Source organism: Hippocampus bargibanti, linkage group LG14, assembly GCF_051943395.1.
Source record: "Hippocampus bargibanti isolate YZ-2025 linkage group LG14, ASM5194339v1, whole genome shotgun sequence".
NCBI classification, from domain to species: domain Eukaryota; kingdom Metazoa; phylum Chordata; class Actinopteri; order Syngnathiformes; family Syngnathidae; genus Hippocampus; species Hippocampus bargibanti.
The window spans coordinates 19,425,334-19,484,586 of NC_142747.1; the positions used below are offsets into that span (position 1 = coordinate 19,425,334).

The 59,253-nt window shown below is 41.1% G+C and overlaps 4 protein-coding genes across 8 annotated transcripts in view; 1 reads left to right on the plus strand and 3 right to left on the minus strand.

The window, feature by feature from the left end:
• Window positions 1-2,323: 2,323 nt before the first annotated feature.
• Window positions 2,324-9,089, minus strand: foxa3 (forkhead box A3). The gene is made up of 2 exons (XM_089014210.1): window positions 8,780-9,089; window positions 2,324-5,810 (listed from the first exon to the last, which is right to left on the minus strand). Exons 1-2 carry the CDS (start codon window positions 8,849-8,851, stop codon window positions 4,578-4,580), a joined length of 1,305 nt encoding a protein of 434 aa, XP_088870336.1. The 5' UTR covers window positions 8,852-9,089; the 3' UTR covers window positions 2,324-4,577.
• Window positions 9,090-15,969: 6,880 nt separating this feature from the next.
• irf2bp1 (interferon regulatory factor 2 binding protein 1) lies at window positions 15,970-19,760 on the minus strand. The gene is made up of 2 exons (XM_089014268.1): window positions 18,498-19,760; window positions 15,970-17,843 (listed from the first exon to the last, which is right to left on the minus strand). The coding sequence occupies exons 1-2, from the start codon at window positions 19,493-19,495 to the stop codon at window positions 17,573-17,575; spliced, it is 1,269 nt and encodes a 422-aa protein (XP_088870394.1). The 5' UTR covers window positions 19,496-19,760; the 3' UTR covers window positions 15,970-17,572.
• Window positions 19,761-20,081: 321 nt separating this feature from the next.
• polr1g (RNA polymerase I subunit G) lies at window positions 20,082-23,059 on the plus strand. The gene is made up of 3 exons (XM_089014269.1): window positions 20,082-20,299; window positions 21,191-21,332; window positions 22,168-23,059. The coding sequence occupies exons 1-3, from the start codon at window positions 20,215-20,217 to the stop codon at window positions 22,733-22,735; spliced, it is 795 nt and encodes a 264-aa protein (XP_088870395.1). The 5' UTR covers window positions 20,082-20,214; the 3' UTR covers window positions 22,736-23,059.
• Window positions 23,060-34,567: 11,508 nt separating this feature from the next.
• The window catches only part of nova2 (NOVA alternative splicing regulator 2), a 64,470-nt gene continuing 39,784 nt past the window's right edge, over window positions 34,568-59,253 (minus strand). For 3 of the 5 annotated variants that reach the window (XM_089013292.1, XM_089013293.1, XM_089013291.1), the window contains 3 exons: window positions 53,206-53,372; window positions 49,483-50,502; window positions 34,568-36,927 (listed from right to left, as the gene is read on the minus strand). In XM_089013292.1, coding sequence (XP_088869418.1) covers window positions 36,790-36,927; window positions 49,483-50,502; window positions 53,206-53,372 — 1,325 coding nt within the window. In that variant the 3' untranslated portion in view covers window positions 34,568-36,789. Of the gene's footprint in view, window positions 36,928-48,503; window positions 50,503-53,205; window positions 53,373-59,253 lie in introns of those variants that run through there. The other 2 variants (XM_089013295.1, XM_089013294.1) reach the window with 1 other exon arrangement.

The following is a 59,253-nucleotide window of genomic DNA, read 5'->3' on the forward strand; positions in this document are numbered from 1 at the left end:
GGTTTTTGTCATTATCACTCGAATTCCAGGACCCACAGAATAATGACTTTTAGGACTATATAAACATTCAAAGTTGTGTAAGAAGCGTTAGCCTGTCTTCTTTCATCATAAAAAAAAGAGTTAATTCCTAAATTATATGGGTCTGGAGTTATATTAGCCTGAAATGAGGGCAGCTGTACAAAATACAATGCAATACACACACATATTGATTTATATAGCGCTTTAACAACAGCTGGAGATGGAACAAAGTGCGAACATGGAACAAAAGGGAAATGATGGGAAATGAATCCTCCTGACCAGCGCTTTATCGGCACCTTAACAAGAAAAAAAGGCACTGAATGAGTTAATATAAATGATGTTGCATTTTGGAGATATAAGATTTGTGTGATGCAGAGTAAAAAGTGCAGCACATACACACACACACACATAATCATAAAAAAAAGAGTTAATTCCTAAATTATATGGGTTTGGTGTTATATGAGCCTGAAATGAGGGCTGTTGTCCAAAATACAATGCAATACATACATATTGATTTATATAGCGCTTGAACAACAGCTGAAGCTGGCACAAACGGCGAACACAGAAAAAAGGGAAATACTGTATATTGTGTATACTGTGATATCGTCACACACATTGAGACGGAAAATGTTTGTATGCTTTCCAATAGCCAATCGATGCTCATTGTCAGATGCGTCAAAAAACAGACCAAAAAAAAAATCCAACGTGTTCCTTCTCCCGTCGCCTTCGTTGATTCGTCGGCGAGGTCGCGACGAGGTCAGAATCGGGCGCGTGGACGGCCCTCGCCCGGATTGCTCTTTGAGGCTCTCAGTATGAGGCGGCCATGTTTAGTCTGCTGCACGTCGGCGTCCATTTGGCCTCGAGCTGTCTCAACAAGAAAACGAAGGATCTGACCACCGTGGTGGCATTTCTCGGCCCACCATCACTTCCAATTCACTGTTAGACATCAGTATCTTGTCCCCAAAAAAAATTCTAATCATGCTAGTTTGTGGTGCAAAGTTGCACATTTGACCATATTTACGGCATTATTTAAGTATGGTCTGGTATTGCAATACTCAACCACCAAAAAATATATATGGGTTGTGTGTGTCTGTGTTTGTATGGCTATTTTTGTGAGGACCACGATGATTTTATACCAAATATAATGAAGACATTTTGACAATGTGTGTCTGTGTGAGTTTGTATGGCTATTTTTGTGAGGACCACTATGATTTTTATACCATATGGTAGTGAGGACATTTTTGACAATGTGTGTATATATGCGTGTGTGTGAGTTTGTATGGCTATTTTTGTGAGGACCACGATGATTTTATACCAAATATAATGAAGACATTTTGACAATGTGTGTCTGTGTGAGTTTGTATGGCTATTTTTGTGAGGACCACTATGATTTTTATACCATATGGTAGTGAGGACATTTTTGACAACGTGTGTATGTATGCGTGTGTGTGAGTTTGTATGGCTATTTTTGTGAGGACCACGATGATTTTATACCAAATGTGATGAGGACATTTTTACAATGTGTGTCTGTGTGAGTTTGTATGGGAATTTTTGTGAGGACCACGATGATGTTATACCATATGTAATGAGGACATTTTGACAATGTGTGTCTGTGTGAGTTTGTATGGCTATTTTTGTGAGGACCACTATGATTTTTATACCATATGGTAGTGAGGACATTTATGACAATGTGTGTATGTGTGCATGTGTGCGTTCGTATGGCTATTTTTCTGAGGACCACTCTAATTTCATACCATAAGTAGTGAGGACATTTTTGACAATGTGTGTATGTGTGTGTTTGTGAGTTTGTATGGCTATTTTTATGAGGACCACTATGATTTTTATACCATACAAAATGAGGACATTTTGGACAATGTGTGTATGTGTATTAGTGCATGTGTGTGAGATTCTATGGCTATTTTTGTGAGGACCACGATGATTTTTATACCATACGTAGTGAGGACATTTTTGACAATGTGTGTATGTGTGCGTGTGTGTAAGTTCGTATGGCTATTTTTGTGAGGACCACTATAATTTTATTTCATAAGTAGTGAGGACATTTTTGACAATGTGTGGGTGTATGTGCGCCAAACTAAGCTACAGTTGGACCTGTGCACAAAAATCAACTCTGGACCAATTTTTACAGCCGACCACAATATCTTCGACAATAGATACACGGGAGAAAAAAAATCATATTTTACTCTAATACGATCCAATTGCAATAATACGCTATTAAAACACAGAATTTGCTCATAAAAATGTACAATAATTAAAATGTCATGAAAACACAAGGCAACAGTTTTCCCATTTAAACCTTATTTTTTTATTAAGAAATATGAACGATGGCCATCACATTAACACAATAAACAATATATTAAAAGGACACACCCAGTTGGAAAAAAAGTAGTTTGTGAAAACAAAAAGCGACCACATAGCTTAAATATGACAATTTGTCATCCGTCATGTGACCTGAATTTTTATCATCCTTCACTTTGTTTGAAAAAAGAGGAGGGGGAAATGCACTTTTGGACCACAATGTGACACGTTTGGCTAAACTCAGAGACCGACCCGCTCAGTATTGTAACACACACATATACACACACACAAACACATATATACACACACACACACACACACACACACACACTATCAGCCCACCTGGCCAGTGAGAGCTCCATAGTGCAAAGTACTGTATGTAAATCTCCCATAGTGCATCTCTCCTCTCATCTCGTATTAGTAACTTGCTTCACACACACTCTCTCTCACACACAAACACGCACACACACTCATCCCACCCCCTTCCCCCCACCTTGACGACTGCCCTGGTCAAAGTCAACCCACTTAAACAGGTAACAAGGGGAAAATTGAATGTGTTTTTTTGAAACACTACCACAGTTTGCTTCCTCTTCCCAAATTTCCTCATTCTTGAATATTTTCCACCCTAGAACCTTTCCCTTTCCCCCGTTTTGCCAGACCTGAACATTCTCCAGAACATTTCTTCTTCCAAGATCGTCAACTATTCTGAACGGTTTTCTCGTTGAATATTCTCCGACCAAATGTCCCCGTCGTCCATGTATTTCCTTTCTCATACATTCCATATTCCCGAATATTCATATTTAAGAAAATTCATATTCTAGAATTTTGTCATACCAGAACATCCATGTCCCATTACATACCATTCTTAGGAACATTACAACCCCATATTACAGAATATTTGTATTCCTTTTAAAGATATTGATCGTACCATAACATTCCATATTTCAGAAAAGTCATTCATTTAGGAACTATTCCAGAACATTCCCTGAACAGAATCTTGAATATTCATAGTCTAGCCGTTTCCCTTACCAGAACATTCATTTTGTCACAACATCCCCAAATTCCAGGACACGTTAGCATTTCCAAGCAATGCTAATCCCACAGGATGCTAATATCCAGAACTTTCATATTCAAGACCTTCCCCATGCCAGAATATTATCCTCTCATAAGGTTCCTTTTCTTAGAATGTTCCTATTGCTGAACATCCCCATGTTCCAGATCATTTCTATTCTACATTTTTTTTCCAGACCAAAATATACCTGTCCTCAACATTCACAATTATATAGCCTTTCCTCTTCCCGAATATCCCTTCTTTCCAGAATTTTACAGTTCTGGTATTTATCCTCTGCCAGGATATTCCTGGCCATATCCATTGATTCCAGAACTCACATATTCCAGTACATTCCTCTTCTAAAACCTTCCCTTACTAAAACATCTGTGTTGGCACCCCAGAATATTCAATTATCCCATCACATACACTTATCCCAGATTAAACGCAAAAAGGGGCAAGCAGTCCAGGATGTGATGGAAACAGGTTTTTTTGTAACATGAAGCCTGAAACGTAACACCTGAAGCACATGTTTGTAACTGTTTGGACAAAGCAGAATATAAGATATATTAAAATTTATTCCCTTTTATAAATAAATGCAAATACCCATTTTAAACACTCACGCATACGCACACATTCCCGCTATTTACATTTTGTACAAAATCTATCTTCATCGTTGTCATCATATTCAGCATTGGGTGTAACCAGAGAGTCTCCATGGGGTGCAGGGCTGGGGGGGTTAGAAAAACATGTGGGCCTTCGTGATGTGGCTTGGGAAAGCCTTCTGAGCATTTATTCCAGATCCATGATAACCAGCATCGAGTTCATCGACTCGTATGCTTATTGGCCCCACTCGTCGGACAGAAGAGAACCTTAGCATATGGATTGATTCGGAGTCGACTAGGGTATGCCTCATACTGATGGCTTTGGCCTTGTAATGGTAACCAATCAGATTTCATTGGATCCTAGGAGATCAAAAGTGACACAAGTAGTGGGACGAAGCATTTCTCACCAACTTTGAGTAAGACAAAATCCTTCCAAGGGTTGAATTGTCTTGGGAGCCATACGAACAAACAAACGTACTAGTACACGGACATTAAAATGGATCTCAAAGATATGGAAAAGAGGCTCAGAGGACTTTGCGTAGGCTATTTTTGAGTCTGTTCAGAGAGCCTCCATCTTGTCTCGGGTTCGATTACGATGCGTTGAGCACGGAGCGACTGTAGAGAGTCTGGTAGTAGGCACCGGAGTCCATGGCTGCCGGTCCGGGGCTGTCGTAGATCTGTTTGGCGGCGACAGGTGAGCCGCTAGTGGCATAGCTGTTGTACGCCATCACCTGGTCCTGGTAGGACTTGAGGTCCATCTTCTGCTCATTGGACATGAGATTGGTGATGGAGAAGGGGTGGTTGAAGTTGTAATGGGGGTCCAGGGACTTGAGGGCGTCGCTCTGTAGGTCCATGTGCGGCCCCATCGGGCTGGGTAGGAGGTGGGTGGGCTGGGAGTGGAAGACGGCAGCCGAGGAGGTGGGTGGCATGGCGGTAGGGGCAGGAGGTGGTGGTGGGCAGTCGAGCGGTACCAGCAAGGCGTTCCCGATGGTCCCGCGGGGTAGCGACTGGTCGTCGGATGAACCCGGGTGGGAGTTGTCCGAGTGAGCCGAGTCAGCTTCGTCCGAGCCTCCGCCCGCCGGGCTGCGATCGCCCCCCTTACTACCCTCCTTTGCCGCCTTTTTGGAGACCTTATCGTCAATTTTGAAGCGTTTCTGGCGTCGTAGGTAGCAGCCGTTCTCGAACATGTTGCCCGATTGTGGGTGCAGAGTCCAGTAGGAGCCTTTGCCCGGTTTGTCAGGCGAGCGGGCTACTTTGACAAAGCAATCGTTGAAGGACAGCGAGTGGCGGATGGAGTTCTGCCAACGCTGCTGGTTCTCCCGGTAGTACGGGAACAAGTCCATGATCCACTGGTAGATCTCGTTGAGGGTGAGCATCTTACTGCCGCTCTGCTGGATGGCCATCGTGATGAGCGAAATGTATGAGTAGGGCGGCTTGGCGTGGGTCAGTGAGCGGCGGTATGGCTTGGGCGGGATGTCCTTGGGCGCGGCGCGGCTTAGAGAGGCGCCTGACGGGTAGCCCAACTGACCCATAGACTGGCCCATGTTCCCGTAGTGGGAAAGGGAGCCTTGGGTGGCGCTCGGGCCTAGCTGGGTGAGTGAGCCCGAGCCCAGCGAGGGCGCTACCGGCGACAGCGGCATGTGGGCCGGGCCCGAGCCCATGGAGGTCAGTGGGGATGTGCTGAGGCCCGAACCAGGGTACGCCATGTTCAGGCTAGCGCCGCTACCGCCGCCCGTCGGGTTGAGGTTGATGTAACTGTTGATGGGGCCCATGGAGCTGACGGAAGCCAGGGCGGAGTTCATGCTGCTGGGTGAGGAATACATCTGAAGGACAGACACGACAGCAATTCATTAGCGATACAGACGGTAATTTTCCTCCGTCGTGAGCCGCGTGACTTTTGCTAGCTGACTTTTAGGCGGCCTACACCGTTTACAGGCTTGAACTTTCCGAATCTGCAATTGTGGTTTTATTCGTAGGACATCCCGCATTCATTGTAGGTGGATTTTTTTTTTCCGGAAAATATCATAGATGTCAACATGTAGTAAAAGTGCATATTTTGTCAGACTTAAAACCAAAAAATGCCTTAAAAACCTGATGGGCTGGAAAACAACAAAAAAGCAAAGGCCTTTATTCATGTATTTATTTCTTTATTTATTCGCTTATTCATTTACTTATGTATGTATTTATTTATCCATTTATTTATATACAGTAAAGTCTCGTTATATCGATATTCAAGGGAGTCCGAAAAAATATCGATATAACCGGGACTATCGATATATCCGACCCTGTTTGCATGTAATTTTCTCCGTGCGTGCATAGAAATAGTATCGATATAACGAGACAGTAAAGTCTCGTTATATCGATATCGGTTATATCGATAGTACTGCTTATTACGATACTATTTCTATGAACGCAACGAGAAAATTTACTTTGCCGTAGGATCGGATATATCGATAGTCCCGGTTATATCGATATTTTTCCGACTCCCGAGAATATCGATATAACGAGACTTTACTGTAGTTAGTTAGTTAGTTAGTTAGTTAGTTAGTTAGTTAGTTAGTTAGTTACAGAAATTTGCATCAAAATTTTGATCCGGTGTCTCTTTGTCCAAAAGTGTTTTATGTAAACAAGGTCAAATTCTCAGGAATTCGCCAGTTTCATATTAAAAAAGGTGTCAAAAAATGAGTTGTCTAAATATGTGTTAATTATTTTGGTACCTTCACAAGTGCTTAAACTTTTTTGAAAGGTTGCTCGGTCAATATTTTTTTTCCTTCATTGTGTTACGCACCAAAATTCGAGTTGCCATTGAACATCAGAGTTCCTACCACTCAAGTGAAGTGTGCAAACAATTGGATCCCTGTTTGATACCCTCAACGTGGGCAAGGTGAGCCAAGAATTTCTTGAACTCGATGAATCGTCAAACACGCTCATTCAAAATGGAAACGCGACCAAAAAGATACTCCGATTCCTGCCTATGATGTCACTCGGTAGGCCACGCCTCTTTAAGTACAACCAGCACACAGATACTCCAGTGAATTGCATCTGATGAAACCATGCAGATTATAGCCTTTTTGTTCGGTTATGTTTGTATATATATTTGACGTTAATAATTCTGTGTTTACTCCTGATTACAAAATGTAAAAGGGATGTGGCTTCCCAAGATTGGAATTACATTTGTGACTTTATCAGCTTCTTCACAGGTTGGTAATTGACTTCCTTTTCCCCAACTTCCAACCCCAAAACTGAAGTAATCACTAAAATGATTTTTTTTTCCCCGTAGCTAATTGTGAAGGTGCCTTTTCTGTGAGTAGCTTCTTCTTCTCCTTCTTCTTGTCAATGCACAATGAAGCTCTCAGTGCGCGCGGATTTCACACTCACGCGTGAACGTCAAAGTGCGTAAAAAGCGAGTCACGACTCACCCCCCCCCCCTTCCATGCTCGAAAAATGTTCCAAAATCGGCTTATTTTCATAACACGATTATATATGTATAATTTAAAAAAATAACACGAACATGTATATATATACTTTGAAAAATAATACGACTACATAAATTTGAAATTAAAAATAGAGAACGACAAGATATGCACCGTCGTGGAAAGTTCCAAGTGAGGCGACTTACTTAACACACGCACACTTTTGGTTAAATATTACCAGCGTGATAATTGCATCAGCGGTTGATTGAATTAAACTTTTTAATTGAATTATCAGATCAACTTTAACATATTATGCGTTCGAGTTGCTTTACAGACGAATGCGTTTGAATTCAACGTCAAACCAACTGAGATGACGTCAGCAAATGTGAACAATTGCTTCATTTTTGAACGACTTCGGGGGAAAAAAAATCTGTCATCTTTAATTTTTAATTTGACTTGTATGTGGAATTATTTATCTTCGGCATTTTGATTGTTTCTTATCGATATATTATACATATGCAGTATGTAGATACGTATATACACTGTATGTACATATACACTGTATATACATATATACTGTGTATACATATAAAATATATATATATATTTGTATGTTGTGTTTTCGAGGGCCTTTAATGTTAAATCCTTATTTTGTAAGTTGTTCTTGTATTTCCAATCCATTTCTATTTAATTCATATTTATTCATATCGACTAAAAAATGTAACATATGTATGTTTATTGTAGAATTTTGGCCTGTAAAATATATTTTTGCGTATTTTCTGTTGGTTAAACCTTTTACAAGATGAAAAAAAACACACATTCAACCCCGTAATGTATTAATTTACATATGTATTTGTTTTCCCCTTTTCTTGTCTGGGGATAGAAAATACACGTATTTATTTTTTTGATGTGCTATTTTGGCCTTTAAATATACACATATAGTTATTTTCTACTTCATATTTTGGCCATGTAAAAATACACGTTATCTTTTTTTGTTCTTTTATACTCTTCAGTGTATTTGAAAATATACATTATGTTGTTTTGGGGAATACAAATACGTATCGAATTATGTTTACGATTTAAAATGTTCGGTTTTTATTTTTAAAAAAGCTCCTTATTGGTCATCCTATGCTTTTTGACTGTTTAATAAGAATAATACATTTCATATATAAGCGCCTTTAAAACTATTTAATATCACTTGAGTCAGTCTCACTGAGTAAGTAAATATTTGTACTAATTAAATGAAAAAGTCAACGAGCGAGGTGACGTCCCCCCCCATCACTACCGTCAGTTTCAAAAATAAGAAATACGGCTTGCATTTACAAGGCTTTTGTTATATTTATGTAGCAATATATTATACAAAAAAAAATGTTTTTTACCTCGCTGGCCTCGCTGTAGAAAGTATTCCACTCAGGTAGGTCGTGGGCTTCCATCTTCACAGAGCTCAACATCCCCACAAAGAAACACTTGAAAGGAACCGTACGAGCTACTCGCACTTTCGCACTTTTTTTAGGGTGACAATTTTCCCTCTATTTGACCCCCAAAAAATTAAATTACAATCCTTGATGATAAAAAAAAATAAAATAAAAAATCTCCGTGAAGGTAAAAAAAACTTGTCAAGTGACTGAAAGTTTATCGGTCCATTGTTGTGAAGGCCCGTGACGTGACGTGTAGGCCCGTGTGGCGTGTCAGGACGGCGTGAGGACACCCGCCGGTCCCACTTGCACTCCTTTATAAGGTACACATGGTGACCCCGCCCCAACCTTCCTCCCCTCCCTCCTCTCCAGCAAATTTCAATATGGAGTCAGGAAGGAGGCCTTGCAAAAAAAAAAAAAAAAGAGCGATGTGGCCCCCTGGCGTGCTGTTTATTGGCCCGGTCGGACCGGCGGCGGCCACCCTGGCTGTCGCAAGCACGACCCCCCCCCCCCCCCAGCCCCCCCGTTTTCTTAAAAGTCCATTCAAAATTAAGACTTGACGTTTGGGTGAAAATAGCTAAGAACTAGCTAGGTATTTGCGATAAATTTGCTATTTATTAGCTGGCTAGCTAGCTAGATGGCTGGCTCGCTAGCTATCTAACTAGCTCGCTAGCTATGTAGCTGACAGGCTAGCTTGCTTTCTAGCTGGCTAGAAAGCTATCTATCTGTATATCTATTAGCTATATAGCTGGCTAGCTTTCTAGCAAGCTAGCTGGCTCGCTTTCAGAATTCGAATCAGAAAACCTTTATTCGTCCCACAACGGGGAAATTTGCAAAATTTCTATCTGAGTAACTTCTGGGTTGAGTGAAAGCTATCTCGCTATTTAGCTGGCTAGCTAGCTAGCACTTTATTTGCTCTCTATTTTGCCGCTGCTCACCCACAGAAAAACTGATCCTGTGACTGTGAAGTGACCTTGAGAGTTTTGAAAGGCGCCTAGAAATCAAATGTATTATTATTGTTATTATTATTTTTATTATTATTTGCTAGCTATTTGCTAGCTATTAGCTATCTGGCTAGCAATTTGCTATCTAGCTAGCTATCTATTCACTATCCAACTGACTGGCTATCTAGCTAGGTATATGTTGGCTATCTATTAGCTAGTTAGCTTTCTATCTATTTGAATAACTTCTGGATTGAGTGAACGTTGGCGCCTGTGGCTGCCGCTGCTCACCCACAGAAAAAATTATCACGTGGCTGTAAAGTGACCTTGAGAGTTTTGAAAGCTGCTTCGAAATCAAATTTATTATTATTATTATTATTATTATTGTTATTATTTGCTAGCTATTTGCTATCTATTAGCTATATAGCTAGCAATTTGCGGTCTAGTTAGCTATCTATTCACTATATAACTGACTGGCTATCTAGCTAAGTATCTGTTGGCTGTATCTATTAGCTAGCTAGCTCGCTTTCTATCTATTTGAGTAACTTCTGGGTTGAGTGAACGCTAGCGCGTGTGGCTGCCGCTGCTCACCCACAGATAAACTGATCCTGTGACTGTAAAGTGATCTTGAGAGTTTTTTAAAGGCGCTTATAAATCAAATGTATTATTATTATTATTATTATTATTAATATTACTTGCTAGCTATTTGCTAGCTATTAGCTATCTGGATAGCAATTTGCTATCTAGCTAGCTATCTATTCACTATCTAACTGACTGGCTATCTAGCTAGGTATCTGTTGGCTATCTATTAGCTAGTTAGCTTTCTATCTATTTGAATAACTTCTGGGTTGATTGAACGTTGGAATGAAATGAAATGTATTATTATTATTATTATTATTATTATAAGATGGCGTACCCACAAAAAAATAAAACAAGTTAAAACTGTGTTGGTAAACGGGGGGGGGGGGGGGGTCGTGTAGTGGTCCATCAGTTTGTGGCCCGAGGGTTGAAATGGGGGTGTAAGGGGGGTTTGGGGGGTGTCACTTGTTAGTTGTTGGGTGGGTGTTGGCGTGAAAGTCGTTAATTCCCGCGGCTGTCACCCCCTTGGAATCTTTCACAGGTTGGCAAAAGGAAGACGTTTAAAAGGGTTGCAAATGTCATAACCCCCCCCCCCCCCCCCCCCCCAAAAAAAAAGACATTAAATCACTCAGGCGCATGCTTGATATCAATCATTTGGACAGAATTCACTGCAAAGTATAGAAATGCTGTTTAAAAAAAAATTAAAGCATATTTTATATATGGAACTGCATTGACTTGACCTAAGATGGCGGTGCTATTTACAATGTGTGAGGCCAGGGTTATTTTTTGATGTTATTTTATATTTTAAGTTTATTAAGAAGACCATGTCAGCCAATATACTGTATTCAATGTTTATATAGTCCTCAAACGCTAATTTCTTTATCGGTACATGATTCTCTTAGCTAATTTTTTTTGGGCCTTACAATATAAGATAAGAAAATATAATAATATATATGATCATATTTGAACTCCTTTTCGTGTTTTGTTTTTTTGCATCTAAAAGAAAAAAAAACATTTTGAAATATAATTAGCCCTTTGTTTTTGTCTTATGAAACAATTTCATTGTTTTACATTCATCTTTGACTTTGACGTCCATTTCTTTTCTTTTACGTATTTTACAATTAAAATATAAAAAGAAGACGAGAAAAAAAATGACGAATTATACTTAAGCCGTCCACGAATTTATTCGGTAATTCCAAAATATGACTGTAGAAGCGCCATTCCCGAATTTGTTCGGGGTTTGGTTTTTTTTTCATGCTTGGGTGCCGATAAAGTGCTGGTCATGGCCTCTGGCTATGTTTTTTTGTGTCCACAAGGGGGTAGCATTTCCCTTTTTTCCATGTTAGCACTTTGTTCCAGCTTCAGCTCATGTTAAAGCGCTATATAAAGTAAACCAATATGTATGGATTGCATTGTATTTTGGACATATACCCTCATTTCAAGCTCATATAACTCCAGACCCATAACATTTAGGAATTAACATTTTTTTTTTACGATGAAAGAAGAGAGTCTAAGGTTTTTAACGCTGTATTGGTTGTTTACGTAGTCGTAAAACTCAATATTATGCGGGTCCTGGAATTCAAGTGACAATGACAAAAACCCTGGCACTTGAATGGACACGTTATTGAACGTCTGGCAGTGAATGAGTTAGTATTGTAGTAGTTTTTTTATACGCAAAAAAAACCCCAGAAAACGAGTTCAATATTATATTATATATTGTTATATTTTCTTCTGTGTTCTTATCTTATATTCTAAAGGCCCAAAAAAAATGTTTCTCATAGGCTCATTCTTTCACGTTGCCCATTTCGAATTTTCTATATACCAATAAAGTGTAATAGCAAATACTGTAAAGCAACGCGGGGTAGTGCGATGTCATGCATGCACGCGCACAAGGTTCGAATACACAAGACGGTCGTGCGCGTGCATCATAATGGCGGGCCTGCACAAAGGCCGCGTAATGACAAGCACACGAAGGGGGGGGGGGGGGGATTAGGGTACAGCAGGAAAGGGAGTAGAGGGTGGTGGGGGTGGGGCACACGCGCACCTGCATCGAGGAGAACCTTCGTGGGTCAAGGGGGGAGCTCACCTGCGTGATTGAAGAAATATCGATTAGAAATCGGCGCTACTTCCGGGTATTGATGGAGATGAATATCAAATGAAGTACTTTTGGAAATATATATGTCTATTTCAAATGGTCATAAAAGACATTTTGTTGAATTAAAAAGATATTTAAAAATTCATTTTTTTGGTTTTCAAGTGTTAGTTTGCATTTTTTTATTGAGACAAATTAAAAAATATTAAAACGATTTAAAAATTCATTTTTTTTTTTGGTTTTCAAGTGTTAGTTTGCATTTTTTTTAATTGAGACAAATTAAAAAATATTAACAAGATATTTAAAAATTCATTTTTTTGTTTTCAAGTGTTAGTTTGCATTTTTTTTAATTGAGACAAATTAAAAAATATTAACAAGATATTTAAAATTCATTTTTTTGTTTTCAAGTGTTAGTTTGCATTTTTTTTATTGAGACAAATTAAAAAATATTAACAAGATATTTAAAAATTCATTTTTTTTGTTTTCAAGTGCATGTTAGTTTGCATTTTTTAAATTGAGACAAATTAAAAAATATTAAAAAGATATTTAAAAATTCATTTTTTTGGGGTTTTTAAGTGTTAGTTTGCATTTTTTTTAATTGAGACAAATTTAAAAATATTAAAACGATATTTAAAAATTCATTTTTTTTGTTTTCAAGTGTTAGTTTGCATTTTTTTTAATTGAGACAAATTTAAAAATATTAAAACGATATTTAAAAATTCATTTTTTTTTGTTTTCAAGTGTTAGTTTGCATTTTTTTAATTGAGACAAATTAAAAAAATATTAAAAATATATTTAAAAATTCATTTTTTGGGGGTTTTCAAGTGTTAGTTTGCATTTTTTAAATTGAGACAAATTAAAAAATATTAAAAAAGATATTTAAAAAATCTTTTTTTTTTGTTTTTAAGTGTTAGTTTGGATTTTTTTTAATTGAGACAAATTTAAAAATATTAAAACGATATTTAAAAATTCATTTTTTTTAGTTTTCAAGTGTCAGTTTGCATTTTTTTTAATTGAGACAAATTTAAAAAATATTAAAAAGATATTTAAAAATTCATTTTTTTTGGTTTTCAAGTGTTAGTTTGCATTTTTTAAATTGGGACAAATTTAAAAATATTAAATAAAATAAAATATTAATATTTTATGAAATATAAAAATATTGTTCAATGCTTAAAATATGGAAAACAATATTTAATATTTTTTAATGCTAGTTTGTATTCTTTTTTTTTAATTGTTGAAACAAAATGTCATGGAGACAAATATTTCAATGCTTAAAATATGGAAAATAATATTTAATCAAAAATATTTTTGTTTTCAAATATTGGTTTGTATTCTTTTTTTTATTTGAGGCAATCTGTCTTGTAGAAAAATATATTTCAATGCCTAAAATATGGAAAATAATATTTAATAAAAAATATTTTTTTTCAAATGTTAGTTTGTATTCTTTTTTTAATTGAGGCAATCTTGTAGAAAAATATTTTCAATGCTTAAAATATGGAAAATAATATTTAATAAAACATTTTTTCCTAATGTTAATTTTTATTCTTTTTTTAATTGTTAAGACAAACTTTCTTGTTGAAACATATTTTTCAATGCTTAAAATATGGAAAATAATATTTAATAATTTTTTGTTTTGTTTTCAAATGTTAGTTTGTATCCTGTTTTCAAATTGAAACAAACTTTCTTGTAGAAAAAAATATTTTTCAATGCTTAAAATATGGAAAATAATATTTAATAAAAATAGTATTTGTTGTTTTCAAATGTTAGCTTGTATTATTTTTTTTAATTGAGACAAAATTTCTGGTAAAAAAAAAATCAATGCTTAAAATATTAATAATAGATAATATTTGTGCATTTATTTATTTATTTATTTATTCGTTAATCGATAAAATATCCACACCGTTTAGTAGAGACACAAAAGAACCACGAAAAGAGATTTTGATGAATTTTCACATCTCCAAACTAAGGTCACAGCCAGGTGGTCGCGCGCGGACACGTCTTTGACTGCTTCTGTAATGTGCGCGTGCGTGCATGTGGGAGTGGGGGGGCAGGGGGCTGAGGGGGCTCCCACGTTGCTCTCTTTACATATGACTGGTCGCTGCGTGGCCCATTAGCACGTGCATAATTGTTCCTACAATAGCGGTAATGAGTTGACACTAATGGAGGAAGCCACACATCCACTTTTCACTCACTTTGACCCCCCCCCCCCCCCAACGACCCTGACCCACTCTCACGGAATCAAAGTATGTAATCACATTCAGAAGGAACGTCAATCACATTCAGAAGGAACGTCATGTATTGACGCGTTTGCTAAGAGTGCAATATAATATTCGTGGCAGCGTAATGGCGACGCCTGGTGGTCGAACATACTCCTACAATGTTATCAGTTATCACTCGACTATTGTATACTACTACTACTACTACTACTAATAATAATAATAATACTACTACTAATAAATTTCATTTTCAAAACTCTCAGGGTCACTTTACAGTCAAGGATAAGTTTTTCTGGGGGTGAGCCACATGGGCCAGCATTCACTCAACCCTGAATAACTCAGATAGAAAGTTAGCTAGCTGACAGAAAGCCAATAATAATAATAATAATAATAATAATAATAATTAATAATAATACATTTAATTTATAAGCACCTCTCAAAACTCTCAAGGTCACTTTACTGTCACAGGATAAGTCACTCAACCCGGAAGTAACCCAAATAGATAGAAAGCGAGCTAGCTAGCTCATAGATAGCTAATATTAGCTGACTGGCTACCTAGCTAGCTATCTAGCTGGCTACGTAGTGAGCTATCTATTTGCTATAGATTAGCTATCTAGCTATCTATTAGCTAGCTTTCTATCAATTTGAGTTATTCCGGCTTGAGTGAACGCTGGCGCGTATGGCTGTCGCTGCTCACCCACAGAAAACCTAATCCTGTTACTGTAAAGTGACCTTGAAAGTTTTGAAAGGCACTTAGAAATGAAATTTATTATTATTATTAGCTATCCATTAGCTAGCTGTCTAGCTATTAGCTGGCTGGCTGTAAGCTGTCGGCTATCTGGACATCTATTCGCTATTTATTTGCTATCCATTAGCTCGCTAGCTATTAGATGTCTAGCTGACTGGCTGTAAGCTGTCTACCTGGCTCGCTGACGTCATGGTGGAATGTGCACGTCTGCTGTGAGCTAAATGTTGAAAGCAAACACGAAGCTGGAGGAACATCCATTGACAAAAAGAGATTGTCTCACATCTCCTGTCCCACCTAAATCCACCTCAATTCCAAGCCGCGACAATTCCAACAGCACCAACCTTTCCGCTGAACAAAGCAGGGCTATGAAATTCCTGCTAATAAATGTATCTATTTCCTTCACTGCCCATTACCGGTGCAAAAAAAAAAGCACAATCGGCCCGTAATTTTGTTTTTCTACTTCTTCCTTTCCTTTTACTTTTAGTACTTTGTTGCTGTGAAATGTAATTTTTTTTTCCACTGCTAGACTAATGAACGCTAATTCAATCAAAAAACAAAAACAAAGACACAAACAAGTGTAACTTTTCCCTCTGTTTTATTCCCACCAGGTCATTTTTTTTTATCCAAGAAGCTGCATTCAAAAAGACGAAAAGAGCAGATTGGTTGACGCCACAGAGAGGCAAGGAGGACACTTTTGCACAAGGCACTTGTCTTTTTACACCGTTAACGTTAGCATATCGCCGTACAGATTGTATACATTACATTGGCTTTGGTTCGTCTGTGCGAGGAACATTCTGGTTCTACAGAAGAAAGTAAAAAATATACATTGGCGGGTTTTATGAAATGACGTGCGATCTTTTTGTTTATAATGATAGCTTGTAAAATGGAGGATTGCATTTGAAACAAACAGGAACCTTTTAGGAAGGAAAAACACTGGCAGGCAGGTGACTTGAAAATGGACATTGGAGGGAGGGCCATGTTTTCCTGATGAAATGTGGCACCAGCCTGATCGTTAGTTAGCTAATAGCTAGCCAGCCAGATAGCTAATAGACAGCAAATAGGTAGCTAGCTAGCTAAACCAAGTATTGCATTTTATTTTGGTCAACTTTACAGTCACAGGATATTTTTTTTCTGTGGGTGAGTAGCGGTAGCCAAACGCACCAGCGTTCACTCAACCGAGAAGTAACTCAAATAGATAAAAAGCTAATAGCTAGCTAATAGATAGCTAGATAGCCAGCCAGATTGCTAATAGACAGCAAATAGGTAGCTAGCTAGCTAAACCAACATGTATTGCATTTTATTTTGGTCAACTTTACAGTCACAGGATATTTTTTTTCTGTGGGTGAGTAGCGGTAGCCAAATGCACCAGCGTTCACTCAACCGAGAAGTAACTCAAATAGATAGAAATCTAGCAAGCTAACAGCTAATCGCTAGCAAAAAGCTAGCTAATAGCTGGCCAGCCAGCCAGATAGCTAATAGGTAAACCAATCTGTATTGCATAGTATTTTGGTCAGCCGACCCCATTTCAAGCTCATATAACTCCAGACCTATATAATTTAGGAATTAACTTTTTTTTCTGATGAGGAAGAGAGTACAAGGTTTCTAACGCTGCATTGAATGAGATCGCTTGGTGAGGAAATGTTGACTTGTCATGATGTCAGTGAACTATATCGGAGTGAGTTGATGGGCTTTATTATTATTCTAAATAAAGGAAGATGGAGACAAGCGAGACTTCTATTAGCTATATGGCTATCTAGCTAGCTGGCCATCTATTAGCTAATTATTAGTTAGCTAGCTTTCCATCTATTTGAGTTACTTTCGGGTTGAGTGAACGCTGGCGCGTGTGGCCGCCGCTGCTCACCCGCAGAAAAACGTATCCTGTGACTGTAAAGTGACCCTGAGAGTTTTGAAAGGCGCTAAATGAAATGTATTATTATTATTATTATTATTATTATTATTATTATTATTATTATTATTATTATTGAGACAAATGCGCGTCCCACGTTTATAGAGGGGACATTTTGTCCGGTCCATTACAAAGAAAATGTCTCTGGTGTGTTGGACAATGATAAGGTGCATATAGTTAAGAAAGATATGGTGTGCATGAGTATTTTTTTCAGTATTTGTATATAGCGTCTACCTGCCTGCCTTCCCCCCTCCACGTTGCCACGGAAACCACCATTACGTCTCCCGCTCCTTCTTGACGGTGACGTCGCCGCTCTGCGCCGGGGACCCGTTGGAGCTACCGCCGCCGCCGGATCCGCCGGGTCCCGCTTCGGACGGGATGCCCGTCACGCCGGTGCCCAAAATGGTGGACACCTCGCCCTGCATGAACGCCCAGGGGGGGCTGTTGACCGACGTGTCCAGAGGGCAGCGCTCGCCGCTCGGGCAGTAGACTTCGCCATCGCCTCGTCGACTCTGGATGTACACTCTGGTGCATGGGAAGCAGAACCTGCGAGGATGTACGAACACGTTCAATGTACAAGTAATAATCACATTTCTCCATTTTTTGGACAGCCGCCCTCATTTCAAACTCATATAACTCCAGACCCATATCATTTAGGAATTAACTGTTTTTTTTTTCTGGTGAAAGAGGAGAGTCTCGGGTTTTATATGCTGCATTGAGTGTTTATGTAGTCCTAAAACTGTTCACTATTCTGTGAGTAGTGGAAATTGAGTGAAAATGACAAAAACCCTGGCACTGCAGTGGACAGATTTTTGCACATGTCTGGCAGTGAATGAGTTAATGGTATTGCTAAGCTAAACTAACTTCTTTTGTGTTTACCACAGTAAAGTCTCGTTATATCGATATTCAAGGGAGTCCGAAAAAATATCGATATAACCGGGACTATCAATATATCCGACCCTGTTTGCATGTAATTTTCTCCGCGCGTGCATAGAAATAGTATCGATATAACCGGGACTATCGATATATCCGATATCGATATAACGAGACTTTACTGTATTTATTAACATTAACTATTGTATGCGTTACACAAATGACTGCAAAAAAAATAATCATGCAGTTTTTACTGATACAGTGAGGAAAACTAATAATTTAGGACGTATTTCCACGTTGAGTTAATTATGAAACGAGGACACTCACCTGTGTCCCGGCACCGAAGGACATTGGACAAAGTGTGTGTCCTCCAGCCTCTCGTGGCACAGCGTGCAGGACAAGGTGCTTCCGGCGAGGCTGCTGGCGGCCGAGGTGGAGCCCACCTCGGACGCGCCGCCGTGGGGCAAGGCGGCGGCGGCAGCGGTGGCCGCCTCCGACGAGCTGCCGGACGACAGCGGCTCCCCGCCGGCGCGGGCGGCAAGGGGTCGCTGCTGCCTGGCCGGCGACGACGCGGGCTTGGGGCTCGTTTGGCTGACCGAAGCCGAAGATGAAGGCAGGCCGGCGCTCTTGCCGGAGCCGACGTAGCCTTGGGGCTGCTGCGACTTGGCCTGGGACGAGCTCAGCTCGCGTTCGAGCTCCGGCGCGATGAAGGGTGCGATTCCAGTAGCGATGCCGAGCTGGCGGCGGTTCATCTCGGCAAGCACCGGTGCCGGGAAGATCATCGGGCTGCTCATCGGGGCCGTCCGAGCGGTGAGGCCGGCCGGCATGGCCGTCAAGAGCCCGTGGGGGATCCCCGCTATGCTCTGAGTGACGAGATTCGGGGGTATGGCCGCTCCGATCATGGGTCTCCGGCTGCCGCTGGGGCTCTGGCGGTTGACCTCCTGCGGCGGATGCCCGTCGCGGTGCAGCCCGTTGGGCGGCACGCGAGCGGCGGCGACGTTGCCGCCCTCCCCTCGACCGCCCCGGTCGAAGCGTTCGCCGTGGGACCGGCCGCCGTCCGTCGCCGGGTCCCCGCGGCCCGGCGCGGCGTGTTTGTGGGGCGAGGGTCCGGGTCCCGGCGAGCGGACGTTGCCGTCCTGCATGCCGTGGCTTCGCTTCAGCTGCCGAGCGCTAGCGATCAGGAATTCGATCTGGTTGGCGCCCTCGTAGTTGACGCATCCGCGGCACACCACCTCGCTGAAGTCCCACACCACCGTCCACGGCATTTTGGGCAGGTCGCACAAGTAGCACCACTGGCGCCGCGAGAACGAGGAAGGCGACGACATGACGGCCGGACCGCGAGCCGGCGGCCGAGTTAGCCGGCTAACCCGACCGAAAGCACGTTAGCTCGCTTAACCTATTTATCTTTTAAGTGTTGTTAAGAGCGCTGGATGCTAATTAGCTTCTTTTTTAGCTTCCTCGGGCACGGTTTGGAACAACCGCGAACACGCTAACAATACAAGGCGAGATAACACTTTGTTGATTTTGAAGATTTCCTCCACATAACCCTAATTTGTTTACCCACTTCGGCCTGCTCCCAACCGCTGTCAACCCGCCCTCGCGAACAACGCGCGAGCTTTACGTAACGCGTTTAGGATGCATTGTGGGCGATGTTGTTTATTATGTCAGGTTCTTTCGACGCAAAATGATGCGCCGCGTCTATTTTTGGACTACAACCAGTGTTGTCACAGGAAGCGACGCGACTAACGGCGGTCAACCGCTCTCGCGATATATGCGTGGCAGCTCTCGCCGAGCCGAATAGCCGTAAATCAACTGGCGATGTGCCTTATGGGATATGGAGTGTATTTATTCGGGCTCTTACATCAAAACAGCGTATCACTCCTGGTAGTTGGACTACAAACATGGCCGACTCCGGAAGTGCGGTACATCAGGGTCACAGTTCGTCTGTGACCACACGCACACGTGCTGGTATATTTTCAAGCACGTACCCACGCATTCTAACGTCGCAATACAGTTTGTGTATTTTCCCCGTAACAGCATAAAAATGCCTCACGATATTTCATCCTCGTCAAGTGAGGACGAAGCGAGTAACCCGCCAACGGAAGCGTCCTTTGGGCAAAAGCCCGTCGGTAAGTTGGCACTCGGCTACGTTTCCCTCTTCTAGCAGTAAACAGTAGCACAATTGAATATGAATATAGCTTGTATTCAAAGGACAACCGACGTCTCCGGACAAGTTGTGTCCATAATTTGTAAAATGGCTTCAAATGATTTCTACTGAGCGTCTTTTACAAAGATTCCACCGTATATAGCTATATTTTACATTTTAAGACTTGCGCTGAATATTCCGGAAGTCTTGTTTTTGAGTTGGTGATGAGTCTGTACGTTACGTCACTGAAGGAACGCCCCTGACCAAAAAAAGGACACATTGTAGCAGTCCTTCCATCACGTCAATGCATTTTGCTGGACTTGCTTGGTCTGAAAACGTCGTGTTGCACCAAAAAGAGGCAGAAGAGGGCGACAAAGCTCCGTGTAAGGAATTAATCAGCCTGTGGAAACGGGCTGATTAATTCCTCACACGGAGCTTGGTGGCCATTTTCTGCCTCTTTTTTGGTGATACATTTCCCCCCCAATGTTGCCTCAAAATGACACGGAAGGACTTCTTTAATCGATTGCAAACATGTATGCTTTCCTCTTCAGAACTATTTTAATCATATTCATAACTGGATGAGTAACAAGAAAGCATATTCTCCGAATCTGAAGCCATTGTTTTGATTTTCCAGCAAGGCAAGACGTCTTGGGGTGACATCACGAACAAGGGGGCGGGACCTTCTGAAACTGGCCACTTCCGGGTTCAATTTGAAGTCGTTTTGGACACTTGAAGTCATTTTTATTGGTGTTTTGCATTTGACGAAAAAGATCATAGTGCATGTTTTGGGTATTTTAGATGCTATAAAACGTTTTTCTGATGTCGGTTGTCCTTTAAGTGTACTTTATGAGGTGCTCGATGCTGTCTTTGGCAGAGAAGAGCAACAAGTATCGATGCCCCGATGACTTCGTGTGCTTTATCCACGAGCCTTGCAGCAGCACCCTGACTGAGAGCCTGGAGAGCAACGACAGCGAATTGTGGCTCATTAAAGCTCCTGTCAACTTTGATCCACTATGGTACGTCACTTCTTTCATGTTTTCTTTTGGATATTTTATTTCCGCATATATTCATTATACAATGATACCTTGCCTTACGAACATAATTGGTTGCCAGAGTGTGTAAGGCGAAATGTGTGTATCCCAAACATCAATTTCCCATAGGAAACCATTAAAATGAGAATAATCCGTTCCCAGGTCCCCATAATTTTCTACTTTCTAATTTTCTAAGCCTTAAAACTACACAAAATATACCTTATTTAATGTATAATAATTGTGCTATGGTATTGTAATTAAAGAAATAAACTGTAATGTAGAAAAAAGTCGTTTTGTATCACTGTAACTCTTTTCCTGATGAAAGAGAGTCTAAGGTTTCGGATGCTGCATTGAAGGTTTATGTAGTCTAAAACTCTATTGACTTTTCACTTCTTATCCAAGGGGCTTCGTCAGCAAGCTAAAATTATTTGCTGGTAGTATATAGGGATATATATGTAGCGATATATTTATATATATCCCTACTGTCCAGATGTGGCGGTGTGCGACTCTGCTATGATAGGTCCCTGCTCTCAGGTTGAGGGGAGCAGAGGACTATTCCCTGAGGCTACACTGATTACTTCTATTGTCCTGCCTGATTATGGGGTCTACGACTGGCCTGATTGCCCCGGTGTCACCTCATCAGCATAACTAAGCTTATGTTTCCTAAGAAGTCTGTTGTACGAACGATCCAAATTAAAGCTCACCCCACCATGGCGATTTAGTGAAGGGTTTTGCTGTTTTATGAAAATAGCTTCTTTGACTCTTTTTATTGTGGTGAAAATGTCAATGCCGCAAACTTTTTTTTTTTTCTCTCTCGCAGTTTGAAAGGTGCAAGCGTGAATCTTTCCGGCTTTCAGACGTTGAAGCTTCCCTCCGCCGCCGCTGCCGCCGGCGACGGGCACAGCCAGCAAGTCTACAACATCCTGGCGTCCAATCACGGCACCGCCGAGCTCCGCTTGCTCACCGCCGCGTCTTCGGCGCCGGTTGTGGCGCCTGCCTTCTCTGGCCTCTTGAATGTTTGCGAGAGCTACGGCGGCGACCGCGTGGCTCCCCGCGTCGTCCGCGCATCCCCCGCGCCGGCCATCCCGCCCGGACTCAAACAGAGATTCCAACCTTTCGGAAGCCAGACGCCAGAGGAGGACAGGAAGAGGAAGAAGAAGAAAAAGAAAGACAAGCATATTAAAAAGGAAGAAGTGAGGGTCAAACAGGAAGTTGAGGAGTACACTGGGGAAAAGAGCAGCAGGAAGAGGAAAAAGGAAACGGAGGAAGTGGTCATTGCGGAAATCAAACGGGAATGGAAGCGTGAACCGGACGTGGGCGATTTATCCCAAGATGACGGCTCGGCAAAGAAGAAAAAGAGGAAAAAAAGCAAAATGGACGCCGAATAAATAGCATCACACTCGGATTGAACTGAGATTTTTATTTGTAAATTGAGGGTGTACCTCAAAGTGGATGTGGCCTGAAGTCACATGAGGTTTGGTGATAGGTGGTGTACACCCTGGACTGGTCGCTGACTGGTCATTGACCAGTTTTACTCAGAGACAAACATTCACTTCCGGTTACATTTTGGAATGTGGGTGGAAACTGGCATCCTTGCACAAAGAGGACATTCGAACTCGACGCCGGTAGTGAATCCAGAACCTCGAGGCAATGAGGCAGACACACACAAGTCCCAAGAACAATGTTTAATTAAAAAATTGTACAAAATTGAATGGTCGTTTTTTTCGGCTAAAAACGCCTTACTATACGTGGTCGTTTTTTTCCGGCCAAAAACGCCTTACTATACATGGTCGTTTTTTTCAGCAAAAAACGCCTTATTATACATGGTGGTTTTTTTTGGCTAAAAACGCCTTACTATACATGGTCGTTTTTTTCCAGCTAAAAACGCCTTACTATACATGGTTGTTTTTTTTGGCTAAAAACGCCTTACTATACATGGTCGTTTTTTTCGCGCTCAAAACGCCTTACTATACATGGTCGTTTTTTTCCGGCTAAAAACGCCTTACTATACATGGTCATTTTTTTCAGCAAAAAACGCCTTATTATACATGGTGGTTTTTTTTGGCTAAAAACGCCTTACTATACATGGTCGTTTTTTTCCAGCTAAAAACGCCTTACTATACATGGTTGTTTTTTTTGGCTAAAAACGCCTTACTATACATGGTCGTTTTTTTTCGCGCTCAAAACGGCTTACTATACATGGTCATTTTTTTTGGCTAAAAACGCCTTACTATACATGGTCGTTTTTTTGGGCTAAAAACGCCTTACAATACATGGTCGTTTTTTTTCGGCTAAAAACGCCTTACTATACATGGTCGTTTTTTTCGCGCTCAAAACATGGTCGTTTTTTTTCGCGCTCAAAACGCCTTACTATACATGGTCATTTTTTTCAGCAAAAAACGCCTTACTATACATGGTCGTTTTTTTGGCCTAAAAACGCCTTATTATACATGGTTGTTTTTTTTGGCTAAAAACGCCTTACTATACATGGTCGTTTTTTTCGCGCTCAAAACGCCTTACTATACATGGTCATTTTTTTCAGCAAAAAACGCCTTACTATACATGGTCGTTTTTTTTCGGCTAAAAACGCCTTACTATACATGGTCGTTTTTTTCGCGCTCAAAACATGGTCGTTTTTTTTCGCGCTCAAAACGCCTTACTATACATGGTCGTTTTTTTGGCCTAAAAACGCCTTATTATACATGGTTGTTTTTTTTGGCTAAAAACGCCTTACTATACATGGTCGTTTTTTCCAGCTAAAAACGCCTTACTATACATGGTCGTTTTTTTGGCCTAAAAACGCCTTATTTTACATGGTTGTTTTTTTTGGCTAAAAACGCCTTACTATACATGGTCGTTTTTTTTCGCGCTCAAAACGCCTTACTATACATGGTCATTTTTTTCAGCAAAAAACGCCTTACTATACATGGTCATTTTTTTCGCGCTCAAAACGCCTTACTATACATGGTCATTTTTTTCAGCAAAAAACGCCTTACTATACATGGTCATTTTTTTCAGCAAAAAACGCCTTACTATACATGGTCGTTTTTTCCAGCTAAAAACGCCTTACTATACATGGTCGTTTTTTTGGCCTAAAAACGCCTTATTTTACATGGTTGTTTTTTTTGGCTAAAAACGCCTTACTATACATGGTCGTTTTTTTCGCGCTCAAAACGCCTTACTATACATGGTCATTTTTTTCAGCAAAAAACGCCTTACTATACATGGTCGTTTTTTTCCGGCTAAAAACGCCTTACTATACATGGTCGTTTTTTTGGCCTAAAAACGCCTTATTATACATGGTCGTTTTTTTGGCCTAAAAACGCCTTATTATACATGGTCGTTTTTTTTCGCGCTCAAAACGCCTTACTATACATGGTCATTTTTTTGGCCTAAAAACGCCTTATTTTACATGGTTGTTTTTTTTGGCTAAAAACGCCTTACTATACATGGTCGTTTTTTTTCGCGCTCAAAACGCCTTACTATACATGGTCATTTTTTTCAGCAAAAAACGCCTTACTATACATGGTCGTTTTTTCCAGCTAAAAACGCCTTACTATACATGGTCGTTTTTTTGGCCTAAAAACGCCTTATTATACATGGTTGTTTTTTTTGGCTAAAAACGCCTTACTATACATGGTCGTTTTTTCCAGCTAAAAACGCCTTACTATACATGGTCGTTTTTTTGGCCTAAAAACGCCTTATTATACATGGTTGTTTTTTTTGGCTAAAAACGCCTTACTATACATGGTCGTTTTTTCCAGCTAAAAACGCCTTACTATACATGGTCGTTTTTTTGGCCTAAAAACGCCTTATTTTACATGGTTGTTTTTTTTGGCTAAAAACGCCTTACTATACATGGTCGTTTTTTTTCGCGCTCAAAACGCCTTACTATACATGGTCATTTTTTTCAGCAAAAAACGCCTTACTATACATGGTCGTTTTTTCCAGCTAAAAACGCCTTACTATACATGGTCGTTTTTTTGGCCTAAAAACGCCTTATTATACATGGTTGTTTTTTTTGGCTAAAAACGCCTTACTATACATGGTCGTTTTTTTCGCGCTCAAAACGCCTTACTATACATGGTCATTTTTTTCAGCAAAAAACGCCTTACTATACATGGTCGTTTTTTTCGCGCTCAAAACGCCTTACTATACATGGTCATTTTTTTCAGCAAAAAACGCCTTACTATACATGGTCGTTTTTTTCGCGCTCAAAACGCCTTACTATACATGGTCATTTTTTTCAGCAAAAAACGCCTTACTATACATGGTCATTTTTTTCAGCAAAAAACGCCTTACTATACATGGTCGTTTTTTCCAGCTAAAAACGCCTTACTATACATGGTCGTTTTTTTGGCCTAAAAACGCCTTATTTTACATGGTTGTTTTTTTTGGCTAAAAACGCCTTACTATACATGGTCGTTTTTTTCGCGCTCAAAACGCCTTACTATACATGGTCATTTTTTTCAGCAAAAAACGCCTTACTATACATGGTCGTTTTTTTCCGGCTAAAAACGCCTTACTATACATGGTCGTTTTTTTGGCCTAAAAACGCCTTATTATACATGGTCGTTTTTTTGGCCTAAAAACGCCTTATTATACATGGTCGTTTTTTTCGCGCTCAAAACGCCTTACTATACATGGTCGTTTTTTTCCGGCTAAAAACGCCTTACTATACATGGTCATTTTTTTCAGCAAAAAACGCCTTATTATACATGGTGGTTTTTTTTGGCTAAAAACGCCTTACTATACATGGTCGTTTTTTTCCAGCTAAAAACGCCTTACTATACATGGTTGTTTTTTTTGGCTAAAAACGCCTTACTATACATGGTCGTTTTTTTTCGCGCTCAAAACGGCTTACTATACATGGTCATTTTTTTTGGCTAAAAACGCCTTACTATACATGGTCGTTTTTTTGGGCTAAAAACGCCTTACAATACATGGTCGTTTTTTTTCGGCTAAAAACGCCTTACTATACATGGTCGTTTTTTTCGCGCTCAAAACATGGTCGTTTTTTTTCGCGCTCAAAACGCCTTACTATACATGGTCATTTTTTTCAGCAAAAAACGCCTTACTATACATGGTCGTTTTTTTGGCCTAAAAACGCCTTATTATACATGGTTGTTTTTTTTGGCTAAAAACGCCTTACTATACATGGTCGTTTTTTTCGCGCTCAAAACGCCTTACTATACATGGTCATTTTTTTCAGCAAAAAACGCCTTACTATACATGGTCGTTTTTTTTCGGCTAAAAACGCCTTACTATACATGGTCGTTTTTTTCGCGCTCAAAACATGGTCGTTTTTTTTCGCGCTCAAAACGCCTTACTATACATGGTCGTTTTTTTCCGGCCAAAAACGCCTTATTATACATGGTCGTTTTTTTTGGCTAAAAACGCCTTACTATACATGGTCGTTTTTTTTCGCGCTCAAAACGCCTTACTATACATGGTCATTTTTTTCAGCAAAAAACGCCTTACTATACATGGTCGTTTTTTCCAGCTAAAAACGCCTTACTATACATGGTCGTTTTTTTGGCCTAAAAACGCCTTATTATACATGGTTGTTTTTTTTGGCTAAAAACGCCTTACTATACATGGTCGTTTTTTTCGCGCTCAAAACGCCTTACTATACATGGTCATTTTTTTCAGCAAAAAACGCCTTACTATACATGGTCGTTTTTTTCGCGCTCAAAACGCCTTACTATACATGGTCATTTTTTTCAGCAAAAAACGCCTTACTATACATGGTCGTTTTTTTCGCGCTCAAAACGCCTTACTATACATGGTCATTTTTTTCAGCAAAAAACGCCTTACTATACATGGTCATTTTTTTCAGCAAAAAACGCCTTACTATACATGGTCGTTTTTTCCAGCTAAAAACGCCTTACTATACATGGTCGTTTTTTTGGCCTAAAAACGCCTTATTTTACATGGTTGTTTTTTTTGGCTAAAAACGCCTTACTATACATGGTCGTTTTTTTCGCGCTCAAAACGCCTTACTATACATGGTCATTTTTTTCAGCAAAAAACGCCTTACTATACATGGTCGTTTTTTTCCGGCTAAAAACGCCTTACTATACATGGTCGTTTTTTTGGCCTAAAAACGCCTTATTATACATGGTCGTTTTTTTGGCCTAAAAACGCCTTATTATACATGGTCGTTTTTTTCGCGCTCAAAACGCCTTACTATACATGGTCATTTTTTTACAGCTAAAAACGCCTTACTATACATGGTCGTTTTTTTTGGCTAAAAACGCCTTACTATACATGGTAGTTTTTTTCGCGCTCAAAACGCCTTACTATACATGGTCGTTTTTTTCCGGCTAAAAACGCCTTACTATACATGGTCGTTTTTTTGGCCTAAAAACGCCTTACTATACATGGTCATTTTTTTTCAGCAAAAAACGCCTTACTATACATGGTCGTTTTTTTCCGGCTAAAAACGCCTTACTATACATGGTCGTTTTTTTGGCCTAAAAACGCCTTATTATACATGATTGTTTTTTTTGGCTAAAAACGCCTTACTATACATGGTCGTTTTTTTCGCGCTCAAAACGCCTTACTATACATGGTCGTTTTTTTTGGGCTAAAACGCCTTACTATACATGGTACTTTTTTTTATACATGGTCATTTTTTTTGGCTAAAAACGCCTTACTATACATGGTCATTTTTTGGGGCTAAAAACGCCTGACCATACTACGTCAGTTTTTTTAAATAAAAATAAGAAAGCCTTAAACAGTCACACCATGGGGAATGCCGGGTATTGAACCTGGGACTTCATCGATGCAAAGCATTCACTCTACCACTGAGCTAAATCTGCATTACACCGGGTATGAAATGTGTTACTATACATGGTCGTTTTTTTCAGGCTAAAAAACACCTTCCGATTCATGGTCGTTTTTTTCGGTTAAAAACGCCTTACTAGATATGGTCGTTTATTATTTAGGCGAAAAACGCCGAAGTATAAATGGTCGTTTTTTTCAGCTCAAAAACACCCTACCATACAATGTCTTTTTTTGGGGGCTAAAAACGCCTTACTATACATGGTCATTTTTTTGGGCTAAAAACGGCTTACTATATACATGGTCGTTTTTTTCCGGCTAAAAACGTCTTGCTATACATGGTCGTTTTTTTTCGGCCAAAAACGGCTTACTATACATGGTCGTTTTTTTCAGCAAAAAAAGCCTTACTATACATGGTTGTTTTTTTGGCTAATAACGCCTTACTATACATGGTCGTTTTTTTCAGCTAAAAACGCCTTACTATACATGGTTGTTTATTCGGTTAAAAACACCCTATTATACATGGTTGTTTTTTTGGCTCAAAACACCTTACGATACATGGTCATTTTTTTGGGCTAAAAACGCCTTACTATACAAGGTGGGTTTTTTCGGTTAAAACCGCCTTACTATACATGGTCGTTTTTTTTCAGCAAAAAACGGCTTACTATATACATGGTTGTTTTTTTCGCTCTCAAAATGCCTTACTATACATGGTCATTTTTTTCGGTCTCAAAACGCCTTACTATACATGGTTGTTTTTTCGGTTGAAAACGCCTTACTATACATGGTCATTTTTTTCGGTCTCAAAACACCTTACTATACATGGTCGTTTTTTTTAGCAAAAAACGCCTTACTATACATGGTCGTTTTTTTTCAGCTAAAAATGCCTTACTATACATGGTCGTTTTTTTTTTCGGTGAAAAACACCTTACTATACATGGTCGTTTTTTCGGCTAAAAACGCCTTACTATACATGGTCATTTTTTTCAGCAAAAAACGCCTTACTATACATGGTGTTTTTTTCGGCTAAAAATGCCTTACTATACATGGTGTTTTTTTTTGGTCTAAAAATGCCTAAAAATGGTCTTTTTTTTCGGTGAAAAACACCTTTCTATACATGGTCGTTTTTTCGGCTAAAAATGCCTTACTATACATGGTCGTTTTTTTTCCAGCTAAAAACGCCTTACTATACATGGTCGTTTTTTCGGCTAAAAACACCTTACTATACACGTTCATTTTTTTTGGGTTGAAAACGCCTTACTATACATGGTCATTTTTCCAGTAAAAAACGTCTTACTCTACGTAGTCGTTTTTTTCGGGCTCAAAACGCCTTACTATACATGGTGGTTTTTTCGGCTAAAAACGCCTTACTATACATGGTCGTTTTTTTTCAGCAAAAAACGGCTTACTATATACATGGTTGTTTTTTTCGCTCTCAAAATGCCTTACTATACATGGTCATTTTTTTCGGGTTGAAAACGCCTTACTATGCATGGTCATTTTTCCAGTAAAAAACGTCTTACTCTACGTAGTTGTTTTTTTCGGGCTCAAAACACCTTACTATACATGGTGGTTTTTTCGGCTAAAAACGCCTTACTATACATGGTCGTTTTTTTTTTCAGCAAAAAACGGCTTACTATATACATGGTTGTTTTTTAGGTCTCAAAATGCCTTACTATACATGGTCATTTTTTTCGGACTAAAAACGCCTTACTATATATGGTCATTTTTTTCGGGCTCAAAACGCCTTACTATACATGGTTGTTTTTTCGGTTGAAAACGCCTTACTATACATGGTCATTTTTCCAGTAAAAAACGTCTTACTCTACGTAGTCGTTTTTTTCGGGCTCAAAACGCCTTACTATACATGGTGGTTTTTTCGGCAAAAAACGCCTTACTATACATGGTCGTTTTTTTGGGCTAAAAACGCCTTACTATACATGGTCGTTTTTTTTCAGCAAAAAACGGCTTACTATATACGTGGTTGTTTTTTTCGCTCTCAAAATGCCTTACTATATATGGTCATTTTTTTTGGGCTCAAAACGCCTTACTATACATGGTTGTTTTTTCGGTTGAAAACGCCTCACTATACATGGTCATTTTATCGGCTAAAAATGCCCTACTATACATGCTCGTAAAATAAATTATTGTCTCCATAGTGAGAGTCCCTGGAGATGAGCAGAACATCCCAAAAGCAGTGGTGGGCTCTTGTTTCTATTTATAATTGTATTCTATTTTGTGATTGTATTTTATTTATTATAGGACCTATGCTTGTCTGTGACTTTAAAGTATCGTCGAGAGCTTTGAAAGGAGCTTAAATTATAATGTATTATATGATTATTATTGTTGTTGTTTTAATTATTATTATTATTATTATTATTATTTCATCGCGAGGCCTTCAGTAGTGCTCCATCAAACTGAAAATAGGGTGCTGTGATTTACTCCAAGTCCACTGGAGGCTACCATTAGCCAGTAATTAACTGACCGACCTTTCTTCAAGATGTCCATTTTTTTCTTGATACGTCCGTCTTGAAAATGACTTGAACAGTAAATCTCCAACTCCAAATCCATTTCTTCTCCTCCTTCAGCCATTGTGGGTTGACCAAACTGCGACTAAACTAACACAATAAACATTTCTTTGCTTATGCAGCTCGCTAACGATACAGCGCGTTAGCTCGTGCCAGTCAATCATAGCAAACTGGCTAGCTAATGGAGTTTATCACTCACGGAGAGTGAAAACTATGATTGGCTAATCATGTGACTAGACTAGCCAATCATTATTTGTAAAAACTATGACGTTGCCCTCCCCTTCAAGCCTTGGGTTGTCAACCCTGGTAACAAATGATGGCAAAAATGTGATTGGTTAAAATGCTTAAATACTAAAATACACGTTTGGAAGCAGCGTAACAGTGGGAAAGTATTAAAAGGAAGCAGAAAGACAATTTGGAATTATTAAAAATAATTGTGGACAAAATATAATGAATGAGTCTTTGATTCACGTATTTTTTGGCCAGCAGAGAAGTTCAGATTTTTAAGTAGGCACAAATAGCAACGTTCACATGAATGTTAGCATTCGACTGGTGGCCGTTTCCTGGCATGAAACAACTACCAACCTTTCTATGCTTACTTTAATATTTTTTAGACTGTCATTTAATATCGCACCTCCTCAACGCTGTCTCGCGAGTTCTGGATGGATCATTTTTACACATGAACGTGTCCTACTCTGTCCAGCAGGTGTCACTACACTCCACCCTTTACTCCAATAGAAGCTGCAGCTTCGAAGTAACCAACCATCCATTTTATTCCTGTTTTTTTTTACGAACAAGGTCGTGGGTGGGTTGCTGGAGCCGAAGGAAAACAACCCTGAACTATTCGAACAACCGTTAACACCCAAAGCCACACCGTCTGTGAGTAATATCAATAAATCGGCCATCAGCGATACGAGTTAAATATCACAAACAGGAATTGTGTTCATTTCTTTTAAGATATACCAAGTGCAACTCAAGTCACTGTGATTTTGTGTGTGTATTCAGGTGCAATGGTCCTTTGTCCACCCCCCCCCTATACCCCTGCTTCTTTGTGGTCGTCATGTGCGTGGTACTCTGCGCCAAAGTGTGTTCCTGATTCCTAATGAGCTCTAGCATCTGCTCGTGCGGAGAAGAAGACACACAGCAAACATCTGATCTGTAGACATTGGTAATAAATGGAGCGCCTGAAGCAATGTCAAATTAAGTAGATATGTCGAATCATGAGTTAACCCTCAAATCTAAAAGCTATGTTTGATTTCAGCCGGGAAGTTTTATATAACAACAAACTAAGACTGGCAAGCAAAGAAATGTTCATGGCAAATTTGATGTGTGTGTGTGTGTGTGTGTGTGTGTGTGTGTGTGTGTGTGTGTGTGTGTGTGTGTGTGTGTGTCTGTGCGCGACTGAAACAAGGAAAATGAATAATAAATGCAGCTTGGAAGTTTGGCTGCGACGTGTTCAGACTGCTGAGCGAAAGCCAAGGCCTTCACTGAGCTCAGCTGATGCTTGTGATGAGATATAAGAAGGGAGAAAGGGAGCGAGGGGGGGGGGGTTCGTTATAGAGTTAATGAATTGGAGAGCCAAGCCAACCCTCCCCCCTTCTTTTCAACCCTTCCTCCCTTCCCCCATATTCCAATTCCTCCCTCTCACTTTCTTTTATTACCAAATAGCGGCGCACATCGCTGCAGCTAGCCTGCGGCAACCAGAGCGTTGCTATAGCAACGGGGACCTGCCAAGGAACGGGGTGTTAGTGAGAAAAAAGGGATGGGGCAGGGGGGGGGGGTGGATGGGGTTATCTATGTTTTACACCCCATACCAAAAAAAATAGAATAGAGGTGAATATATACAAACTCAACATTGTTTTGCCAAATCAGAAGGTGTGTTTGTGCGCAAGACTGCGGCAGACATCAAAAGCCGATCCCTGCTGCAGCAGCGGCTTGATGGCCTACTAATATTGTGCCTCGCCTGAACCCCTTTCGCTCACAAATGAAGGGAGAAAAAAACAGGATTCGGAACTGAATCCGGCCAAGTTTCAATATCTGTTTAACTGTGAGAAGTATAGAGAGGAAAAGGTTTCTTGAGTCGTCATCTGTACCTGTTTGAAGGTGTTGGACGTTTCGGGCCTCATCCGAAGAGCTTCGTAAGCGAACTAAAGTTGCACTGGTAACTCTTGACCTACTGGGATGAGGATAATGACAGGGAATGGTTTGGAATTGAAAATATGAGAAACACGAGGACCAGGACAAGTTTGAGAATAAGGACAAGATTGAGGACCACAATAACCATTATGGAAATAGATGAAACATAAGGCCCAGGATTAATATGAAGCTCAAGACTAGGAAGAAAGTTAGGACACTAAATCAGGAAAAGGGGCGTTGTCCTGATCCAGAGACAAATTCTGGACCAGGACCCATACAGGCATCCAGATCAGTCACGACGATGATCAGGAAAGAGGTGATCATGAAGGTCAGGATTAAGATAACCTCAGGACTCCAAAGTCTGTGGCCAAAAAAATCTTCATCCTGGTCCTGATGCAACTCTAGTTCAAATACTCATCCATTTCCTGATTTGGCGTGACTTTTCGAGTCCTAATCTAGGATCTCTCTCAAAACCATGAAAGGGAATCCGTTTCTGAGTCGAATGAAGACCAGGACATTGGTCCTGATGACATTGGTCATCAGGACAATATCACCAGGACATTGGTCCTTGTCTTTATTCGGCTCAGAACCGGATTCCCTTTCACGGTTTTGAGAGAGATCCTAGATTAGGACTCGAAAAGTCACCAATGAAGACCAGGACATTGGTCCTGATGTCAATGATGCTGGTCTTTATTTGACTCAGAACCTGATTCCCTTTCACGGTTCTGAGAGAGATCCTAGATTAGGACTCGAAAAGTCACTAATGAAGACCAGGACATTGGTCCTGATGAGAATGGTCCTGGTCTTGATTTGACTCAAAACCGGATTCCCTTTCACGGTTCTGAGAGAGATCCTAGATTAGGACTCGAAAAGTCACCAATGAAGACCAGGACTCTGGTCCTGATGACCAATGTCATCAGGACATTGCTCCTGGTCTTTATTCGACTCAGAACTAGATTCCCTTTCACGGTTCTGAGAGACATCCTAGATTAGTACTCGAAATGTCACTCAAATCAGGAAATGGATGAGTATTTGAACTACATCAGGACCAGGATGAGAAACTGGACTGGGTCTTTGGCTACAGACTTGGGAGTCCTGGGGTGAAAAGAGGTGAGGGAAGCTTTACTTCTTGGTGATTGGCTGCATACATAAAATGTGTTAACAGTCGGCGTGCGTGTGTGTGTGTGTGTGTGTGTGTGTGTGTGTGTGTGTGTGTGTGCACGTGTGTATGCGTGAGATCAGTCAAGGGTGACATATGTTCTGGTAGAGGCTCTCTTTTCAGCACGTTGCTGTTGCCATGGAAATCGCATCGCCATCAACACATCCCCCATTGTGTAGACCTCTCTGCTTGCCTGTGTGTGGTTTTGTGTGTGTGTGTCCTTCATGTGTCCTTCATCCAGACAAGACAAGACTTTCATCGGCCCTGCTGCCTCGTTACAATTCATCTGCAATGACGGTTGGCGGTGGAGGCGCGTTTTTAGATGCCATATGAGGGTTTTTTTGTGTACGCTATGTAAGGAAAAATAATTTTGTTTTGACAAAGCAGAAATTCGGTTTAATCCACTCGGACAATCACGTGAAAAAAAAGCGTAATCGTTCAATGAAAGCAAGCATCTTACCTTCCTTTAGCACTTCCTGCTTTCCACTGACGTTAGTCCTGATCACAGGAAACACCCAATGACATTTGTAGTTTTTATTTTATTGTGAAAACAATACTATTTTTCATGATATATATATATATATATATATATATATTTTTTTTTTTTCCCAACAAACCTTTGCACATCACGTTGACCTTTGATCAAAAACATTCTAAACATCCCTACTTCTTGTTGGGCATAACTTGAAGACCACTTTATGAGCGTTGTTTTTTTTGTTTACACAAAATGTGATTTTTATTTAAAAAGGCCACTTTGATTCTGAGATTAACTCATTCACTGCCAGACGTGCAAAAAATTGGTCACTCCAGTGCCAGGGTTTTTGTCATTGTCACTCGAATTTCAGGACCCACAGAATATTGAGTTTTAGGACTGCATAAACATTCAATGCCGCGTAAGAAACCTTACACTCTCTTCTTTCATCAGAAAAAAAGAGTTAAATCCTAAATTATATGGGTCTGGAGTTATATGAGCTTGAAATGAGGGCAGCTGTCCAAAATAAAATGCAATACATACATATTGGTTTAACAACAACTGAAGCTGTAACAATGCGCTAACATGGAAAAAGGGAAATGCTGCCCCCTTGTGGAAGGGAAAAACATGGCCATCGCTTTATCGGCACCTAAACAAGAAAAAAACGGCAGCGAATGAGTTAATATAAATAATGTTGCATTTTGGAGATAAAAGATTAGTGTGATGCAAAGTAAAAAGTGCCGCACACACACGCGCACGCACACGCACACACACACACGTTTTTCAGTGACTACTACTAAATTTCACCCGCATTGTGTTTTTTGGTTGTCAGCACAAAAGTCAAGTGGTTAGCATTTCTGCCTCAGCGTTTGAGGTTCAGGGTTTGACTCTCGGTTTTGACCTTCCTGTTTGGGGTTTCCAGATAGGCCGTGTGTGAGTTTTTCCCACGTTGGTTTCTGTGAAGAGTCTTGATTGTCCATTGGAATGAATTATTGTTCGTCTAGACTTGTGGTTCTTAAACTGGGTTCGATCGAACCCTAGGGTTTCGATGAGTCGATCTCAGGGGTTCGGTGGATGCTCCGCAGCAGAGGTCCAACCCTCAGTCTAGTCTGCAGTTAGTGGGCACAGTCATTGAGTCAGGTTCGGTTAAGAACCACTGGTCTAGAGGGTTGACCCTACCCCATCCTTTATTGCAATGTTGAGTACGTTAGCTTGACTTCTTGCGCTTCAAACCTCAAGCATGTTATCGTCATCCTCTGATCTGAGAAAACCTCTTCAAGACTGGACGGAGTCTTTATCACTTTGTGTTCTACCAAACGGGTAAGGGTAAGTCGGCGTAAAGGAAGGCCTTGTATGTTTGGGAAGACGAGGATTTGAGCTAAAAATAGTTTCTCTCCGTGTCGGGGTGACATCTGAGCACCCCGTTTTCGGGACAAGCTGCAGTCTATATCTTGACCTTTGGTGAAGGAGGCAAAAGTCACTCTGCAGTTCATGTTAGCGCACATAGAGACAAAAAAAAACACTTCAAGCTCACATGCGTCATTTGCTAACGTACTTTCAAGCCCTGAGTTTGAGTGTGCTAACTTGTTCGAATGTACTACTTTGAGATTCAATGTGAATTTTATCATCAAAATGAAATGACTGTCCGTGTGCTCGCAGAGACAACAAGGAGTGTCGAACGGCAGTTCAGGAAGCAGTCAATGCTCCCACGATGCACTTTGGCATGACTCCAATCTGGTTCCTGGAAAAATGGTGTCCGGGGAGCAGTTCGAAATAGGACAGTGTACAGTTCATCCAAAGGTGTGTGCAGTTAGTCAGCCTGTAGTGGCTCGGAAGAGGTAGAATATCACATTTCAGTCAGCACCACACCCGTCCGTCTATGTCTCTTTGCCAAGTACAAGGTAATTTATATGATTTGAATGCCGTCTTGACGTGAACGTTTACAACTAGCTGTTGTCATTATTTTCTGGGGAAAATGTCATTGTGATTTTATTCTGGAACATTCAGTTCTTTTTTTTCATCTGCTGTTCAGTTGCACCTCTGAAGCACATTGAACGGGAATGTTGTCATTTCACCCAAACATTTCAAGTAGCTTTTGCCATAAAACTACGATATTTTAGCGCATGGTTTTCCTGCCGTCAGAATCTGACGTTGGTTGACGCCTAATGAGGAATATCAAATTGATTTGAGAGTTCAATAAGTTGTCAAGACTGGTGACCTAATAATAGCACAAAATAAATGTATTTGTATCAGTGGCGGGCAGTGGATTTCATCGCTGGGCCTTCAGTAGTACTATGTGTGAATCAATCCAGAAAAACAAAAGTATGGTGTGATTTACTACAAGTCCACCAGAGGGTACCATTAGCCAGGAAATAATTGACCGACCTTTCTTAATGATGTCCTTTTTTCTTGAAAAGTCCGTCTTGAAAATGGCTTTAACAGTAAATCTGCAACCAAATCCATTTCTTCTCCGCCTTCAGCCATTGTGGGTTGACAAAACTGCGATGAAATCAACACAATATGTTTGCTTATGCAGCTCGCGACCGATACAGTGTGCTAGCTCTGGTCACGAGCGGCAAGTGATACTATGATTGGCTAGTGACTAGCCAATCATAGTTTGCAAAAACTCTGACATTTCCAGCGCCTTCCAGCAGGCCTAGGGTTGCTAACTCGAACTCTGATTGGTTAAAGCAACAGTTTCATCGACACTTATTTGATGGGGGCCTGCAGAACTGATTGTGAAGGCGTCCAGGTAGATTTCTGACCCTGGTAACAAATGGGGGATCCGTAATTCAACCCCAGAAGGTCTCATAAAGATCAAAGCCACTATCACACATCGAACTTAAGTGAGCTGAGTGGCCAGCGACGACCTTCATTTCCACCAAAGGTAGTAAAAATCGGATGTAATTATGAAATAATGACGTTCAGAAGAATTTTTGTTGGACAAGCTTGCCCTGAACTTGACTTCCTGGTAAACATTGAATGTTATACTGAGAATTTGTACACATCCCTCCATCCATTATCTTAGCCATTGAAAAGCCTTGCTCATAACCTGTGGGAAAAGATGGTGTCCCCTTCATCTTCGCAGACGATTAGCGTCAATAGGTTTTTTTGCCCAAAATGTTCAATACCAAACCGCCTTGAGCGAGTGGTTACACTCTACGAGCGTGCCTTGTTGTCGGAGGAGCTTCTTTATCTGGGCGGATGAAGAGGAGGGAGGAAGAGTGTGGGAGGAGGAGAGTGACAGGAGGTTGGTCGGACCATGCTGTGAATGAGGACTCGGTTTCCCAGGAGGCTTTGCAACCAGTGCCGGAAAGAAGCCACTCGGCCAATGGCATGGGTAGGGAGCGGAGGCGGCCACAGGAACCCGCCGTGTTGTGGAGTCATGGCGGATGTTGGCTGATCGGATGACTCTGGTGCACAGGAGGATTGTGGGTAGATGGATATGTCAAGAGGACACACGGATGGACCATTCCGTCTTGACGTGGACCCCCCCACCCCCCCAGCGAGAGCGCCTCTACTGCACTTACCTGCGGTCACATGACTTTAAGATGCGACTTTGCTTCAATGGTTTATTGGACCATGTACAAATCAACAAAACTTGACAGCTTTGCATGGTCACACATGAGCATTCATTGGTCCACGAGCAGTTGCTGGACAGATGTCACAGAAAAGGGTACCTTCATCATCATCATTGTCATCATTGTCCAGCCCCAAAGTTTCATTGCACACCCTCAGAGTCACATGCAGCAATGGTTGAAACACAAAAAGTACATGAGCTCACGTCACAGATAAAAGTCAGCAAAAAAGTTCGCGGTCGGTGGACAAAGAAGCGTCAGCGCGCTTCCTCTGTCGCTTGACATTCTTTCCACAGCGTTGTTGGTCTCATTTGGGCTTGTAAACATTAAGTTAGTCGCGGATAATCCACACTATAAATTGACTGGCTTTGAGAAAAGGTCAGACCGGTCTCTGGGCTCGGTCGGGAGGGCGCACGCTAAAACCGCTTTTGAACGAACTACGACGACGACACCCTGAGAATCAGCAGCGCGCCTTTGACTTTGTCTTCCTTCCTCCAGAACTCTACCGGCGGCTGGTTGCCATGCAACTGACTGCAGTTGGCATGGAAACGGATTAAGGTGGACCTTGGAGAGGAGAATGCGCTACGGACACGAAAATAGACGAGAGTGTGCAGTCTGCAGCTCTGGGGGAGGACGATGCGGTACCCCAACAACTTTCCACCAAGCACTTTAGTTTTCTGTTTGGAAGACAACGTCCGCCATCGTGATTTCGTAGATGGGATCACCTTCCCGTACTCTGAGTACTATTCAGGGTAGCCTCGTCTTCTTTGTCTTCGGTAACCCCCTGAGATGTTTCCAGGCTGGTTGAGGGACAGCCCCACGCCCCTACCAGTCCTGAAGCTTCCCTCTCGTAGAATATAGCCCTGAATACCTCACCAACAAGTCCTCCAGGAGGCATCATAAATAAATCCCAAGTCGGAGATCAAGATGACCAAGGCCCAACCCTCTGGAGGTGCCTCATTTCAGTCACTTGCCATGTAGTCTTTGGTCAGTCCTGAGGCCTCCTCTGCCCGAGAACAGGGAGGCTGAAGAAACGAATGCCTGATCTGACCCAAGTCGCTCATCCTTCTCGTGCGACAAACTCTCACCTAAACACTTCAGTGGGACTTGCTTAGCAAATGCTTTTGATCTTGTCTTTGGTTTGGTCTGACTTAAGATTTCTTCCAGGTTTGAGATTCCTTGATAGGCTTTATGAATGAACCTATGACAATTCACCCCAACTTAACACCTGATCTGAATATCAAAGCCCACCTTATGTCAGTCAGACGGTCGCCAAGGTTGGAACATGAAGTATCATGAACTTTTGCCTTTTTCCACTCGGCTCTGTCTTCACAACGCTCGGCCACAGCGACCGCATCACCGTGTGTTTCAACCTGTCACGGATCTCCAGTCACAGCCAGGTCCAATATTCTGGATTCTGCACTGCTCAGTGGAAAGTATGCATTCTTGATGTTATTTTGAAAGGCGTTATGTCCATTTGAAGGGAATTTTCGTCCTTTTCTGGGACTTGATTCAGCCAATTGTTAAAGAGTTATACCTTAAGGAATATAAATGGAGCTGAACGTTGTCCTTCCAGGCTCAAAGTACAAAGATGGGATTATTGTCCATGAGAGGACATGCACTGTACATAGGTGATTGTTATACTTAAAAGGGCTTTAATGGAAGTGATTGTTGTACTCTGAAACATAAATGAGGTGGATTTTGGTCTTTTAAAGGACATACTGCACGTAGAGTTGATTATTGTCCTTAGGATCTCGAGAAAAGTGTTTTTTATCTTCGGGGTTGGGTTCTGACGGAATGATTGTCCTTAAATGGACACAAAGAGTCAATTGTTGTCCAGGAAAAAGGGACTGTTTGCACGTTCTTCCCCAGGCCTGCAGACGCGTGAGCGCATATGGTGCCACTAGTAGGACAGTAGTGAGGTTATCGATGGACAAGGTCAAAATGGTGTGCAGCAGCAGCAGCAGCAGCAGTGGAAGAGGACGGTGATTGGTTGATTTTTGGTTTGGTCAGGTGACTTGAAAGGTGGTGCGGCGGCGGCGGTTGGTTGGTTGGTTGATTGATTGGTTGATTGGTGGTGGGTGGGTGGTTTTGAAGGAGGGGGCGGGGTTATGGACAGTCAGCTGAGTCAGATCACATGATGGTCACATGGTAGCTATAACGACGCCAGGAGCTTCCATGAAAGGGGGGTATGGAAGCCTGACTGGTTTTAGCTTGTTGGTGGACATTGGACACGACACCAACACCCACTTATCACCCATCCATCCATCCATATTGCCCGACTAAAACACACACACACACACACACACACACGCACACACACACACACACTCAGCCCCTGATGTGTTAAAGTGTGATGATGCAGAGTGTGGTGGAAGGTGAAGAATAAGACAACAGAAGACAGGTGATGCTAAAATGAACATTTATAATGACTGCTGTTGCTGTGGCAAAGTAAGAATCCTTAAAAAATGACCTCATATCATATAATAATAATAGTAGTAGTTCTTATCGATATTATTATTACTATTATTATTATTATTATTAAGACTAGATGGCCGTCACTTCACTTATAATCCACAAGTCAACAAACACAAATTCACTAGTTGTTTTTTTTGTTGTTGTTTTCGTCTCTTTACAAACACAATGCTACAATTACATTTAATATTCAATACTTTTTTTTTTAACGTCAGCTCATCAATGGTGTTAAAAAGCAAACACTACTTGGATACTAAAAATAAACAAAAAAAAAACAAACTATTTTCTCTTTATCCAGTCGTTCCCTTTTGACTCATTTATTATGAATGAGTTGGGATATAAATAGTTTGTATGTTAGTGGAAATTGGAAATGGGGCAATGGGCAGCATAAAATCAAAGGGGTGGGGGGCGTTGGAAGTCAGAGAGCCATGCGGTGAAACGAAAAAAATATCACTAGTGGCGTTATTCATTAATACTTTTGTTGTTTTTGATCATGTGATGGCGTGGAGGAGAAGGAGGATATGTGCTGATGGCCGTATTGCACAAAGTTAGCAGCGCCGCTAGCCAGCGAGATAAAAAAAAAACGACATGAGCGACGTGATATGTCTGACAAAGGGGGCGGGGCTTACTAAACAGTGGGGGAGGGGAAATACAGCAGCTACGACAAACACGATTATAACAAGAGCACAGCTAAAGATCTTTATGCTGCCCCGCCCTGTACCAAAAAAAAAAAGGTTATTTACAATGACAACAGAAAATGCAATTTATTTGTTTGTCTAATCCGCCCCCCCCCCCCTTTTTTTTCCCTTATTTTTGTCCCCGATGATGAGCCACAAAAGGAATGAAGCCTCAAACATGACATGGGGCGAATAATGTTTTCATTGTAGCCATGATGTGAATATTATATGGACGTAAAATACACATTTGCAGCCCAGTAGTACACGTGTGCACAAAATGCGGAAAATTAGTATTTTAGTGGTTATAATTTAGTGTTTTATGCCCGTGAATTGATGCGTCGTGTCCATGAAATACTCATTTGTGGACAATAAGTCGATAGAACAAGTGGATGAAAGTAAAATGAATAATACTATCCAGCAGTGGTTGTCTTATGAGTGAAGTTTTGACTGCACGTTAATATTTCATGATCACAAAGTTTTGTGGCCACAATATTCCTGATTCCATAATTTAAAGGACAACCGACACCTGCGGACAAGTTGCGTTCATAATTTGTAAAATCACTTCAAATGACTTCTACTGAGCGCATTCCACCGCATTAGCTATATTTTACGTAAAAAAAGATATTTAGGAAGTCTTGTTTTCGAGTTGATGACGATGCCCTATGTGACGTCACGGAGGGAACGCCCCTGACCGAGAATGCGTCACATAATGCATTTTGGGTACTTTTTTTCATCTGAAAACACCCTGTTGATCACGGATAAATTAGCCCATTTCCAACGGAGCTAGTGCGCCATCTTGTGCATTTTCTGGGCACTGCATTGGAGTCCAGATGGCTCGAATTGATACGGAAGGACTTCCTTAATCAAATGCAAACATTTATGCTTTCCTCTTCAGAACTATTTGGATCATATTCATAACTGGATGAGTAACAAGAAAGGCTCTTTTTCCGAATCTGAACTCTCTGAAGCCAGTGTTTTGATTCTGGAGCAAGGCAGTTTGTGAAGGAGTATCCTGGCGTGAGGTCACGAACAAGGAGGCGGGACTTTCTAAATCTCCCCAGTTCCGAGCTCATTTTGAGGCAGTTTTGGGACACTTTAAGTCATTTTTTATTGGTGTTTTGCATTTGACTAAAAATATCAGCCTGCGTGTTTTGGCTATTTTAGATGCTATAAAACGTTTTTCTGATGTATGTTAGGAAACAAAAAACGGTGTCGGTTGTCCTTTAATATTCCATGGTCACAATTTCAATATTTTGTGATCACAAGTTAGTATTTCAAAATAAGAGACTGGTGATCACAAATGAGCATTTTTATGCCCTTTTTTTATCGCAGGAATAAGCTACAAGCAAACAATTTCCCCACATTTCATGTCTGGGCTTCTGTCACAAAAAAAAAACAAAAAAAAATGAAATTAATAATAATCATATCAGCGAGCATTGCACAGTCTCACAGAGGTTGTTTTTTTTTTTTTTGACTTATGGAATGGAGAGTTATTGTCCCGACAGCTGAAGATATGAACATAGGAGGAGGAAGAGGAGGAGGAAGATCAATAATAATACAAGTTCAATGAGCGAGCAAAAGGGGGTGGTGGCGTGGTGGGAGGAAAGAGCGGTGAAAAATCGGCTCCCAAAAATATCATCCTTGTTAGAAAAAAAAAAAAAAAAATGGAGGGTTTTCAATGTCTTTTTTTTAATCCTCGAAAAAATGGAGCGAGAGAGAAGACAGAGTGAAAGGGTGACGAAGGGGTGACAGGTGCCCCCCCCCCCCCAGGAAAAAACTATGGCACACGATCAATGAGGAGCTCCACAGCTGAAGAACATGACAAGAGTTAGGAAGCAGTTGGCGGGGGGGGGGGGGGGGGGATGGGCGGAGCCTCAGGTGGTCAGACGGACGGAGGGGTGGGGCGGGGGGGAGGGGTTAATCCTACTGAAGGAGGAGGAAGTGGATGAGGAGGAAAAGGTGGGAGGGAAAATGGGGGTGTCATCATGTGATGACGCAGGGGGGCGTAGCGTGCTGGCTTCACGGAATGATCGCGTGGCCCCTCCCCCTTTTTTGAGGGGTGAAGGTGTGTATGTGGGGGTGTTACTCCTGAAAGTTTGGCACTGGTGACAACGAAGAGGAGGAAGAAGAGCAACGTGTGTGTGTGTGTGTGTGTGTGTGTGTGTGTGTGTGTGTGTGTGTGTGTGTGTGTGTGTGTGTGTGTGTGTGTGTGTGTGTGTGTTTTGGGGGGGGGGGGGGGTGAAGTGCAAAAAAGAGAATGAAGACCCTTTCACACCAACTTTTCACTGCCCCCTTCGTCCTCCCCCTCCCACTCTTTCATCCTCTACTTATTATAATAATAATACTAATATTAATAATAATATAATAATAATATAATAATAATAATAATAATAATAATAATAATAATAGTAATAATAATATTAATAATAAGAATAGTAATAATAATAATAAGAAGAAGAATAGTAATAATAATAATAATAATAAAAATAATAATAATAATAATAGTAATAATAATATTAATAATAAGAATAGTAATAATAATAATAATAATAATAAGAATAGTAATAATAATAATAATAATAATAATAATAATAATAATAGTAATAATAATAATAATAATAATAATAATAATAATAATAATAATAATAATAATAATAATAATAAAAATAATAATATTAATAATAAGAATAGTAATAATAATAAGAAGAATATTAATAATAATATTAATAAGAATAGTAATAATAATAATAATAAGAAGAAGAAGAATAGTAATAATAATAATAATAATAATAATAATAATAATACATTTGATTCGTATTTCCACATTTTTCAATCACGAGGAATTATACTGTCGTCTATGAGGCCATTAGCATCCGTTAGCATAACATGCTATACCCGGTTTAACAATCAAAACGGAACGTAAACGTGCCGTTTATCCGAATCAAATGACAAAAAAACATTGAAATGTGGGCAAACAGGGCGTTAGATTTTTTCTCCATGAAAGCTCAGAATAAAATATGCACGTCAAATTGGGGAAATAAATAACAATAATAATAATAATAATAATAATAATAATAATAATAATAATAATAATAATTTTAGTAGACCCTTTCACGCCGCCAAGTCCAATATGTGGTTTTTACGTTTTGGCTCAACTGTGTGAAATTTACATGTTGGTAATTTTGCCCGCAAATTTGCCTGCCTATAACAATGAATTACAGAGGTAATCAGAGATTGGAAGGACAACAGTAAACTGTGTGAAAGGTACCAACACTGAATGCGGGGTTAAATCGACCCGCCAAATTTTGCCGGATGGCCGCTTGTGTCGAAGAGGACAGTAGAAAGTTGACTTTGGATGAAATAGTTTTTTTTTAACTCATTCACTGCCAGACATGCAAACATTTGTCAACTCAAGTGTCAGTTGTTTTTGTCATTGTCACTCGAATTCCAGGACCCACAGAATATCGAGTTTAAGGACTACAAAACGTTCAATGCAGCGTAAGAAACTTTAGACACTCTTCTTTCATCAGAAAAAAAAGAGTTAATTCCTAAATGATATGAGTCTGGAGTTATATGAGCTTGAAATGAGATCATCTGTCCAAAATACAATGCAATGCATACATATTAGTTTATATAGCGTTTTAACAATAGAAGAACAAAGAAGCACTAGCATTGAAAAAAAAATTGCCAGAGGGCTGTCCAGCGCTTTATCGGCACCCAAGCATGAAAAAAAAAAAATAAATTCGGGAATGGCGTTCTACGTCATTTTTAATTCCCGAATAAATTCACGAATGGCAGTGAATGAGTCCCCCCCCCCCCCAAAAAAAAAAAAAAAAATGTGTGTGAAAGGGGCTTATGTGTCATTTGCAAGTCAACGGGCGAACACACACAAATGACATTTTATCGGTTAGTTGAACACAAATAAGAAAAAAGAACAACTTCCACAGAACGAGTCAAAAATAAGAAACAGTGATATGACAAATGCAGTCGCCATTTGCTGGTGTTTTCAAAGTGGGAGTTTCGAGAAAGATGATTGGTGGAAAGTATGGGGGAAAAGGGGGGGGGGGTGTTCACATGGGTCCCATATGTGTGGTAAAAAGACAAAGTATTTTTTTTAAAAAATCCCCTGTGGAAAAGGTGCAAACATGGAGTTAGCATGTTAGCATGCTAGCAAAAAGGTGTAGCTAACGTTTCGGGTGTGAGGGGAAAAAAATGGGGTGAAAATGGATGGATCATGCAATATGCACTAACCCTGGCAAATAAATGCTCACCAAATCCCTCAATTAGCCCCTTTGCCACATAAACGTGAGTGCAAATGTGTTTTGTTCAAATATAATTTAAAAAAAAAAGGTGTTTTTTTTTTTCACCGCAAATACTGTTTTGGAATAAAAATATATTTTGTGTGGAATTCTGACATGAAATTCATAGCTGGAGTTGAAGCGCTAATTTACCAGCTTCATTTTTGACTCGATTTTTTTTTTTAAATTCGCGTTTTGCAGTTAATGCAACAATAACTTTATTGTGCGTAAAATACTGATTTGCGTAAAAAAAAAAAAAAAAAAAACATGGAGACAAATGGCTTGGCTGAACTCTAATGGGATGTTAGCATCCAAGTTAGCCTGGTTAGCGCAAAAAAAAAGGCATGAATTGGGACTTTTGAGGTTTGTCGGGGTTTGTTCGATAATTTTGTTAATAAACAACAAAGTCTAAACTGTTTTTTTTCTGTTTTTTTGTGTGTTTTTTTTGTCCACATTTGACATCATGCAATATACACGTGCAAAAAAAAAAGAAAAAACATCTATTCCCACAAAATACATCTTGTCTAGAAAAAGGTTGAAAGAATGCTATGGAGTCACATTATTATTTTTTTTTCCTATCCGTCTGGTTATGCTAAGCTAACGCTATGGTTTCTTGGTTTTCCCTCTACTGTTGCATTGTGGGAGTATCCAAACTACCAGTAATGAAGCGCTTTTCCCTTTCTTTTTTTTTTTTTTGACCGAAAGGCAAATACGCTTTACTCATTTGGCACTTTTTTTCACATTTTTCCTGGTATAAAAAAGGTATTGTATGTTCTGCAATATCAAATAAAAAAAAAACAAAAAAACAAATTTGGCACAGCTTTTGACGACTTACAAGTTTGAATACTTTTTTTTCCTTTTAAACTTACACTTGATATGTTTTTTTGTTAGTTAGTTATTCTGCGAGCATATCTTAGCAGCAGCATTTCCCACTGATACAAAAACAAACGAAACAACCAAACTACAATCAGTCGGGGGGAAAAAAAAAATGTCGGTAACAGACGAGACGACACGTATCGCTTCTGCTGCTCATCACCAACTCAACGAGGAAATTTTCTCACCGCTGCCCCCTAAAGGAAGTCCACAAAGCTGCATGCTAACCTGTTAAAATGTTAATCATGTCACCCCCGAAATGTCTTTGATACCGAAAATGGAGGGGGAAAAAATGACACCAAAACGGCAGCAATGCAATATTTGTCTGCCAATGAAACTCCTCAATCCACTTCAACATAGTTCCTTGACACCAAAATGGCAGCAAAGCTCTATGTATGTGTTAACGGAACTCCTCAATCCACTTCAACATAGTTCATTGACACCAAAATGGCAGCAAAGCTCTATGTATGCGTTACCGGAACTCCTCAAGCCACTTCAACATAGTTCATTGACACCAAAATGGCAGCAAAGCTCGATGTATGTGTTAACGGAACTCCTCAATCCACTTCAACATAGTTCCTCGACACCAAAATGGCAGCAAAGCTCTATGTATGTGTTAACGGAACTCCTCAATCCACTTCAACATAGTTCCTTGACACCAAAATGGCAGCAAAGCTCTATTTGTGTGTGAATGAAACTCCTCAACTCACTTGGAGGTTCTTTTTTTTTTAATGGAGATGCCACCGTGTGGCGCCAAAGTAATACTTTTTTATTGCTTTGGCCTGAGTGCAAAATCAGCTCGTGAAAACAATTGGTGCCAGTGGAACATCCCATGGTCGCCATGACAACAAGGGCAATAAGAAACATGGGACTTCCTGCTTGATTCCTCAAAGATCCTCAGCAGCAGAAGAAGAAGAAGAAGAAGAAGAAGAAAGACGACGACGAGAAGAGGAGGAGGCATGCATCATGGTCGCCGCCAGTGGTGCGATGTGGTTGTGGGTGGGTTTGTGTGGGGGGGGGGGGGGGTAGTGGGGGGTGCGTAGTCAAGATGGGGCGAGGTGGCGGGTGCGTGAGGATGGATTTCAAGATGGAGTAAAGAAGCCTCCTTACCGGAGAGCCTTGGCGGCTCAGCAACGCCTACCCAAAGACAAACTATTGAAGAGGAAGGGCGAGGGAATCCTCATTCGGGCATCGCTCGCCAGGGTGAATAAATCCAACGCACCCCCCCGCCCCGCTCCGCCCCCCTTTTGCTGTTGATTTTTTACATTCATTTCAATAAGACCTTTTTATTTTAATGTTTGTAAACAAGAGGCGCCAAAAGTGCTTCCTTCCGGGTGGCAGAGAAGCGAGTTGCTAGCATAAAATAAAACCAATTGCCGACCTCTTTTTCTAACAGGACGCTTAAAAATAATCCATTCCAATTTTTCAATCATGAGGAATTAGACTGAGTGAGGCCATTAGCATCCGTTAGCATAATACGCTATAGCCAGTTTAACATCAAAACAGAACGTAACTTTGCCAACCCTTTGCTATCTAGCTAGCTATCTATTTGCTATCTAGTAGCTAGCTACCTAGCTGGCTATCTATTTGCTATCCTGTCTGGCTAGATAGCTACGTCGCTGACTATTAGCTATATGGCTGTCTACCTTGTTAGCTAACTGTCTAGCTGGCTGTCTATTAGCTATCTCTTAGCTAGCTAGCTATCTTTCTATCTATTTGAGTTACTTCCGGGTTGAGTGAGTGTCTTGAGAGTTTTGAAAGGCGCTTCTAAACGAAATGTATTATTATTATTATTAAAAGTTTTTTATCTGGTGAATAAAAAAATAAAAGAAAAACAGAATGTCTTTAGTATGTCAAGCTTAGTTGTGTTTGCAAAATGGCTGCCAGTAAATGAGTACATTTACTATGCCCTCCCCTCGGTGATCATGTGATATGTCTTCATTTCTTTTCAGTGTTCCATTTACCGACCCCCCCCCCACGTGATATTACACACATTCAATCTAAGGAAGGAAAAAAAAAATCACCATTTTGTTCAATTAGCTCTATAATTTTGCCACCCGGAGGTACGTGTGACGTTATAGGCAAACGTCCTATTGATGAAGGAAATATTTTTTTTTTTAGCCCCGCCCCCCACCCCCCAACCCCGTCCGCCTATCCCACCCCCGATTGACGACTTGGCTGGCTCTCAGTATGCGGAATTCATCAAACAAGAATTGATATTTCATATTCACAAGTGTTCCCTGCCATACACCCCAAAAAAAAAAAAAAAAAAAAAAAAGTCGTCCAGTTGCGTCCCCTTTTGCTTCACAGTGCATTAAGACAACAATTCAGTGTAGTCCGACTGTTAAAAAAAAACACACAAAACAAACACGCCAGTAACCTCTACCACGCTCCCCCCCCCCCCCCCCCCCTCCCCTGCCTGTTTTTTCAGTAGTTAGTCAGTCCCGAGTGCTTTTTAGCCAGCAGGGACTCCATTTTATGGTATAGCAAGCGCCGGGGAGGATAAGCTAGGTCAGGATAAAATGGGGGCGAAGACACCCCCCCCCCCCCACCAGGTTTAAATAAGACATATATTACACTATGTGGCATTCATCTTCAGCATCTTCACCCCCCCCCCAAAAAAAAAAAAAGAAAATAAAAGATTTACATTCACCTCCTCTGGATAAGAATAAATAGTGATGATGTCATCACGCTGCGCAGAGCATGAACGCTCGCTACGTGAGGTCATCAACGTGGGACGGAGAATTGAGGGCGTTTGTTCTGTCATGTACGCACCTTTGGGGGTGGCTGGGAAAGAGAGGAAAAACCCTGCAGGAGGTCGGGTGAAGGGGCGTTGGGGATGGGGGGGGGAGGGGCTTTCCTCCCCTACTTCCTGTCATTCAGCGTGTCCACAGTACACAAAGAAAACTTAATTTACGCAACCAACAAAAAAAAAAAAGAATAAAAAGTCCATAAAGACGTTAAGTAATAAAACATATTTACATTGTACTTGTTTTTTTTTTTGTCATCTCAGCTATTAATTTTTTTTTCAAAGGGCGAATACTGAGAAGACAACGCAGAGGGGGTCGTGGGGGTCAGGGGTCAGGGGTCGGGGGTGTCTCCTCTCCTCTTCCCTCTCGCGACGCTTCGTGGTAGCGCGGCGGGTTAGCCCACCTTCTGGGGGTTGGTGGCCCGCACCCCTTGCTCGTAGGTGATCCTCTGGCTGATGAGGTACTGCGCCGCCTGGGTGGCCGCCTGCGATCCCGTGATGGTGACCTTCCGGTTGCGGGTTCCCGGGATGAACTCGCCCTTCTTGGAGATCTGGATGCGAGCGCCGGTCAGCTCCTGGTACTCCACTAGCGTCTTGCCGCCTTTGCCCAAGATGGCGCCCACCAGGTTCTCCGGCACGGCGATCTCCACCACTTCCTTGGCCCCTTCCGCCAGCTTCTCGGTGGCCAGCAGCGAGGACGCCACCAGGGGCGAGGCGGCGCTCAGGTAGCCGTTGGTGGCCCCGGCGGCGCCGGCCAGCGAGCCCAAGGAGAAGCCGCCCAGTCCGGCCGCCTGGTGGGCGGCGCTGGTGGAGGCGTCGCTGGCGTAGGAGGCCAGCAAGTTGGCGGCCGCCGCCGCCGCCGGGTTGGCGTTGGCCGCCACGGCGGCCAGGACCCCCGAGGCGGCGGCCGGGTTGAGCCCCAGACCCAGAGAGTTGGTGTTGTAGCCGTAGCTGGCCAGAGTGTTGAGGGCCGAGGTGATGGTGAGCAGGTCGTTGCCCGACAGACCGGACATGGTCGCCGGGAAGGCGCCCACCCCGGCTAACCCCGCCTGGCCCAGGAGCGAGGAGGCGGTGGCCGCCGCCGCCGCCGCCGCCGCCGTCCCCGGCATCACCTCGGCCGAGTTGGCGTACGGCGAGCCGGTGGGGTTGGAGTTGGCCACCGGCCCGGTGATGTTGGAGTAGGAGATATTGAGGCAGGACGAGCTCTGCGGGTCCTCCTGGATCTTCTGCACGATGATCTCCACCGCCTTGCGGTTCTGCTCGGGTTCTCCGCTGATGGTGACCACCCGCTCCTGAAGGTTGATCCCTTCGGGTTTCTGCGACAGCTGCACCCAAGCGCCTGATTGCTCCATCACCGCTTTGACGGTGGCGCCGCCCTTGCCGATGATCAGGCCCGCCGTGCTGTTGGGCACTATCAGCTTGGCCTGGAGAACGACACCGCGAGCAAACGTTACACGCTGGACCTTCTTCAAAGTCAGTGGTGGGCCCTCAGGACCCGCAAGGCCTTCTCTGCTGGCCTAAAAATAGTTCGATCGCCGACTGATAAACACCAAATTTCAATCGAAGAGACATTTTGAATACAACGACAGAGCGACACACCCAGAACGGAGTGCACGCAGGAGAGCTATGGAGGACGGTGCAGCGTCGCCACGGCAACAAGATGAAAAACAAAAACAATGACGATAGAGAGCGGAGGACGCCACCGGGGAGGGAGCATTGTAAAAAGCTGCTTCACAGAAAAAAAAAAGACTCAAGAGGTCACGGTTGTCATGGAAACAGCTTCAGTACCCGTATTGAGATGAGGGTCTTATGAAAGGCAGCCTGGCACGCACGGTGCTTTTAGTGGAAGTGTAGTTGGGCTATGTTGAAAAGATTTTTAACTCATTCACTGCCAGACGATGTGCAAAAAATGTGTCCACCCCAGTGCCTGTGTTTTTAATAATAATAATAATAATAATAATAATAATCATCATCATCATCATAATCATAATCATAATCATAATCATCATAACAATCATAATACTAACAATACTAATACTAATACTAATCATCATCATCATCATCACAATCATAACAATCATAATAATAATAATAGTAATAATAATAATAATAATAATACATTTCATTTATTAGCACCTTTCAAAACTCTCAAGGTCACTTTACAGTCACAGGATGAGTTTTTCTATGGGTGAGCAGCGGTAGCCACACGCGCCAGCGTTCACTCAACCCAGAAGTAACTGAAAGAGATAGAAAGCTAGCTAGCTAGCTGATAGGTAGCTAATAATAATAATAATAAATGTCATTTCTAAGCACCTTTCAAAACTCTAAAGGTCACTTTACAGTCACAGGATCAGTTTGTCTATGGGTGAGCAGCGGCAGCCACACGCGCCAGCGTTCACTCAATCCTGAAGTAACTGAAATAGATAGAAAGCTAGCTAGCTGGCTGATTGATAGCTTTATAAATGCTTTTATTATCTAAGGTTTCCCTCTGCAAGACAATGTTTCCAACAAAAGTACTCTGCCTTTTTTTTTTTTTAATACGAGGGTGGCATTTTGTGGACTTCCTGTCAGGAGAGGCAATAACAGGAAGTAGGAAACGGGTGTCCAATACTGAGGTCAAGGGTGACGGGAAATAAGACTCAGGAAATGAGCGGACTGCTGTCTCGTTTTTCCTTGCATGTGCTTTTGCGTCAAAGTCTTCGTGGTCAAAAATGGTCACCGTGATAATCAAAAGCTTCATACAATACAATACAATACAATACATATTGATTTATATAGCGCTAAAACATTGCCAGAGGTCTGGCCAGCGCTTTATCGGCACCCAAGCAAGAAAAAACACAACCCAAACTAATTCGGGAAAGGCGCTTGAAACGGCAGTTGAATGAGTTAAACGACAAAGCAATCATTTCTTCTTGACCGAGCTAATAGCTAAAGCGGTAAGCTATGCTATTTAGTTATCTTTAGCTTGTAATGGAAGGAGATGCCTCCTGTCACTTTGGCCACGATTTATAAGCACAAATGCACATATGCAAATAATGTGTGTCGAGTCTATTTCAAGCGCTGGCTAAAGTTTCTTTTTTGTGCGCGTTGATGGTGACGAGACAAAGCAACAAAGTTTTTTTTTTTTTTGATTGATAGGAGGCGACTGCTCTTGTTAGCCAACAGCCGCCACCATGACCGGCAGCTGGTCTTAAGTAAGATGATTTACGAGGTGCACAAATTCTTTGACTTAACCCCGACTGTGGGGGCGTAAACAGTCTAAACGTATACAAAAGACTCCGTTAACACAAAAAGTGGTTAGATTTGTTCTAATTGCGTTAGCATCATTAGCCGCTAACTGCTGAACTGGCTTTTTAATTATTGACATGGTGTTTGTGAATGTGTCTATGCGTACAGACCCGATACATCAATAGACACCATGATTGCCAGAGCCGACGAGTCGATAAGCGGCAATGAAGAGAGAGAGGGGGGTGGGGGGAGCTAATAGGGAAGTTAGCGATCAATGAGGCTAATTGTTAACATCTGCAGAGGTCATCTTTTTTTGTGCATGCGCATGTGCTGGTGTGTCATTTTCCCGCATTACGCTAGACATTTAACTAGAGCAGTGTACAGTGAGACCTCAGCTTACGAACACCTTATCTTACGAACTTTTCGTCTTACGAACGTCAAATTTCTGAAAATTAAACCTTGAAATACGCACTACTTTTTGCGATACACACCCACCACGGCTGGCAGAGTGCTCTTCTGATCTGACGGAGTGATCTTCGGATCTTCGGCGGAAGCACACGACCGAACAGCGCTCCAGCCGGCGCTACATTCCAGTCTTTGAAGTGATTTTACAAATTATGGACGCAACTTGAACGGAGGTGTCGGTTGTCCTTTAAACATAGTTATACAAACCTTAAACAGACTTAGATAAGCCTTTAACCTACATTCCATCCAAAATATCGCACAGAATCAACTTACAAACAAATTCAACTTACAAACGAACACTCGGAACGTATCTCGTTTGTAAATTGGGGAGCGTCTATCGTCTGGAATGGACTCAAATGCGGTTGAGGACATGGACATGACTCGTATACAACACAACAGAGTCTTGAACACCAAAAGAATAGTCTAGTACACACCTGTTTGATGCGGTCAGGGTTGACGGTGGTCTGCGGTTGTAAGATGCTGACTGGTTCGGACTTCTGACTGCTCTGCGGCATCTCCCGTACTTTCTCTGCGATGAAGTCGTGGACGCCGTTGAGAGCCTCCACCGTGCCCTGAACTAAACACACGCGCTCCGTGGTGCCTGAACACACAAAAACAACACATCAACACATCATCAGTATCAAATTGCGTCGCGGCTTTTTATCAAAGCGGCCATTTAAAAATACAAAGGAAATAAACAATTTCACTGAACAACCTTCAGTTTAGTAGACATCTTTTTCCACTTTTTTTCTGTTTTGTTTTCAGACCCTTGAGATCTTAACATTTTGGCTCAAGTAGCATTTTAGGGTAGTTTTTGAACATTCCCGGTGGTCCTTCAATGACAGACTTGTCTAAGAATTGTGATGATTGGAACCAAATTTCCAGCCGACTTAACAGATAAGTGGAAACGTAAAATTCTCGTAAAATTTAATGACTCTTAATAAAATAGGAATTTAGATTGGATTGGATTAGCCGTTATGAGACTCCCAACAGAAAAACAACAAAAAAAGCAAGCTAACTTGCTGACAGCTATCTACTCGGGCGCCATCTTGGACTCCTTTTGACCAAAATGTCTTAAGAATGTAGCCCATCAAGCCAGTTTGACTAAAAACCAACAAATTTGGCAGCCACGTCTCACGTGAATAAATCCACCAAAAATAAAATGAGATTCAATCATTGAAGCTCTTAGAAAGCTACCCTTAAAAACGCACAAGAAGTCTGCCATTTTGATTTGAAGCAGCTATAAATATCCTCTTGAGGTCCTTAATAGATCATCTCGTCCTGTACACATGCGACTGCGTTCGCTGTAGTTACTTTGAACTTGGATTGGATTAGCCTTTATTAGTTTCCCAACAGAAAAACGACACAAAAACAACCCAAAAAAAAGCAAGCTAACTTGCTGACAGCTATCTACTCGGGCGCCATCTTGGACTCCTTTTGATCAAAATGCCAGAAGACTGTAGCCCATCAAGCCAGTTTGACTAAATTTGGTGGCCACGTCTCACGTGAATAAATCCACCAAAACTAAAATGAGATTCATTTTCATGAGAATGATTGAAGGTCTTAGAAAGTTACCCTTAAAAACGCACAAGAAGTCTGCCATTTTGATTTGAAGCAGCTATAAATATCTATAAATGTCTTCTAGAGGTCCTTAATAGATCATCTCGTCCTGTACACATGTGACTGCGTTCTCTGGAGTTACTTTGAACTGTCGACTTGTTAACATGAATGAAAAGGTGCCGTAGTTTATAATGTAAAGAAAATGACGGACAAGTTGGATGGAAGGAAAAAAGGTCAGGCTAAAAATAATAGCCAAAACTGGCGAGTTATTGACGAATTATGTTAGCGCAATGTTCCAGCTTTTGTTTGGTTATATATTTCTTGAATTTATGAGTATGAGTATAAAAGTCACCTTTTGTCTTTTATCCGCATTGTCAAGCACACATTAATTGATTTATTTGCCTCTGTTTATTTATTTGCTATCTATTAGCTCTAGCTAGCTATAGTATCTAACTTCTGTGACTGTAAAGTGAACTTAAGAATTTTGAAAGGCGCTTATCAATTAAATGTATTATTGTTATTATTATTAGTTATCTATTAGCTAGCTATCTAGCTTTCTATCTATTTTAGTTACTTCTGGGTTGAGTGAACGCTGGCGCGTGTGGCTGCCGCTGCTCACCAACTGCAAAACTTATCCTGTAACTAAAGTGACCTTGAGAGTTTTGAAAGGCGCTTATAAATGAAATTGATTATTATTATTATTATATATTATTATTATTATTATACATTATTATCATTATACTGAATTTTGTAACGTTTTGCATCTACCTGCTTTTTTCCCTCCACTGGACCTTAGCAAACGTATCACTGTTAGCATTTGAGCGGTGACATGGCTTTGTGTGTGTGTGTGTGTGTGTGTGTGTGTGTGTGTGTGTGTGTGTGTGTGTGTGTGTGTGTGTGTGTGAGTGTGATACAGAGAAGAAAACTGGGCCTCGCTCTCCCTGACAGCTGGTGCCCTCTGGGTAATCTGCCCTCGTCCAATCAGCAGCAAGGATTAGCAGGCCATTGTCTTGGCATGAGTATGTGTGTGTGTGTGTGTGTGTGTGTGTGTGTGTGTGTGTGTGTGTGTGTGTGTGTACAAGTGTGTGTGTGTGAGATAATACGACACTGCTGGGGGGAGCTGCACACCAGCCTTCGGCGCAGCTGTGCCCCCGCATCTTCATGCCAAACATTCCCCCCTCAGGCACCAGGCACTGATCAAAAAAGTCATTCAAATCACAAAATTAATCAATAATGAATGATAAACCTGATGAAATCATGTATACCAGCTATCTAGGTGGCTCTCTAGCTAGCTGATCTATTTGCTATCTATCAGCTATCTGGGTAGCTACCAAGCTGGAAGCTTGGTAGCTAGCTAGCAGCGGCACCCACATGCGCCAGTATTCACTCAACCCGGAATAACTCAAATAAATAAAAATATAGCTAGCTAGCTATTAGATAGCTAATAGATAGCCGGGCCAGCTAGCTAGCGGATAGATAGTGAACAGATAGCCAGCTAGCTAATAGATAGCTAATAGATAGCCAGCTAACCAGCCAGCAAATAGATATCTAATAGATAGCTAGCTAGCTGGATATATAGCTAATAGATAGCCAGCCAGCTAGACAGCCAATAGATAGCCAGCTATTAGCTATCTATTAGCCATCTATTAGCTACCAATCTGGCTAGCTAGCTACCAAACTGGCTATCTATTTGTTATCTATTTGCTATTTATTAGTTACCTAACTGACTAGCTAGCTATCTGGTGGCTGGGTAGCTAGTTATCTGGCTGGCTATCTATTGCCTATATAGCTGTCTAGCGAGCTGGTTATCTGGCTGGCTATCAGGTAGCTATCTATTAGCTAGCTAGCTAGCTAGCCTTCTATCCATTTGAGTTACTGTATCATATTGTGTTAGCGGGGGCTTCCGACTCCTTGCGAGTGTCCTCATTTTACAGTCCTGTCAGGCACTTCCTATGCGCGTCGACCATGCGGAACATTCATCATCATCATCATCATCATTGTCGTCGTCGCGCAGGCTGGTTTTTATTATCCGCCTGCTCGGATGACTCACTCCTTCCTTCTCCTCACCGATGACCCGAGAGCATCACCGCTGATTGTATGGCGCGCTAATAAGCTAGCACGCTAATGACAGTGGAACGCGATCCTTTTGACGTGACACTGCTTGACTTTTTAAGTCATTCGCACTTAATTCTAAAAAAAAAAAATATATAGATATATTATTATTATTATTGTTATTATTATCTAGCTGAATACCTAGCTGGCTACCTGGCTGGCCATCTAGCTAGCTATCTAGCTAGCTACCTGGCTATCTAGCTAGCTACCTGGCTGGCTATCTATTTGCTATGTGGTTGGCTCGCTCACTATCTAGCTGGCTATCTATTGGCTATCTATTAGCTAGAAAAATCTGCAATGGATGTTGTCAACGGCGTCCCCGAAAGTCACAAACGATAGACGGGAGGAACAGAAGAAGATGGAGCGCAAGAGAGGCGTTCATTACTTTGAGCTCATGAAGGCGATCTCTTCAAGGTGGCGGATTAGGTGGTGTTAGTCGGTTACCTTTGATCGCCATCGGATGGATTAGCCGACTGTTAGCGACGCCTGCTACTAAATGCCTTCCTTGCGAAAGGCTTCCGAAGTTTTAGAATGCGTGTGAATGTGATCTCCTGTGCTCTGCGCATTTTTTTTTAATAAGTTAACATTCAACCTTTCTAGTATTATACAAACAAATAATAGCATTAATAAATATTGCAGTATTGAAGAGACTAGCATTAATAAACAGTATTGTTTTCTTTCATTTCTATGTTTTCTGAGGTTAAATCTCATCTCATCTCATCTCAAACAAATAATCATATATATATATATATATACACACACATATATACACATATATATACACATATATATACATATATTTCAAAGCTCTTAAGGATAGGTATTATAATAAATTAAATACATGTATAATAAATAAAATAGATACATATATGTATATAATTTTTAATATTTCTTGGTTTATTTATATGTAAGTTTTCTGAGGTTAAATCCATTCTTGAAGTGTGCCGACAAATATAATATATTTATATATTATATATTTTTGTACATTATATTTTCCATATATTTTGTGATATATATTTTTTTCCACTGTTTTCGAGGGGATTCTATTCTGAAATCCCCAATTAAAGATTTTTTTTGTTTAAAATAGATCAGCATGTGTTCCCCTCACACAGCAGAATTTCAGGGTTTAATTCTAACTCCGTGTGGTGTTTACATGTTCTCTCCGTGGCTAGGTGACTATTCTCCGGGTGCTCCTATTTCCTCCCACATTTCAAAAAACACGCATGCCAGCCTAATGGAACCTTGTTTGCAGGAAAAAAATGGTCCTTCGCCATCTTTATAATAATGTTGAAAGGGCAGCGGATGACATCACATGACACACGAAACCTGATTGGGTGGAGGCCATTCGCTGTAACCTTGGCAACAAACTCCTATGCACAAACTGTGTAAATGGACAAATTACACTGAAGCACACGATTTTATGCAGCTGGTGATGATGTCATAAGCGCGTGTGTGTGTGTGTGTCTGTGTGTGTGTGTGTGTGTGCGTGTGTGTGTGTGTGTGTGTGTGTGTGTGTGTGAGATCATGTGCTGATGTAATCATGAGCAGGAAGGAAAGTTGGATGTGTTCTCGCTCAAGTCTTATGTGGATGAAAATGTGATGGTTCCCTTGAAACACACACATACACACACATATGCGTGCGCAGACACACACACACGTTCCTGTTTCAATGGTTTTGTGAGGACCACCGTTGCCAATAAGTTTAGAACTAGTGTTACATTTGAACACTAAATGTCACATTTCCCACTTCAACTTCTTTAAAAACAAAGAAAGAAAAAGTGGACTTGAAAGTAACATCTGGATTGAGGTTTCTGAATGGCTACATTCAAAGTCCTCACCCCTGTAGTGAATTTCATTAAAATATCATTTGACTTTTTGCAGTATGAACATTTTTCCTCTCATTAACCACGCACACACACACACACACACACACACACACACACACACACACACACACACACACACACACACACACACACACACACACACACACACACACACACACACACACATAAACACACACAGTGAGTAAAAAGTGTGTGTATTCGAGTGAAATGAAAATACACACCGAAAAATTATTTTGGGTGAATTTGTGAGGACCTCTCTGAAACTTTAACAGATGCATATATGGACCCTCTCGAAACCTTTAGAATGAAAAACTTATGAGGACCGGCCAAAAAGTCCTCACATGTCCAAAATGTCCTCACTACGTATGGTATAAAATGTTAGTGGTCCTCACAAGACTAGTCATACAAACACACACTTGGGGGTGGAGCTTATGGCTTCCAAATGACGAAAAAGGCCATAGACAAAATGACTGCTGGGGTCATTTTTAGCACTCTCTACACAAAGACGAGAGGAAGTGATTTTTTTTTTTTTTGGCATGGACACCTGACAGCTTCCACATGTCGCTACAAACGCACGTGTGCACGAGAGAGCAACTTTTATCCAAAGATTTTCCACAATGTGAGGACCTTCACTTCAACTCCCCTCAACTTGCTTTCTTCCAGCAACTTGAATGTAAAGAATCAAGACAAACAAAAGAAGTTGGAAGAAAAGAAGAGAATTTTCCCCCGCTGATGTCACCTTTTTCTTCATTTGCTGCAGCTGTTGGCTTGACAAGCTCACTCCCCCAAATAAGGAACACCAGTTCCTCCCAAGTCACCGACGACCCCACCCTCCCTGTGTAAATGCCCAAAAGACTCTTTAGAAAAGAACACGTGAATGACGTATTTCTTCAAAAAATAACAATAAAAAAAGTACAGTGAGACCTCAACTTACAAACTTTTTGTCTTACAAACGTCAAATGT

Excerpts from the sequence above, each read along its gene's own strand:
- foxa3 (XM_089014210.1), bottom strand. The coding sequence starts at position 8,851 with ATGTTGAGCTCTGTGAAGATGGAAGCCCACGACCTACCTGAGTGGAAT. Across the intron at positions 5,811-8,779 it reads TCTACAGCGAGGCCAGCGAG|ATGTATTCCTCACCCAGCAG; the intron begins GTAAAAAACATT and ends TCTGTCCTTCAG.
- irf2bp1 (XM_089014268.1), bottom strand. The coding sequence starts at position 19,495 with ATGTCGTCGCCTTCCTCGTTCTCGCGGCGCCAGTGGTGCTACTTGTGC. Across the intron at positions 17,844-18,497 it reads CCTTCGGTGCCGGGACACAG|GTTCTGCTTCCCATGCACCA; the intron begins GTGAGTGTCCTC and ends ACATCCTCGCAG.
- polr1g (XM_089014269.1), top strand. The coding sequence starts at position 20,215 with ATGCCTCACGATATTTCATCCTCGTCAAGTGAGGACGAAGCGAGTAAC. Across the intron at positions 20,300-21,190 it reads CTTTGGGCAAAAGCCCGTCG|AGAAGAGCAACAAGTATCGA; the intron begins GTAAGTTGGCAC and ends TGTCTTTGGCAG. Across the intron at positions 21,333-22,167 it reads GTCAACTTTGATCCACTATG|TTTGAAAGGTGCAAGCGTGA; the intron begins GTACGTCACTTC and ends TCTCTCTCGCAG.